The 61095-nt window shown below is 41.8% G+C and overlaps 3 protein-coding genes across 6 annotated transcripts in view; 2 read left to right on the top strand and 1 right to left on the bottom strand.

The window, feature by feature from the left end:
* Nucleotides 1-8445: 8445 nt before the first annotated feature.
* On the top strand, nucleotides 8446-29966 carry sptlc3 (serine palmitoyltransferase long chain base subunit 3). Its single transcript, XM_022743748.1, has 12 exons — nucleotides 8446-8694; nucleotides 10602-10793; nucleotides 11624-11778; nucleotides 12849-12997; nucleotides 16426-16550; nucleotides 18400-18493; nucleotides 20729-20834; nucleotides 22155-22374; nucleotides 25133-25259; nucleotides 27105-27240; nucleotides 28835-28964; nucleotides 29291-29966. Exons 1-12 carry the CDS (start codon nucleotides 8593-8595, stop codon nucleotides 29402-29404), a joined length of 1650 nt encoding a protein of 549 aa, XP_022599469.1. The 5' UTR covers nucleotides 8446-8592; the 3' UTR covers nucleotides 29405-29966.
* Nucleotides 29967-34190: 4224 nt separating this feature from the next.
* Nucleotides 34191-44825, top strand: ism1 (isthmin 1). Its single transcript, XM_022743900.1, has 6 exons — nucleotides 34191-34677; nucleotides 40582-40782; nucleotides 41638-41917; nucleotides 43465-43608; nucleotides 43691-43780; nucleotides 44130-44825. Exons 1-6 carry the CDS (start codon nucleotides 34546-34548, stop codon nucleotides 44645-44647), a joined length of 1365 nt encoding a protein of 454 aa, XP_022599621.1. The 5' UTR covers nucleotides 34191-34545; the 3' UTR covers nucleotides 44648-44825.
* A 5089-nt stretch (nucleotides 44826-49914) lies between these two features.
* Nucleotides 49915-61095, bottom strand: part of tasp1 (taspase 1) — a 27905-nt gene continuing 16724 nt past the window's right edge. For all 4 annotated transcript variants that reach the window (XM_022743960.1, XM_022743962.1, XM_022743963.1 and 1 more), the window contains 3 exons: nucleotides 59316-59423; nucleotides 58152-58225; nucleotides 49915-51175 (listed from right to left, as the gene is read on the bottom strand). In XM_022743960.1, the coding sequence (XP_022599681.1) occupies nucleotides 51083-51175; nucleotides 58152-58225; nucleotides 59316-59423 (275 nt within the window). In that variant the 3' untranslated portion in view covers nucleotides 49915-51082. The remainder of the gene's footprint in view (nucleotides 51176-58151; nucleotides 58226-59315; nucleotides 59424-61095) is intronic.

Here is a 61095-nt window from a genome sequence, read left to right as displayed (position 1 = left end):
AACTTGGATGTGTGCAAAAGAGAAAAAAATATCAGTCTATATCAAGCCTTGGTCTCACAGGGTTGCTCTCTAAAACTGCCTTGCAAATTAAATATACAGATGCTCAATAATTAAAGCAGACAGCTTTGTGTTCAGCGGCACAGTGTGGTACCAATCTTATCAGTACAAGAGCTCCGTCCAAAAAATTATTTTTTGAGTGGAAATGCAGCCTTCCCCCGACTTTTGTGACTAATCAGTCAGTTCTATGCTTCAGCTGGCTTTTGCCTCCAAACATATTAGTGAAGATGATGATGAGTGACATGAACTTTTACATCTCGCCCCAATTAGCGAGGCATTCTTGTCCCCCCTCAACATTTACTATAGGAGGAGGGTTGACACATGCCCGTCAGTCACTCACCTCTCCTTTTTCCCCTCCTTTCGCCTGCACACAACCCTCCCCCCTTGCCTCTAGACAAACAAGCCTGTTGCCACCAGTGTCACAGCCAGCTGCCATCCCTCTCAGTGCCTCTTGTCCCTTTTTCAACTGCAGACTGAGAATCAGCATAGAGAAATCATGAGTGTAAAAACCACCACATGTGAGAGTCCAATCAGCACTTTTACTGGAATATACTGGAAATCTTGTTATTCATTAGGTTGTTTACAAATGCCTCTGCTAAATCTATTCAGTCTTCCCTTACCATTGAATAGGTCGGGGAAGTTCTGAACTTATATGGTTTCTAGCCCTCCGAAAACAAAAAGACAAACCGAACAAAGTTATTATTATAGTTTGGTATGGCAATAGTTATATCAGTGCAGCACTACAAGGACCATCAGAATATGGTCTCAATCAACATTTTCAACCACAAAATGTATGTGTAGCCATCCAGCAGATACCCACAGTGATAGCAACATGAGCAGACACACTGCAGGAACATTTTTATTTCTCCAGTCTGAGCACGAAGTGGGACATTACTCAATAAAACTTTGCGGATTTTAGCACTCCAGCTTTTAGCACCAAATCAGAGGCAAGATTTTGAGAACTGTCACCTAATGGTGTGAACTTTTACTACTGTAGCTGTGACATGAAACACTGTAAACCACTGAAGAGTGATGTGATCAGGGGGAGGAGAATGTTGTGTTTTTTTTTCATGGTGTAGTTGACTGTGAAAGCTGCAAAGAAAACATTTTTAACTAATTCAAACTGGTAGACTTCACACACTGATGCCATCAAGCTCATCCCCTACTGTCTTTTGTGATTTTTAAGGACATGCCAGACATTTGAGAAATACTGTGTTAAACGCATCCATTTGTTTTATTGATCTCGCTTTCACGGGGTGAAAGTGAACCATTAACTTCCTTTTTTGCTCTAAGAGTCTCCTGTATTGACCTGCTCTTGTTTGGGATTCGTCCAAAGAGAGAGTTCTGACAGTGAAGCGAACAGTAAACAGTCCATAGACGAGCAGAAGCCTCAGAGAAGACAAAGAATTTCATGTCCGTGTTTAACCAAAAAAAAAAGAAAAAAAATCTAAAATAAACGTCTATTAGGCTGTCTGCCACTTATAAAGGAAATGAGACTAGCTGATGTGACTGGCCTTTATTGAAGCCCATCAGAACTTGAGAACTTGAAGCACACCTGCTGATACTGTCTTCCTCCTAATAATAAAGCCATCCTGCTCCAGCATCCTCTCCACATTGCAAAGATTGCAATAATAACTTGGTTTCAAGCTTGCGCCCCCAGTTTGCACTACGTCGTACGTTGCATTTACACCCAGTTTTAGGAAAATAAGAGGCATGAGAGTCAAGCTCTCACCATGTGTTGCCTCACACAAGCAAGGATAAAACCTGCAGTGCAGTGACAAGGAGTCAAAGCTCTGCATAGCTTATAAGGCTTATTAACATTCCTCTCCAACTCAAGCTGGAAGAATAACAAATATTGAATGTGACTTTTAAATACAGTAACTGTGATATTCCCATTTGAGGACTGGCAGCGTGTTGTAAATGAGTGGAACGGCAGTGTGTCGTAATGTGGATTGATACTCTCATAACAACTGTGCTCAACTAAGCAGGCTTTCAAAAAAAAGCCCCTTCGGCTATCTGTCTCTCTTGCTCTTTTTATTTCTCTTTCACTTTTCGTAGTAAATTTGATAGCATGGCAGACCAGCTCAAAGCACAACTGGTCCCACATTCCTTGTGGACTGGTACACTGCTATGCATGGTGGTGAAAAGCTGTACATAATGAATTTTACTGTATATGCTTTATCATGTTTTCATATTTGTGCATATTGTGCTCAGTGTCACTGTACTGTCATGTTTTAATCAACTTTGGTTGAACTCACAATAGCGGTGTATCACATAACCAACAGCCATTTTCAAACCTATTAAGTCTGATTATTTCATCTGTTTCAAAAGCCATGCACTGATTTGAAATGTGTGTAATTTATTTTTGGAAAACAAACTAATATTTCACACTAAAAGCCCCTCATAAATGAACACATTTCATAATCAGCCCCTCTCAGCCTGTTACAAAGCTCAATGAAATGTTTTAAATCTTATTAATTCATGTCCTGTAAAAAAAAAAATAAAGATTTTCAACATAAAGGATGCACAAACTTCAAAACATCCTTATAACAATAAACTGAAACGTTTGCTAGTAGAATTCTCAGTCAATCAGCCGTCTACTTCAAAACCATACTGAACACTTGTCACTTTAAATGACTGGAAACAAATGGAATGTGAAACATCCACATACCCATCAGTCACAGCGATTGTTGATGTTCTCTCTATTGTCCTTTGTTCCAATTTTTACTTTTTCCAAGTTTTTTGTATGAATAAACCACCTGAAACTCCATTTGCTGCTGCTGTATTAATTATGTCTTCCCAGCAAAAGAATCATGGATCAAACTAGTTATAATATATACAGCACCTTTACTCACAAAACACATGCAAAAGTACAATGCTGAACATCTGAGGTGTCACTAACACCTTCCTCCACGTATCCTCATTTATTCCTTTTCTTGACAGTCCAGTTCCTATAAACTCCTTACTTTTACAGCAGGAAAATGGCTGTCTGCGCCACTGTGTGTCTCATCAGCTGTGTGTCCAAAACACAACATTTTCTCCACCCTATCCTGAACACGGCAAACTCCCATCTATCCTCCCGGACACATTTGCCCAGTGTGACAATGACTTCACAAGGCCCTAGTACGGGAGGAAAGACCATCCGTTAAAATCAGCCCACGTCAGTCCATACATCAAACACCCTGGAAAGGAGCTCGCTTCCAGGAGGCCCTGCCTTTTCCTGGCTGTCCAGCTACCTATCTGGATGGCTGACTGACAACATCAAGGAGATTTAGTGCAGCCTCTCAGTGGGCCCTGGTAGGGACAATCTCAGTAGATAGGAGACAGTAATTACAGCTCGGGGGGGGGGGGGGCACACTGGGACTCTGTAGCCTTGCAGAGATACGATGTCATAAGGCCAATAGATTCTTGGGTGCCTGGAACAAATGGTTGCCTCAGTTGTCAGAGCAGAAAAAAGAGCTTCAGATATGGGCAAATTTGACTTCAGAGGAGGTGATTTACTGGTTTAGCTGTCTGCTTAGTGACATAATTCTACCCAGATGGGAATATTAAGACTTTGAGTTCAAATTCTGACTTATGTATGAGAAATTCAACATTAATAATGCTTCAGCAAAGCCCATTTCACTTAAACTATGCTGATATGCTAGACTATGCTAATAACCTCAGCTACCTATATTATTTCTGCAGCAAATAAATATTTTAAATCCTCTCATGGTATTAATAATCTGCTTTTAGGATCAGGACAGTAAAGTAATGCTTATACAGAGAGAAGGATAGATGAACAATGGACATATAAAAAAGAAGGACATACCCTGGGAAGAAATTTTCTCTAGCCCTTCAGTGACTCATTCACAATATCTGCAGGACTTAATTAGAGTCAGCACAGACGATAAAGTGCCGACCTTACCTAAAGAGACATACATTCACAGCAGGGTCCACATAGCCATTGGTGATGACTGCAACATCATCCATTTCTAAATCTTCTTGCTTCATCTTTATTCTCCACCATCACCCCGTTTCTCCCAACCACTCCGTCATTCTCCTCTGTCATTCTGTCGCTCCCTCTTACTTTAACCTTTCAAGCCACAATCTCACTTTCTCCCACTCTCTCTATAAATATCTGTCTCTGAGTCTCTTTTCCCCCCCTCTCTCACTTCTGAGGAGAGCAGGGGAATCTTCCATCCCCCATGGATGCGAACACCCACTCAAGGTTAGGAGTGCTGCAGCTCCAGGGGCTAAACAGACCAGGGTTTCTACTGTCACACAGGACGAACTGAAAACATTTGTAGAGTCCACAGCATTAACAGCCCACACTGTCAAACACAAACTCACTTATCTGATAAAAGAATCTAAAGCTTAATTGAATTTTACGGTCTATAAGGCTCTAATACAAAGTGATGTTTCAGTGTGTTCCCTCTTTCCCCAAAATACTACAGAGAAACACAATTAAAGTTTTATAACCTATTTAGCTGAAAAAACACTTTCTGCAGTCTTATCCCCCAGCAAAGCAAAAAAACAACAATGCAACCATCTTATGCATGAACCTTTTATGATTCTCTCATTTCATTGGTGGTCCAAATGGATTGAGAGCTCTGCAGAACTATACATAGCCACCCTTTTTAACTCTCCCTCCTGGCAGCCAACCCAAACAAATACACGCTCGTATCACAGTACAGAATATCACGCTCCTGCCAGTCCAACATCCAAACGTAAGGAATCTGAGCTTATTCTGCTTGTAAGTCTCACATGCTAAGAATGTTTGAAAGGGGCTTAAATGTAAAATGTAAATTCAAGATAGCACAGCAGATACAAAATTCAATATTCCTTTTTTAATGTTTCTTCTTAATGCTGTCTGATGTGGGTATTAAAATGAGGTCAGCCAGGCCTGACGAAGAAATTACATGATTTAATGGCACCCCAGGGGAAGTTTAAATATAGCTCTGCATTACAACTGGCCTCCAATAGCACAGCATGACATGGGTTCATCCATAAACACTTAAATCCTGGATGGTACCGGGTCTAAGCACAAGTATTACAGTGAACAAATACTACAAGTCAGTGAAGACCTGCCAGTCTGCTGAAGCAAACACATTTGCTTATAATGAAATATCCCAGTATAGGGAAAACATGGGTGGGGTGGAGGAAGTGGAGATGGGGCTGTGTGTTTAATTGTTGACTGAGTTGCTGTGCCCTGCACTGCCACTAGGTGGAGGGACAATCCATACCTACTCATCAAAAACTTGTCATTGGTGTGGCCATTCTAGACTCTTAAAGAGTTTTCTAAACACACATAACCTTGTTCTTAATTCAATAAACATCCAAACATGGAAATAAATTCATGGGGGACACAAATTCATAAAAAAAAATCATCCGGGCTGGAAAAATTGTGAATATAAGCATCAAAAATATGCAAGCAGATCAAATATGGATTAGTATTCATCTTGTATTAGTAAAGCAAAGTCCATTTTACACGACACTCACATGAAAGCAATGTAGATGGAGACGTCCCACTGGGAGCTGCAGGCAGCTTATTCCCTATATAAACCATTTCACCATTCATCTGCATTCAAGGTAGGAAATCTCTTTCATGGAGACTTCAAAATAATTTCCCTCATCATATCTTAAAAGGGAAACTGCATCTAATAACATCAAATGCTGAGAAGCAAAGCTCAGGTGAGAAATACAAGGATCAATCCTATTAAGAAATTAAAACATCAATCAATATCAAACAAGATAAATTTTAAGCAAAGAAATGAAGTCAGATGTTCAGTCGCACTGAGAAACATGAAAGATGCTTGCTGAAGTGTAAAATGGAGAATTTCCCTGCAGAGATGAGCCTAATTTTGTGATCCTCCTTAAAGACTGATCAACTTTAGTTAAACTCACAATGGCAGTTTGTTCTAACACAAGTTAAAGTATGACTTCAAGCTCAGTGCTGGAAACATCAAATTGGTAAAGAGTCGTGGGATTAAACTAAGTGGAACTGATAGACAATTTAACAAAAAAAAAAAAAAAAACATTTGTGAAGCCAGAATGAACTGTGCTATCCAGATTGACATAGCTAATGAAGCCTGGCAGATGTAGGTTACATCTGGTCCCACTGGTAGAAAGCAATCCTGTAGTGAAGGCAGGGAGGCACCAGCCGCTGTGACAGCTCCATTCAAGACTCCAAGCTGAGCTAAGAGGAGGTGAGAGCTGTGAATACCTTTAATTAACTAAGACTGCAATATGCTACCCTCCATTCAATCGTTCTCTCTGCAACAGTTAGATGCAGACCAGCTAATCCGGATTCACAATATGACATTTTCTCTCTGCTTCACTCAAAATGCAATACCCATGATCTCCCAGCACTCTTCAGTACAGTCAGTCAGCCTTCTTAGTTTTCCCTCATTCAAGTGTCAGCCTGCGTTCACCCCTCCCTCCCTCCCTGACAAGGGTCTTGAGTTATTAGACAACACCAACCCTCATCAGTTAGTGTGAAGTGAAGGCAGCTCTGAAGTGATGGCAGATGACACATGTCATCCCACAGGGCCTGAGTGTTTTCAGCCAAAACATCACACAATGCATTCAAAGAAGGCCTGTTTCTACCAGCTTTGCAATTTAAATGAAGACTTAAGACCTCTAGACACATGTCAAAGAGACAGCACAATTTCCGATTGGAGTGTGTTGGGAAAGGAGGAAATGATGTCTGTCAAATGGTGAATAGTTGTGAAGGATAGTCTCGTACCTATAGTGATAAATGAATTGTGGTAAAATTGCATGGAGATGGAGGATATCAGACAGGTTGTAAAATGTCCCATATTGCAGCTCTTCAATCAAATGTGCACCCTGTCTAAACACACACACCAGCAGAACAGCCCAACAGAAAGTAAGTAGAGAGTGTAGGCTATAGCAGATACTGTCATGCAAACCATCTCATAATCTCACAGCATAATGTTCAAACATGCGCTTGCGTTCCAAACTCCAGCTTCCCCTGAACATTATTCTGTATCCTATCTGCTTCTCATATTCTAGTTGTGAACGCCCACCAAGAGACAAGCTCTCCAAAACTGCAATAGGTCAATGTCAATATGTTAAGAAAAACCCTCATTACACTAACAGTCACAACACCGTGCATATTCCGATTTACTGTGCACCCACAAACTCAGCGCACCACAAGACCACTGAGTAGGCGTTGACCTTTTACTAACAAACAATCTCTCTGTGTTTGCCCAGAAGGGAAAATTTCAACAATGCCGCAGACACCAAATTGTCAACAGCCTGCATTTAGGAGTAAGTTTACAAGCCTATTTTGATTTGACCTATGCCAATAACAGTGTATCTGATTTATGACATTACAGTAAATCATCAACTAGAGAGACTAACTGGAGCAACTGCAAAATGAGTACACTTTTGTGCTCTAAAATAGGCGTGTCTCTGTGCAAAGACAATGCCACAGTAGCTGTAGGGTGTGTAGCGCTAGACTGTTACACACATTACTGCTTAAAGCTGTAACATGAAACATAATCTATTTGGCTGTATGTGCATGCAGGCAATAATATTTTGTTTTTACTAACTGTGCATTTAGGACACCAGTGCACCACATTGAACATGAGTTCAAGCGCCTACATTAGTCCTGAGGAGTCCTTGAGCCGGATACTGACACCCTCTCAGCTCCAGATGTGGCTGAGCCTGACATCTGACCTGTGCATGCACAAAGACAAGTTCTGCATCAAGAACAAGACAAGTACCACATTAAATCATAATGTATAGCTCAATTTTCAACATCAAAACATGGACATTGCTGATGATGCATTTTAGTGTGTACTGCTACGGTATCACCACTGGAGTGATCATACTCAAAGATAAGGACAAGGCTACAATAAATCACATCTGCAAACAACTCATGTTTTCTTCACTCCCCAACCATTTATTCTTTAGTAGCCTGATTTGAAATTAGGTGAACAAATGACAATATGAAATTTTACCTTCTGACACATTTGTACATCAGTGTAAATATACTCAAGTACAAGTAAAAGTCCTAAACAAAGTGTACTTTAAGTGTCACAAATAAAAGTTCTTGTTATGCAGGAAACTGGTGGGTACTACTTTAAATTTATACATGCTATATATTTATATTTTTAAGTAACACTGTAGTTGGCTGAAGTGTGGCTATTTATAACAAAATATATTGTCTGGTAGCTGTACAACAATGCATCATATTTAATGAGCTCATATGTTTTGTTTAAATCTGCTTGCAACAAGTGACTAAAGGTGTCTAGTATAAAATAGCAGTAAATTGAAGCGTTTTACAGTGCTCAGAAAGTTTCACGTTGGAATAAAGGAGAAGAGGAAGTTGACACATTTACACCATATCGAAACAGATAACTGAAGTGAGACTTTCACAAGGCTTAACGCGATTTTCAAACAACAATTCACAGGAGGCTGAACCGTAGCAACAGAAGGAGGAAGTCACCTTTCTAAAGTTCAGTAAAGCACACCGGCTATACCTGGTAGTAAAGTAGAGGAGGCAGTCGCTGCTGTGCTTTCAGGAAAATGTCAAGAACTGCTGCTAACGGCAACTCAAAAACACATTTGAACCAGAATGGACTGAAAAGCGAAGACATCAAGAAAAATGGCTATCACAACAAGAGAGAGGTATGTCTGTCAGCGACGGATTTTATTTACAAAAATATGTGTACCACAGTACGCCTGCTTTATGGTCCCCGGAGTATTTTACCGCTTCCTTTTGAATAGACAATCTTAAATGTTGTATGACAACATTAGTTTCATTGCGGCTCTTTACCTGAATCGACCTCTGTGACGTAGGCAAACTTTGTAACCCACAGAGGTTGTTTACCTACTGAATAAACAGCAACAATTAACATCTATATAGTACTCACTGTGTTTGACGATATGCACATAAAAGTTAATCATGTCATTGTGTTCTTAATCTCATATAGCAGTTGTAGAACGTACTAATAACTGGTTTGTGATATGGCTACCTAATAAAAAAAATTAAAAAAAAATCAAACACAAACTATATGACGTTCTTTTTACAGAGGATAGGATTGTTCCCCTAAAAAGAACAACATAAACAGCAATAAAAGAGCCAACGACCCCGCCCTGAAATTTTTCCTTTTCCTCAAAGCAGGTTATCTCTGACCTCAGGCTGGTTAGGTGAAGAAGGTGTAGTCTGCCTGCTTCTGTTTAACATTTTTCTCTGTACATTGTAGCCTATGCACACTTTCAATTAATGAGTTACTTATTAGTTAGATGTAACAGGTGGTCTTTACAAATTAAGCTTGTCCATTCTGTTCTAGTTCTCTTTTGTATGAATTTTAATGTCACACAATCTCCAACTATCTGTAATAAAATGCAACATCACCTGTAGCTGCGTCAGTTAGCCCAGCAAATTATGTTTTCATTTGTACTTCTTTTTTTTTTAATACGCCTGACATTCAGAACCGAGACAGGATAGATTTACTTAAAAACAACCCCAGCCTGATATTTATTTAATTGTAACATATAAGGGGGTATAGTGCGTTTGCATCCGAGTCATAGACTGCGTATTAGGTGTCCACCATCTTGACCCCATTCATCAGGTCACTTTACAGGGATGACAGTTTTATCCTTTCACATGCTAACTGCAGCTTTTTACGGGCTAACTGTTAGCATCTTCGTACACGCTAGCTAAGCTTTAAATGGTGATATTTCAAACCCGAGCAGTTACATTAAGTAACACTTACCGCTACTTAAAGGTGGAATTTCTGTATAAATGGTTTAAAGAAAAAGTACTCCGTTCGCTTCACAAGAACCGAGATTTTAATCAAGCATCAAAAGCCCTGCTGTTATACCAATCAAACATGGCAGCCGGAAATGACATGTCAAACGCATTAATGCTCTTAAATTTTGGAAATATCTTCATAAAACCAGTAAGTAATTCAAGCAACAATCAAGCAATAATTTATCTCTCTGAAAAACAGTTGCTAATTCTGTGACTCCTATGCAAACATCTCACTGTAAAAAAAAACAAAAAAAAAACAATAAAAGGCACAAACTGGGGTTACCACCCCACTCATCTGGAAATCTGCTCCCTTGAATAGCACAGGGAATTCTTTGTAATTTCTTGTGCAAGTTGCATCATTTCAACTGTTAGCTTAAATTGTAATGGCAGCCAAGAATTTCAAATGCACATTTAAGTTCTTTCACAATATAAAGTATTTTACAATCTTTGTAACTTGCTCATGCTGACTCGTAGGTAAATTCTGCTTCCCAGAGACGGACTATGCTCGCTTTTGTAATTATTTGAACCTTTTCAATGCAAAATGCAAATCTTTTATTTGGTGTAACAACACTATGCAAAGTCCTCCTTTTTTCTTTTTCTTTTTGCTTCAGCTTTGTATTACTTACATCTGTGCACCAGTAGGCTGCTGTTTGTCTCCTTTTTTTATTCAGGTTAATTGGTGTGTTAACCACCACCCTTCGCTTTTATTCAAGCAGTATTGTTTTCTCTTGTTTCATCTGCAATGTAAGACAGCTTATGTGGGCCTCTTGTTGTATAGAAAAATGGCCCAGGGACTAGTGTTGCCTCCAGGCAGCACAGACAGGAGTCCTTTGAACAGGCGCCCATGTACGTGGCTGTCATGACATACCTGGGCTTTGGCATCGTCACCCTATTTGGCTACCTCAGAGATTTCCTCAGAGCTGTGGGCTTAGAGAAGTGCCACCTTGCCCAGGAAAGAGAGGAACAGAAGGTAGGTAAAACATGCAATCAGCACAAACATAAGCATATTGTAGGGCATACACACATACTGTAGACACACACATGCACGCAGTTGTAGGAGAAGAGCATGTTTGCCTGGGGTGTTAACACATTTTGTTTTCCCCTAATTATTTCAATTTTTGCTCTTAAGCTCTCCCTCAGCCTTCCTCCTTCATGTTCTTCTGCACTACAGTGTTGCCATGGGTGAGACAGGACACCACAGAGAATATCTGCTGAAGACCTAATTAAATCTCAGAGGATTCAAGTTCTTTCTTTGTTACTGTGCTTTAGATTCTAGATAAGGCCTGAACAGTGCCACATAAGAGCCATTGTGTTGCCATAGATTTCGATTCTTAAATTCAAAAATTGCAGTTAAGATAAGTTGGTAGTAGTTAATCATTTGTTTTGTGCAGCTCATGTTAAAAAAAAAAGTTATAACCTTAAAAAAGGCAAAGGCTCTAATAATCTTGGTTGACACCATTGTCAGGGGATCAATGTGAAAATTGCCTTGAAGTATGAAAATATACAGTACCTGTAAAAGCTACAGTACTGTAGATCTAACTCCCCTGCCAAGGTAACAGCTGAATTGGTGGATTGAAAGATTATAGCAGAATAACAAAAGTCACCTGCCTTGATGTAGTTCAGAGGTGGACACAATATAATGAAAAACTTTATGGTCTTAGAGGGTTGCTTTGTTCTAGTGTTCAAGTAGCTCTTAGTGCGATCAATGTGATCAGAATTCAAGAGGTCACTTTTTCTACTCTTATTGCGCCACCACTCTGTGACATCCTAGTAGTTTAAACTGTTTCTCTCTGACTTCAGGATTTTGTGCCACTTTATCAAGATTTCGAGAACTTCTACACTCGAAACCTGTACATGAGGGTACGAGACAACTGGAACCGTCCCGTATGCAGCCTGCCAGGGCCTGTGTTTGACCTGATGGAGAGGGTGTCTGATGACTACAACTGGACATTCAGGTAATGTAATCGAGTCATCTGTGATAGACATACTGTAGATGAGACATACTGTTGGCTCATAATCATTTTACTACTCAACTTGATCATTTACAAGTGTTATTCCCAGCTTCAGACAGGGAAGAAAATGTTTTGAGCACAATTATCTCTCTTCTAAAGCAAGAAACTAGACAACCAAGATTTAATTAGATGAATCAAGCTCCTCTACAATGAACTAATAGAGGAAGGTAGAAAATAAAATACATGGGTATTTCTCAGGAAGGATATGTCAGTCCTGAGTTTGTGGACCACAGTTGAGATTCCTCTGTGCTGCACAGCAGGGTCAGGGAATGTATTATGAATAGGAATATGAACAGAGCCACGGGGAGGGGAACTGACATTATGAATCAGGAAAGAGGGGTAAGCATGGATTACATGTTTAAAGAGGTTTAATGTGACTGGAAAAAGTAGAAATGGGGCAGTCAGTTTGTCTTTTGTAGTGATGTGTTGTGAATGGGTAAAGAGACATGCAGATGGGTTTTGTAGCGGTTTGCAGGTTTACACGAGCAAGGAGAAGAAGTAGGTCGGTTGACGAAAGGGCGCAGCTCCCTTAAAATACTTCTAAGCTCCGATGATGTACAGCAGGGATCTACACTGTTAACTGACCATGTGAATTTAGATGATGTTTACCTGAAATTGTTTCACTCAGACGCTAACCCTAACCCATCTACTCCCAGTTCACTCACTATGGAGTTGCATGTGTACTTGCATATTATAGGGGAGAATAATCTCTTGATTCTGGCTGAAATGAGTTGTGGATGTTTGATTAGGTGCTTTAAAAAACACCTAAGGAAATGAAAATAACAAATGCTGCTTCTACATGCAGTCACTGCTGTTTACATTAGATAAACATTGTTATAATTGCACTTCTCATGAGCAAAACTCCACTGATGAAGTAACAAGTTTGTGATTAGCAGTTATATTTAATTGAATTTTAATTACTTTTTATAGCATCTAATTAATTCTCTGAGTGCTCATATGTGTAGAAACAATAGAAAAAGGCTAATTGATTCCTGATGTTTACATGCTTGCAGGTTTACTGGGAGGACAATACACAATGCCGTCAACATGGGCTCTTACAACTACCTCGGTTTTGCTGAGAACAAAGCTGATTTCCTGAAAACTGTGGCAGACAAAATCCACCAGTATGGAGTTGGGGTTTGCAGCACAAGGCAGGAAATAGGTGAGGTTGTGGTTGTCAATTTAACATTGTACACATGAGAATAAAATGTGTGCCACTTGCCCTCTTAAGCTAGTTTTAGTAAGAGCAATCATTTTATCTTGAGCAAAATGTCCACTTCACAATTGAAGTCAGTCATATTGGCAGTGTCTCTTTTATTTTAATCTTACAGTGCTTCAAATTTCTGACATGTGCATCTATTTTAAAAAATCTCTGACAGACCCCAGTGACACTGAATAGGTTGAGTATCAAACTGGAAATGAAACTCCTCATCACATATGCCATCATTTATTATCTTTCTCGTGAATTATACTGCCCACATATTTAATTATCTTTCAGTGGCTGCAATGTAATATGAATTATTAAACCTTTGTTAAATTATGTACCGTTTGGGCATAAGCTGAGATCATTACATACTGGTACACACTGCGGAGTGCTGGAAATGATATCACAGTGGAATGTAACATTATGAAACACCCTGGACATTAGGAAGGATGCAAAAATAACATATGTGATGGAAGTGTTAAGCAGCAAGGATCAGAGCCTGGGATCTGTGGCTTCAGATGAATTTTGAATGGTGTTTTATCCTCTGAACTTCAACCCTGCCTCTCATGGTGTTTAAGTGGCTGTGCATGCCAGGATCTCATGTTGCAGTATAGCAATGGTGCAGCAGTGAACTCTAATAATTGGCCATCAATTGTATGTTTTTTTCTTTCAAAGGAAACTACAAAACTTGCTGAGTGATTAACATTATGAAGCTCATTGAAAAGGCCGCACGCAAAGTTTCCTCAAGAGAAGTAGTTCCTTTTCTCTCTGTCAGTGATGTTTACTTTTGTTTTTGTTTATTTCTGACACCAGTATCTACTGACTGAAAGCTAGCACAAGGTGAGCTGACGAGTTGAGTCGCTCCGTAGTTCTGAATGATATCAGCAGTTTGACAAGAACAGAGAAAACCACAGGAATTAAAGGGCATGTGATCATTAGTTATACGTATGTTTGTCAGAGTGCAAGTACATACCCCCCCCCACACACACACACACACACACAGACACACAGAAACACTCCACACCATCCATTATTCATTTGTGTGATTTATTTATATGTTTATTTCTCTTTCAAAATGGGACTGTTTTTCCCTGGGTTTGTAATCTGCGTTTCAGCTGGCTCACTGAGAGGGTTAAGGAATAACAAGCATGTCTCCCATGAGACTTTATGAAGCATCAATTATTAAAGACCCCAGTGTCTCTGCAGTAGAAGTGACACCATCATCACCAGTGGCTTAGTTCACATGCAGCAATTTGTATCAGGGAAGATCTTCAAAATCCAAATTTCCTGGAAGAGTTTCTATTGAATTTACCAGCACTCGCTTTCTTCAAAAAAAAAATCTGATTCAAAAAATAATTCTTCTTTCACACTCTGTGCCTCTGACATCCTCCCAAGGTCGAGTTCAATTCAGTCACGTTGAGTTGGCAAAAACTTATGAATAATTTTCCTACAACTACACTGTATGTGTGTAAGTACACAGAGAGCACAATAGGAGGTGTTTCTTTTTTTTAAATAGGCATTAGTAAGTAGATACAAAGTGCACTGAAAGCACACCTTGAGAAAAAACACACGTCAAACATTCATGGATTTGTATTAATGGATAGCTCACTGTTCCCAACTCTCCTGCAATCATTAACATACAGTAAATTAGATAATGATGTCATGCTTTCAAATGAATGGCAAATTACCCATAATACATACACGTGCAGTATATACTGATATAATTGGACTATTTAAAATAAAGCCATATGTGCTGCTGTATTTGTCTAATGATTAACTCTCTTTTTTTTTTGTCTTGTTGTAAAGGCTTTGAAGACAAACCTCAGTCACAGGTTCATAATGAAAGTGACAAATTTAGCCGTGAGCACACTCTTTATTGTCTCTCCACATTAACACTTTCCAACCCTGGCAATAGTAATTTAGCTTTCTCATCAACAAGCTTTGATGATTGTGGTGTCAGGAAGGTGACCTTCAGAGGACAGGTGACCACATTTAATATGATTTTATTCAGTCAGATCTATTAAGGAGTCTTACTTACCTGAAGAGTATGCGGACCTACAACAGCCTTATGAGGTTAGCATGTCAATAAGAAGGCAGGGCATGCCTATGAAGCCACAGCTAGGTAAAATGTTCTGTAGAGAGAGCAAATGTTCATTGCAGTCTGATTAAAAAAGCTGCATGAGGCAGCAAGGGCTGTGAGTCTGAGTGGTTGAGGAAATGTATGAATCAATTTGACTTGGCGTAAGGCCTGATGGAAAGCACTGAACAGGAATCACCATAAAGACAGAGCTGCTTCACTGCATTATGGTTTTAAACACATCACTCAATATCCATTTTCCAGTCCTTCCTGAAACATTCAGTCTGTTTGAACTTTTTAATGCCTGCTCTCGTTGGTTACTGATTCTCATCGATTATGACTACAGTGGTAAGTATCCCATGTATATGCAATTAATGCACCATTTTCTTATGAGGATTGAATTAATGACATCACCCCTCTATACCAGGATTAATTTTCATTCACAGTGCTGATGGTATCTGAATAAATGTGTTTCCATCTTGCAGGTTTTCAAATAAAAATGCTTCATTAAATGTCTTTTTACTGACACTATTACTTTTGTGATGTGGGCAACTGTGTCTTTACAGTAACAGAACACTAATGAGTTTTAAGTATTTGTATTTTATTTAACTTTGAGTCTACAGTGTAGTGACTAGTAACTACTATAGCATGGTATAGCAAGTATAGAGTGAGTTAAAATTTATGGAGCTCATACAGTATGTTATAGTATATTTCTACCAGAGCCAGCAGAAATAAAATACAGTATATATGAACCTTTCACTGCCTTTCTCTCTGTAGCACACAATTATGATAGTAATTCTTTTTTTATCAGCTGACCACAAGGGCAGTACTAAAGCACCCCGGAGATACCTGAAAATCCCACTTTTATTGCACAAAATAGAAAAACACCATGTCAGGTGAATCAATTTTCTAAACGAATTCTGGTCCCCATCTGTCACATTGGGTTATAACCAACTGCCTCAGTCCCGAAATGTGCTGCAGAACCATTTTAGACCTTGCAGGACTTGCCTTGATATTACCTGGGATGAAAAAGGGTAGTTGAACTAAATTACAAATTTACCACATCTTGAATCTTTATAAAGCTCTTAAAATCCCCAGAGAGCGAGAAGGTGCTGACACTCTGTGTGCTGGTAGTCCACACTTTTGCCTGTGGGTCTCTTGTTTTTTATCAGGAAGCATTTATCTCTGCCAAAAGTTGTGATTGGATGCCAAAGAACAGCAGAACCCACGGACTAAACCAATAGATAAACCACCAGGTAGAGTGATCTTGTCACAGGGTGACTCATCCTTTGTGATCTCTGTCTTGTAGGTAACCTGAGCATCCATGAAGAGCTGGAGAAACTTGTGGCCAGTTTCCTTAGAGTAGAGTCCTCCATGACTTTTGGGATGGGTTTCGCCACCAATTCAATGAACATTGCTGCACTTGTTGGCAAGGTATGTGATTTTACATAGTAAATGGCACATGCCGTATATAGGAAATACTATTGCATATGTGTGTAATTTTCACAGTGCTGCAGAAATTAATCTAATTAGCTTAGCTTTTGTTCCTTTCTTGCATATAGCCTAAATTAATGAATAACAGTCAAGTAAACTCAGCTGCGAATAACTCCTGATCCACCCCCATTAATTAAAATCATAATTAAACATTACAGTAGCCAGGAGGACGAGGCTCTGGGCATACATAGCTGCTTTCAGACACATAGACAAGGAAGGGCAGGTTTTGTTAAGAGCACCACTCAAGGGGATGATTACCCATACTCTGGCCTGTTGGCACACCAGCCTGGCTCACACAGACAGTCATGGGTTACCAGGGGCAACACACAGCATGAATATATGTGATTGGACTGGACAGGAGGAAGGGGAGGCTGATGGTTTAAGTGATGAGAATGGGGTCATTTATGCAGCTCAAGAGGTGTAGCAGCCCCTTAGGCTGCAGCCCCCACAGTAACCCTGCTGGGGCTGGGGTCAACCCACACTGCCAACTCTGTCCTACAGGGACAGACTGTGCCAGGACAGGCCTTGCTGTGCAGGCAGAGTGACAGCTGCTGGTAGACCAGGGACCAGGCCAGCTGCACCCCAGGCCAAACCGAGGGTATCTGTCACTGAGACGGTGTCAACATACCCTCTACAAGGGTTCATTCAAACTAATGCAGTCAAATGCTTGGAGCTTCAGTGTTAAATATGTTAATGTACTAGAGAATAGCTGAATTCATTTGCATGCTGATTTCTATGGAATGTGAAGTACCATATTCTCTATTATTAAGAGTATGATGAGTCTTCTGGCTGAAACAGACATGATAGAAGTGAAAAACAATTATCACGTACATTGGATGCAACTACTAACATACATAGATTTAAGTGTGAATGGGAGCAGAGTAGGAGGAATGGGCTGCCAGATAATTGGCCAGGTGGATCTTTTTACAGTGCCAACTAGCATACATTACATTATTCAGGACAGAGAATAAAAGCACAAAATTCATGTTGAAATATACAAAACTAGGCAATTTTTCAGAAAACAAATAAAATCATATGGGTGGGTAGTATATACTGCAATTATTTTCATCCATATACAGTCATACAGTGTTTACTGTTTACAAGCCAACTATATTTTTCCGTAACCAAGGGGAGAATCTAATTGGCTTCTTCACCAAACATAGACCACTAAATCCAAAATGCCATCATACACTATCTGTTCTACGGTGGCCCTTAGAGCTCAACGCACTGCAGCTTAAGCAAACGCATGCAAATAGACAAAACAAACAAGTTCAGAAAACATCTTCATCAATTTGACAACGCATGTGCTGCAAATATACACAACACAACCAAATACAGAACCATGCTGCAAACATTCACAACACAACAGAATTGTTTCCAGGGGACACAAAAAAGTGATGAACCCGGCTGGGACGCACTTGCATGCATGTATTATAATGCATTCATGCACACTTTTTTTTAATGCTTTTAACTTCAAAAATCACAAAGCATTGAACAAGTGCATCCCAACCGGGTTAATCACTTTTTAGTGTCCCCTGGAAACACCTCTGTTGTTCTTCACCGTGTTTTTTGTATTTGCTTATGTTGTGGGTATTTGCAGTGCATGTGTTGTCAAGAAGAAGTTTTCTGAATTTGCTTTGTGTTTTGTCTATTTGCATGTGTTTTCTTAAGTTGCACTTTGTTGAGCTCTGAGGGCCACTATATCCTGTTCTATCTGGGTGTTACACTGGAATTGAAAAGATTTCTTAGGGACATTTGAACAAAGTCTTTTCTCTCTGCTGGTTTTCAGGGTTGTTTGATACTGAGCGATGAGCTCAATCACACATCTCTCATCTTAGGGGCCAGACTGTCGGGAGCAACCATCCGGGTGTTTAAACACAACAGTAAGTCCAGGAACTATTTAATTTTGAATATGAGTCATAGTGTTTCTGGTTAATAATACACAGCATTTACAATGTTACAAACAGTGAGAGACATGTTGTTTCAGTTTTCTAACATTTGTGGTGCTTAACAATCCTGCCCTGTACCTGCCAGAGCATCAAGCTCTATGTCTGTTCTGTCCTGAGATTATCTGCTGATGAAATTTGATATCAGCTGTGCATCCACAGTGAATACTGCATCTCACAGAAGCCAGTTTTTCCTCTATTCATCCCAAACTTTTGCTAGTGCAAGAAACACATTACTCTCTGTGCGGTACAGGATTTGCCTTAGGAAAGACCTACTTAATATTCTGTGTTTAGAGCAGCAAATGTAAAGGCTTTAATGAAACAGGTTCAGTTTACAGTCACAACTGTGTTTTATCCGTCCGCAACAGAGCATTAAAACAAGTTTTTTGTTGTTTTTTTTACATGAAAATGTCATCTTACTTAAGCTTCCTGTTCTCTTGTAATATCAAATCACATATTGTGAATAGATAAAGGAGAATTATTAAGCATGAATGATATAGCATTCATTGTGCTAGCACTGGAAACATCACCTGCTCTTTCTGGAGACAGGACAAATGAACCAGTCCTCTAGCAGCAAATGTGTCCTGACAGGTACAAGCAGAGTCAGTTATGGGTCCTCCAAGCAGATCCCAAAGGCCTGTCTAAAGGCAAAGAGCCCTCAGGCACCTGAGCAGTTGACCCCTCCCTGCCTTATACTTCCAGCACCAGACGCTTACACTCTTTAATCAGCACAAAGCCAATATTTACTAAAGGGGTTATACCAGTTAACTTAGCCGCAACAAAAGATAAATAAGAAAATAAATATTTAGTGATTGCAATGATGTAATGATAGTGATGCAATGTAGTCTCTCTAAAAGTTCTGGGATCCTCTGTTTATGATTTGAAATGTGTAAGGTTTTAAGTGGCCAATCTTTAACATTGAGGGAATCTCATACCAGAGGGAAGATGAACCGGTTTGTCCAGTCTAGCCTATGTAAGGCGTGTCAGGCTTGTTTTTTGGAAATATTTCAAGAAGAAGAACGGACGCTCCTTTTGAGGATTAGCATTGTTATCCTTTCAAATTTTATTCTTTGTGTATTAAGCTAGTAGCATTTCTTCAACCTGAGTGTCAGTGCAAAGATAGGATGAAAACATTTCATGGATTCACATGTCGTGTGTAGAAGCAAAGCCTGCCAACCTTCTCATCACAGTCATACAGTGTCTCATATCCCAACATGTTTTATCTTTCCCTCATTCTTGTCTTTGCACAAAGCAAGTCACTGTGGATTCCTCTTTCACTGTCAGGCTTCTCCCAATGCTGGCATTAATAACATTAGGTGAGTTATGTTCTGTTGAGCTTCAGGAAGTGATTTTATCAGAAGAGCATCGTCTGCCTCTTAAGCAAAACTTGTTTTTGTGTCGTGGCAGCCATATCAATCATCCATGACAGATTATAAGTTTTGACAGGTTAACTCGCTGCTCAGCTGGTTGGATTGCAGTCACACTCTGAATAATGCTCCTTATTAGCTACAGCTATTCAATACTGCCATCTGCTGGCGTGCGGATGAGGATCATTAATTGTGTCACCCATACCTGTTAAAAACTTCACATGCCACTGGGAAATGATTTTATTGAAGCCAAAATTTCAATCATAATCTTAAGCAGCCATGCAGACTGTGCTGAACATACCTTTGGCCTAAGCCATATTTAGCTCAGTTTGTAATCCTCTCTGATACAGATTTTGCAGGTGCGCATTAAAATCAGAGTGCAGAGGTATTTACTGTGTGTAGTTTGTGGAAGGTGTTTCTGCCAGATAAAATAGTGCCTTATGTACTCTGCCCTGCCCAGTGGAAATTATTACTCAACACACTGTTGTTTGGTTTAACTCAGTGTTCCTTGTATACTTTGATTTGATTATTGCTACACTCTACTGTATATGTACAAGCCTAAACTTCTACTTCATACGTTACTGTGCATTAAGTTCTTTGTTTTTTCCCTTACCAAGCTGTGCATTTCAATTTGATTGCTGTGTTCTTCCCTGCTTTAATACTCTCTTTCTCACTCTCCTGTGTGTGTGTGTGTGTGTGTGTGTTTGTGTGTGCGTGTGTGTGTGTGTTTGTGTGTGTGTGTGTGTGTGTGTGTGTGTGTGTGTGTGTGTGTGTGTGTGTGTGCGTGTGTGTGTGTGTCTGTCAGACATGCACAGTCTTGAAAAGATGCTAAGAGAGGCGGTTTGCTCAGGGCAGCCTCGGACTCACAGGCCCTGGAGGAAGATCCTCATCATGGTGGAAGGCATCTATAGGTCAGTTGTTGTTCTTATACAACCCACATACACCTTAGAATAGTCTCTCCCTCACAGACACATGTCTTGGGTCAGTTGAGCTATTGTATCAGTCTTTGTTAGTATGGGCTTCCAGGTGGTTTTGAGCAGCTTTCCACAGCCAGACTCAGGCAGAAATCTTAATTTGTAACCTGAGCAGAGTGTTCAGCCTGTGTTTAGCAGTCCCTGTAATGGTCTCTTTTTCAATTGCTTCCCTCTCCACCCTTGAATAATAGATTGTGTGTGTGTGTGTGTGTGTGTGTGTGTGTGTGTGTGTGTGTGTGTGTGTATGGTTGGGTACTGTTTGATTACTGGAGAGAGGAGGAAGGTATTGTGTGTCTGTCCCGGCAGTGAGCTATCCCGAGTCTTAGTGACCCTCTCCATCTGCTCATTAGCTCCAAATCAAGGCCAAGTGAAGCCACAGAGATTGACTTGGCTACACCCCCAGTTCCAACTGTTTATCACGGCCATTTTCTTTTCTCCTTTCTTCCCTCTCTTTGCCCTCTATCTCGCCTTACATTTCAGGTTTTCTTAACAAAAACATGACATATTCATTGTGCTTTATGTCATTGTTATTTTTTCCTCAAGACATTTAATCACATTCAGTCAGCTGTGAAGTTAAGTTGTTTTATGGCATCGAAAACCTTCAGTTGGTATTAATACAATAATTAGTTGTAACAACAGTCCTGCTAATTTGAGAGACAACTTAATTGCACCTCATCAGACTGCCTTTATCAGGGAATAATGTCTAATGCCGAGCTCAGACATTAGAGAGAAATGCTGCCTTTCGGTACAGCACTGAAAGAGCTAATGCTCCATCTAACATCTCCCGTTAACATCAAAAAGCTTGGATAAGGAGTAAGCATGCTTTAGCTAGATCCTGGGCCTGCCTTTGATGTCCTCATCGGTCCTGGTGAAATCCTGTCTTATGTCATTTGGGCTGCAGACGTTCTCAGCCATAGCTTGGATAGCAGGTCTGGGATTGCTCCATTCCCCAGCAGTATACTCTCTCATGCTGTCTATTTGTAGCCTTAAAAGGCTTGCATCAGAGGGGAGGAAGAGATGGGAGAGAGGTGGGAGTAAAGCAGAAGAGGCCAGCAGAAAGATTCTTGGAAGACTGTGGCATGTCAAATTATGTAGTATGCATTTGCAGATGCTCTGCAGTGGATAACGTGAAGTTGGGGTCAAATTCTTTTCCTTTGAAATTTGATCATATTAAGAGTTTATAAATGATGAAATGCGTGTGCCTGTGCTGTCCCTTTTGTAAATGTATTCTCAGATTGTGTGACTCTCTGTCATTAGCATGGAAGGATCAGTGGTGCGACTTCCAGAGATCATCGCTCTGAAGCAGAAGTATAAAGCGTATCTGTACCTGGATGAAGCCCACAGTATCGGAGCAGTGGGACCATCAGGCCGGGGTGTGACCGAGCTGTTTGATGTGAACCCAGCTGATGTGGATGTGATGATGGGCACCTTCACCAAGAGCTTTGGGGCTGCTGGAGGCTATATCGCAGGAAAAAAGGTTCCTGTGGATCTTTGGATTTTCTATTTCAGTTTAATCTGCCTTCTAGTCAGTATTTCATATATGTGTCCAGTTGATCCAAATATCTGAAATTTCCTCTTGATTTAGTTTTTGTTTTGTTTTTTTGTTTCCGTTATATGTATATATAATTCTGTTATACCTGAGAATTTTTTAACAATTTTATAACATTTTCTTACACATATTTATTATCAAGGCAGGGCTACTCAAGTTTTCTTGTTTAATAAGATTATAGATTATTATTAGATTACATAATTACATGAGGAGAGAGAAGCAAGGCAAGACAAATATACATATACTGAATAACCCTTCTAAAAGAGTCGAATAAAAAAAAGAGGATAAAAATAAGCTAGAATTGATAAAAACTCCTGCTCTAGTTGGAGCAGACCTCCAGAGAGTGTGTGTGTGTGTGTGTGTGTGTGTGTGTGTGTGTGTGTGTGGGGGGGGGGGGGGGGGTTACATGCAGTAAAGGTCCTCAAGCAGAACACTACTAGGGGAGTTGCAGTGTGAAGGCCAGGACCCCCCAGACATTTCCACCAAATGCTGCCAACTTAACACACTGACATGTAACAGCAACTATCTTCTCATAGAAGAGGTGCTGTATTCTTTTTTATTAACTCTTTTGTTACACTTACAGTATTAACAACCCTGCCTTACTTAAATTATAATACCATCTGTCATCACTATTTTCATTTGCCTCCATATCACCAGCTCATAGCCAACCTGTAAAACTCTGAACTTGTAAACTCTGCAGTAGACCAGTCAGGCAGAAACTGGGTTGCTATGTAAAATTAATCCTCCTGGACCAAAACAGGGTCAAGATAAATTTCAAGATAAACATCAATGGGATTAATCGCATTGAAACAGTTCCAGAGAGCCGTGGGTAAATTGCCATTCTTAGAAAGTCAAACGACCGAGCTGGCTCTCTGATACTTTCCAGACATTGTTTGAACAACCTGGCAACCACCAACTGTGTAACAACATTAACTTATTTGGCTCCAAAGCAAGTTAAAATACATCATACAATATTTTACCCAGGTCCGTTTTTAAAGATGTTTGAGACTCAGTCATATATCCCACCTCTCTCATAGCTCTCATGTGTCCAACAAATGTTCCGCAGGCTCTGACTCCGGGCCTTTGTAATTCTTTTTTACTCCATTAAAAAGTACACTTTAGTACATAACCACATCGGTTTTGTGGCAGTTGATTAGAAAGCAACAGAGGAAACGGCCATGTTGTTTGAATTAGGTATTCAGAGAGGGACCCTTCCTGCTGTTGCCTTATGCCGGTTCAGCCCCGCTCTGCCATAATAAGAAGGTAAAGCTGGCAGAGGGCCAGCCCCTTCTTGTGGCAGGCGTCGGAACTGCGTTCCAGATTTAACAGGATGACTTTTAACAAGCATGATAATGTTTGAAGTATGAACACTCTGCCTGGTTTGACAGCTGGCTGTAGTAAACTCCTGAAAGGAACAGGCAGGAAAGGAGAGAGAAAGCCTTTAGATTTGACGTTTTGTTGTTGTGGCGAAATCCCCCAAATCTTACATTAAGTAGATTCGGGTTGACCGACAAAAAAACTCAGCAGATGTGTTCTGGAAAACAGTCATGTTATAGCTATTTTATGGGAGTGCCAAAAATAAATACCCCAATAAATACACTCCAAGCTCCTTCTAATTCACTTCAACCTTGCATGAAGGAGATGTTAGTCATTCACCCTTTACTTAAAGCCTGGATCACACTGAAATAAGGTTATTAAATACATCCACTGAGGAACCAAGTATGTGCAAGTGTGTGTGCAGCTCTGGCACAGCTCCAGCTCTGTGGCATTGTGGACATGTATCACCACATGAGTATTGCGGCCACAGCGTGGTTGAGGAAACACTCTGAGCTGTCACTCCACGCCCCAGACGCGAGATGGATTTCGGACATGTTCTCTTAACTGGTTTATCTTGGTCGCACCGAAATCCTGCAGGGCCCTAAAGCGGTGAAAATCCCCTGCCTTAAACGAAAACAGATGTCAGGTTGTTTCAGGGTTCTTATCCTACGTTTGAGCATTTCCCCTAAAATCCCTTCCCCTTACGTGTTTGAGGAAGCCACAGCCGCCGCCCAGTGGGGACAGATGGCAGTGAGTGGAAATGGTGGCCAGACAGCATCTCCGGCTACGTGTCATCACCCCGCACCCACTGGCCACCACACAGCCACCGAGCAGCAGCCCATCACAGCTCCAGGCCCGCTCCCAACCTCAGACCACTTACACACACATGCTCTAGGGACCCATGACCGAATCAGTTTCCTGAAATCCTGCTCTTCTCTTGACAACCACTAGCAGAATTAATCCCCTGCTGACATTTAGGAATAATGAGCATGACAGTCCTTATTCTGGCTCATTTCAGCATCGGTTCTTTTTCAAATTAGTGCGCTGGCTCCCTCAGAGTGGAGAGCAGGAAAGGATCCAGAGCTTTTTTTTATAGTCGATGCCAAGATAGTCATAGTGACAGAGAAATGACTTGAGGTATTTTAATTGATTCTCAGGTGTTCACTATACGTGAGCTCTATCTAGTGGTGCTAAAAGAAAAGTGCAGGGGCCACACTTCTGTTTCAGAGAAGATCTCAAATTAACAGTTTTTTGTCTGTACACACACACACTATCAGATTTTTCTCAGTCTTTTAACAAAAATACATTGTAAACATATTGTTTGTTATCTCTGCTAATTATCTGAGTGACACTCTGTGCTGTATTGCAGGAGCTGGTGGACTACCTGCGCAGTCATTCTCACAGTGCAGTATACGCCTCAGCCATGTCCCCTCCGGTCACTGAGCAGATCATACGTGCCATAAGGTGCATCATGGGAAAGGACGGGAGCACAGAGGGTGAGTATCTGAGCACACTCTCCATCCAGTGAATGTCATCCTCAATCTCAGTCTTATTATCCACATACTCATCAAGCCTAATGTTCTTCACACAGACAAATATTATGTCTGGCTTATAAAAATTCTTACACCTTTATATAATCTTTATGGAAACAACAGCAAACCAAATCCAGAGGACAGTACCAATGTTAACATTAGGACTAAGTCCAGACCTGCAAGGAAAGACAAACAGCTGCTTGGTCAGAAAATGTGGTAGCAATTACAGGGGTCTGCAGCGGTAGAGAGAGGGGGGACGTGCAGTCCCTGAGCACACGTGACCCTAACACAGAGGAAATCATTTACATGTGTGTGTTGTGAGGAACACTGTACCTCTGAAAAGTTTCTGCTTTAATGGCATCAGACACAAGGGCAGGGAAGTAGTCATTACCGGCCTAGTCCTGATACCGCCAGCACAATTCTTCTTGAGTTATTGTAGTTGTAGCCGTAATACCATGAGTATCACCTGTTGTAACATTAGTTCACTTTAGCCAAACCTGTGGGACTTAAAGTATACACCAAAGGCGAATATATGCAGCCATGTAAACTGTGTGGCATGCAGAGATACAGAACACGCTGAGTGCTGTAATGGGTTAATCACTCGAAGGAACTAAAGCCTGGTGTCTTACGGTACATTGTACATTGTAGTTTCATCCACAGATGAGTAACTTTCTCCTCTGGCTCTGAAGCAGACATGCTTTGGATCTGACGTAGCCCCGTGAAATATCTGTTGTGGAAAAATCAGTCTTGACCTGTGTGATAGAGGGGAGGGACACAGCAAACAGTGCAGCCTTTCAAAACATCAGCTCCAGGGCCCATCAAAACACTATAAAAGCCCACTCTGACAAGAAACGTCACATACTATTTGCATATATGCCTGATGAGTTCTTATTCCTCGTTCTCTCAGTCTTCCACTGTGCTCTTCATCTTTCTCTTTGATGTTGAATTTCGCGCTTTAAAGCAAACTGGTGGCAACGGCTCTGAAATAGGGAAAAGCTCAGAGAGACAGTAACATCCACACATTCTCACATACTCATATGATTTGTGTCTGACAGCAGGTTTTTGACCTCCATGCTCTCTATCTTAGCAGAGGAATAATTTACAAAATGGGGCCTGTGCTTTTTGGCAGATGCCCGAATGTTATGTTTTTTTTCCCCTCTCTCTCTGCTGAGATAAGGGGATTTAAAGTGCTCTCTTACATCCCTTTGAAAGAACTGCCAATCTGTTCCCAGGTAATCAAAGGGAAACAGAGCTGTGTTCCAAGGCTGGGCCATGCCAAACTCTGCTGCAGCCACAGAGCAACCAGGCTCCCCAGTGATTCACATTGTTAGGGAACACAGGGGGCTAACAATACACACCCCCTCTGCTGACTTTGATTTGTTTTCTAATGTATGTGCAATATCTGTAATACATGTGATGCTTAAGCATAGTTTGTCTCAGTCATGGCTATGCTCCAGTGGCAGTCCACAGTCACTCATTTTGTGCAAATTCCATTGTATCCAATTTGCAAACGCTCATCTTGGCAACGTGCAAGTGCATATACCATGCCGTCAGGCAGACAAAACTGAACCATCTGCTGGTGCAGCTGAGATGTAATCATGAGCAAGTTCATGGTGGAGGCTGGAATGGCCCAGATGGAGGTGCAGGACTTAGGATGAGATGGCACTGCAAAGAACACTACACACTACATTAGCCGCCACTGACAGGTGACGTCCCTCTGTGCAGGGGACGGTGGAAATATGTGGAAAAACAGCAGTGAGTTGGTGCTTTGCTCATGTACATCTGGTGCTGTCCTTTTTTTAATTGGAGGCATTAGACGGATCCGCCAGCTGGCAGAGAACACGAGATACTTCAGGGCCAGACTGAAGGAGATGGGCTTCATTATCTATGGCAATGATGACTCACCAGTGGTTCCAATCCTGCTCTACATGCCAGGCAAAGTGGTGTAAGTACATTTAAACTTTCACCAAAAACACTCACCGCTTTTAGAGTAAAATTAATTGAATAGTTATTGTACATAGACTAATCAATGCTAATCAATAATATTAACTTCACTATTTGTTGTTGTCATAAGCAATTTCATGTCAGCTCAGTGTGTATCATCTCTGAGTGATCTGGATGGCTGACATCTTACACACTCCAAAGTTTCTATGATTCAGTAGTGTAGACCTTGTAGACAGTGTAGATTGGGTAACTGTCTGTAATCTGTAACCACTTAAGGGAAAACATAAGGTATTGATTAGTTATAACCAAGGATTGTTTGCGCCACTCAGGTATAATCAATTGGGTATAAAGTGTCTTTCAATGCCAGTCACCATTAATATCCTTGGAAAGGCCATTCCAGCCCAGAAACTACCATAATCAGAAGCTGCTATCGTATTTAACCACAGTAGCAGTTTATGGTTTCACATCGGTTTACATGGGAAACTGGAAAAAAGTTGAATTTCACCAGGTGTATCCTTAAATATTATTTGGAAAAACAGACATTTCTAAAACAATTATAGTGTTACCTCTTGTTATTTCATGATTTTGTCAATGAGATTTCAAAATCTATGGAATTTTATTCCTGTAACACTGACTTGTATTTCTTATGCAATTGTATGAGAGTAATGTGTCTGTAGCTACTCTACTCTATATTAAATCTTCTTCTGGCCTTTACTTTGTTAGTCGTTTTGGATTCCTGCCATTGTCCTAATGACATAGAGAGGTCTTAAAGATGCTGGTGTTAGATTGAGGTTCTGCACCAGCATCTGTACAGAGCACTAGACACATCAACAAGTCATCCAGAAAATTGAAAACCATCTTAACCATTTTCAGAACTCATTTTAAGGTCTGAACTCTCCAAGCCGTCCACAGGAATCATTCTTTGCTCGGCCTCAGTGACGTAAAAAGGCATCAGTGATGTTGCTGCTTCAACCACATAGAACTGATAGCTACGTGTCTGCGTGTGTGTGTGTCTGTGTGTTATTATTATTTATCGTGCTTTACAGAAATTATCACAAGTCATTCTTACCGCACATCCCAACCACATGATTAAGGATTTGGAAGGGCCAGAAAGAGCAACATTCCTCATGACTTTTAATGTGATGAGGCAAAGCAGCTCATTCTGAGGTGACTTGTGGGGTCACTGCACATTTTAAGGCTTCAAACCTTAAAAATATGATAAGTATGTGAGAAATGTGAGCTAAAATATTGCATAGTTTTGTATTCTGTGTTTAGCTCTTCATGTCGATGTTTTTGCACTAATCCAGTTCAATAGTCAGCTGGTGTGTAGTGCAGACACATGAGCACCAGGGACTTCATAGGTCAGTGGTGTCACTGTTGTTGGTGAGAGGTGGCATTTGTAATTCTGAATAGACGTAAACAGGAGAAACAGTTCAACGTGTTTAATATTGCAATTTAGCATCTGATGTTCCAGATATTTTAATTCAGAAGTTTCAAGGAATTTAATGTTACAAAAATATAGATTACTGTATTTCCTTCAATTGATTCTTGTGCTTTTGTGTACTAAAACATCTTCTTCTTTTTTTGCTGACCAGGGCTTTCGCTCGAGAAATGCTGGAGAGGAAAATTGCTGTAGTGGTTGTCGGCTTTCCAGCCACGCCGATTACAGAGGCCCGAGCTCGCTTCTGTTTGTCTGCAGCACACACCAGAGCCATGCTGGACCAGGTACGCGCACACACACACACACACACACACACACACACCCACACACACACACACACACACCCACACACACACACACACACACCCACACACACACACACACACACCCACACACACACACACACACACCCACACACACACACACACACACCCACACACACACACACACACACCCACACACACACACACACACACCCACACACACACACACACACACACACACAGGGAGAGAGAAATTTACTAACATGAAATTCCTCTCTGTGGCCTAAGGATAATTTTTTCATCTGAATCAAACATATAATTTCCCTATACTTTCCCTTTGTCCTCAGGTGCTGCACCATCTGAACGAGGTGGGAGACGCTCTCTGTCTGAAGTTCTCACGGCGAAAATATTCCTTTCGGTCTGACCTCTGTGATGAGACAGACTTTGAGCTGGACAGCTGATATGACCCCTGACACCTTCACTTCACAGTGTCAAAACTAAGTCTAAGGGGCCAAATGTTTGGCAGCTGCTTTTTATATGTTTGTAAAACATTGTGATTTAATAGAACACTTATTGAAATACTTTTATTACACATATTTAATTATTGCACAAGAATTGCTGCATTGGTCTCAAATCTTGAGCTATTTATCTTTTTATAGAGAGAAATCACATATTGTTAGTTCGGTTCATCTGCACATTTGAAGACATTTTAGATCAAAAGAGGGCACATCCTTTTGTATAAAGTTATTGTGATTACTCGTCTATATTTAGACGTTGAAAACTTTTAGGAAGCATTTTTTGCTTCTCATAAATTAATATCAGCCGTCACTTATTAAAAAAGCTGGTGGTAGTTATTATTAGATTGTAATGCACATTGAGATGCAAGGATTCCATTTACTTCCCTAGCACAAAGAAGTAGTTTTGTAAATTTCCCCCTCTGGTGTAAAGCTACGTTACTAAAATTTTGAGTCTGCCGATTTTCATTTTTTCTTTTATTTTCCAATAAAACACAAATACCACACATGAGAACTTCCTGTATGTGTTTTTGATAGGAAGGTTGATTAATTATTCGGATGGCAGGCTTCTGAAAATCCCGGACCATCCCTCTGGAGCTGTGCTCATTTCCTGACACATGATTATTTACACTATTCATGGCTGATGTGATTGAGAAAAAAGATGACAAAGATAACTTTATTGCGTTCCATAGTGATCTGTTTTTATAAAAATTGTCCTCAGTACAACACCGCTTTCATCTCCACAGTAAATGATAACCTTCCTGTAACTAATAGATCATGCAGCAATTACGTCTCTGACAAGCCTTTAAATCGCAACAACTCCTGCGCAGAGTAAAAAAGGTGTTATGGCCTGTTTTGTGGCGAGACTGCTCATATTCACCGAGTCTTAACAGCTTAATTCTTGATGTTTTAAAGACCCGCTGTTCTCTTTCACACACAAACTGCGTAACAGTTTTGAAGGTAAGCATGCAGAGTATGCAGCACCTGAGCCAACAGAAACCTAACCTAGCAATTAGCACCGAACTCTAAATTCCTGTGGTATGGGGTAATCATTTGATTAACACAGAGAGGATTATAGATGGATGATGAATGTGTTTTCACAATGTGTCAGTTTGGGTCTAGTCTACACTTGTTTGCCTGCAGGACATTACCGTGTTTGTGTTTATACCTCCTTATAAACAACATGGTGACTTTACGTTTTACATGATGGAGTTAAACTGCAATATGCAATCCTTTGGAAAAAGCATGGTAGATGAAGTGCAGACACAAATGTAGTGGAAAATAAGTTAAGAAAAGTTACAAAAGAAAAAACAAAAACCTTCTTTTCCCCTAAAGGAGAAAACAATTGAAATCTGTGCTCTATATTGGATCACTTTGTTCTGTAAGTGAATATTCACATCTGGCTTCTATAGCCAGAAACAATACAAAACAGTTTCTTTAATCCTCAAATCTGTGATGTCATTCCAGTGTACTGTTCCATACAGATCTGGATGAGATGGGGAAAGGTGGCCTCAAATGTTGCATTGAGGTGCACCGCCGCCCTCAGGATGTCTGTTCTTAATTTGTGTTTACTTTCACCTTTAGTCTAACTGTGAACATTGTTAAATTCATTGCAGGTTCACAGCAGAGGACAGATGTGTGTAGAGAGAAACTCCAAAGCTTGAATTCATTCTCAAACATAACTCAGGGTGTTACAGACACAGAGTGTTGAAATACTAAGCTCCACTGTGATTATGCAGAAAGGCAAACTCTAACTTGCTAAGATTTACCAGCAACATTTTTTCTATGGTTGCACAGACGTAAAAATGCTGATTCTAGGAATCTCATATTTGAGAATCAGCTGTGAGGATGAAATTAGGTTTGAAGAAGATATCGTATTGGTGTTTATTTTAACACCACTTTTTGGTTTAGATAGTATTCAGATTTAACATGTAAGTAACTGAATCACAATGAATTCTGAAGGATGAATCTATGGTTCAGCTGATGGACGCCTTACATAACCCTAAACCTGAAGAACTTAGACCTTATCTAGTTCAGTGGTTGTCAGCAGACACGAAACAGATAAAATTGGTCAAATACCGTGTATCTTTATCCATACAGACCCTGCATATTGTAGGAAATCATGCTGGCATTTCAACCATTTCAGTCTTTGAAGAAATAATGTAAGAGATCATTTTTTTCCGATTGATTATTAAAGGTGCAGGTAGCGACAAAGTACGGTAATACACACTGACTGTCACGCAAGGTGGGAAGCACATGTCTGGCCAAACTTGCCTCCAGTCACTTCTAGCTGCCCCCAGTTTCAGCAGAAGCGGCAAATGGTCTGCGCTGGCATTCAAAACATCTGTGCAGTCAGACTACTGGTGGCAAGGCCCCAGAGACCTGCCTGCATGCACCAGCCTCTTTTGAACTGCAGATCCAAATACACTGCGCTTATTGGAATGGCATGTAACTGCAATTCTGAAGGGGGATCCTCCGCTACGCCTTTGATGTCCACCACTGTGTCCAAAGCAGGCAGGCCATTCTCAGTGCTCACTGTTTTCCATTTAGGCCGAGATTTTTCTATTCTGGAAAGGGATTTTTGAAGTGAGGCAGACAAAAGACAGATTTACATGGTTTGGACAGCTATGCTGTGACTGGAGCAAGACTGTAACTGAAGATTGCAATAAAGCTCTATACTGGCAACCACTTGTTAACAGGGAGCATAATGAATGTATGTTTCATTAGTGCAGCAGATGACTTGGAGCATTTATTTGGATATTTTTTAGAGTAATTCAGACATGTGATCAGCATTAATAGATATTTGTGAGATGACGTTTTATTCAATAGAAGTATTAACAACTGAATGAAATATGATGTTAATCAAATGTGTTGAATTGCTCCATCCTGCTCAACACTATCTGCTGCCACTGTCACTGACTGTCTGTGGGGTAAAACTGAGCTGCCACTCAGACCAAGTTTACTCAATGTGCTTCCTGGCACACATGGGCATCAGAGGGGCACATGGGAGTTTTATCTCACCCGAAGTAAATCCAGGATCTGAGTTCATCTGAGTGGTCAGAATAGTGCTTGAAACTTATGTTAGCCCGATGCTGTAAAATGAAATAAATGATGATCGTTTGAGGGTTTTATCTGGCTTGTATTAGATATATTCAACACACTGGTTGGTTGGTTGGTTGGTTGGTTGGTTGGTTGATAGTGCAACGAGGGGAAAATAATATCAGATGCAAAACGTATACATCTCACTTATTCGTTTCAAAGTTTATTTGGTTTGTAATGTAAATAGTCTAATCCGGGTGACGCTCTGGCTCTGCTGCTGCTTCACTGTCATGATCCTGCCAGAGCTGTGCGTTACGCGCCGTTTGGCATCAAGGATCATGCGTATGCGCACAACACAACCAAATGATCAGTGTGTTTATTCTGTGGATTTGAATGTGTCCTCAACATATCTTTTTAAAGAAACGATTCTGTGCGCTGACAAACAACCTATGACTCAAAGTAATAAGATCTTGTCAGCCGTCAGTAACATTATTGTTCCACTTGTGCCCAAACTGAATGTGTTGACTTCAAAGGTGACAAATGACATTAGAGGCACGGTCGGTCTTTTTTCGAGCCTCGGGGCTCCAGTGAACTCACCCATGCTGAAGCTGCAGCATCCCCGCTTGGTGCATAATTTGACACAGCGACCTGTCCTTTGAAGCGGACAATAAAAAGTCTCAGGAGGGCTAATCACATTACGCACCATTTGTCTTGCTTAAGTGAAGTGTCACAGCACCTTCCGTAGTAGTGTTTTACTCACAGTCTGAGACAAGAGTGCTGCTGTACACATGTCAGGAGGAAACGCAGACCTCCTGTAAAGAGCCTCCGGGTGTCTTCCTCTGCGCTGTGTGCCCAGTGCGCCTCCGGGGACCACCAAGGTTACTTGAGGTCGTGTCCTTATTGTGCCAATATAGTGGCATTTTTTCAATATTAATGCAGGATTACTTAATCAGCATTCATCAGTGGATTAATGTCTATTAAAATAAAGAAATTATGTTTTGTAATTTCTAAAGATCATATCATTTTGATCCTGTGACTTGAAATGACTTCAGTGTCTCATCTGCAATGGGAAGCAGAGCATAATAGTTTCGGGGTGTTCTTCACTCGAACTTCCTCAAGCATGTCTGGTGTTAGACCCGGTTGGACTCCAGTTTGGGGAGGACCGGTTGAGAGGGACGAAAGAGTTAACCAGGGGGAGGGCGCCTGCACAGGGGCGTATAGTATAAAACCACCTCAAGAGCGCACAACAACAACAGCGTGTGTGTGTTAGTAATCCGCAGATTGATATGGTTTGACTTTTATTTCCTCCAGGAGGACTTCTCACAGACGCACGCCAGCCCCGCGTCTTGCTCTCGGTGGGCTCACAGTCCACAGCAGAATGGATGGATACTGTTTTTAAGGCAGAACTCCCCCGTGAAGTCTTAACTGGGAAGATACGCTTTTAACTACCTGTACTTTTTTTTTCGCCTAAGGTAATCTCGTCGAACAGCGCGTTGGATGGTGCATAATGTGGACAAAACCAGATATGCGTAAAGCGGCTGAAGTGGAAGTGAGGAAAAGTGAAGTGTGAGGCTGAGAATGTGGCGGGGACACCACGGGGCAACTGGGCTGCAAGTTTCCTGAGCTTGGAGATTTGGCGAGGGCGCAACAAGAGCGGAAAGTGTTAATGCTGCGCGCTGGATGAGCCCTGCACTTCTCACTGCACTGGAGCAGCACATGAACTCATCTCATATTTGGCTTAGAGTCAAACTATATGATCAATCTGTTAAAGGTGATACATCTTAATTTAGAACAAACCCACAGTTTAAAAAGAAAATCCACTGGGTCCAAATTCAACTAGGCAACAGCACTTCTTTCAAATTATTCGACTTCCCTCCTCCGATCCTTTTCCCTTCATTTTTGCAATTTTGATTCCCGAAGTGGCTCCGAAGTGGTGTTGCGGCTCCTCGTCCCCGGCGGATCCGGAGATTGGAGTCTCTGCACCGGGAGGAGGCGGAGTCGGACCTCCGGCCACACCGCAGGCTCCCAAGAGCGGCCGCGTCAAAAGGATGGTGCGACTGGCGGCGGAACTGCTGCTGCTCCTGGGACTTCTACTCCTTACCTTGCACATCACAGTGCTGCGGAGCAGTCCGCTGCCCCAGGGGAATGTAACTCTGAGTCTGGACTCAGCACTTACAGAGGTGAGTTAGGAAACCTATTAGTGGTGAGGTGCTTTCCATGAGGGGGATTTTTTTGGGGGGAAATTTGATGCAAAAAGGTGAAGCCTACGTGAGGGGTCTCATTTGGTCACAGATGGGTTTGATAAAATGCTCATATGAGCCAATGGCCCAGGTAATATAAATCGCCCATTCCTGTGAGTCTCAAGAGATTGTTGACATACACACGGATGTGGTCTGCCCGGGGTGCCCCCCCACCCCCACCCCACCCCCCAGGGAGTGGCAGGGAGCCAGCAGAGGGACGGAAGATGAGGCAGGGTCAGAGATCAGCCCCCTACACCAGACACACCTCCCTATTGTTGAGGGTTAAATGCTAGCTGCAGGCACTTCTCTGTCATCATGGGCTCATCACTGTCATCCAAGTGTTCAGTTGATGGGGCTGAGGGTCAGAGCTGAACCTCTGTCGGTGCCCACCCCACCCCGCCCCGCCTCACCCCCACCACTATCACCAACACACATTCCCCAGAGCTGTGCTTGGAGAAGGTTCTGGCACATTACTGATTTCAGATCAAGCCTTTAAAACCCAACTTGTTTTATTTGAACCTGCACTCACATGTGCTCACATGTGTGGACAAGGCCACATGAAAAGATCAGATAGGCCTGGAGAAACGATAAATAGAAGAATATAAGTAAATATAATGACTTTTGGAAATCTTTTGACATTGTTGTAGTCTGGACAAAATGTAGTTTTTAATGACACCTTTGTGTTGGCCCAGTTTAGAAAAGTGCTGCAACAGAATTTCACAAGGGAGACATTTGTCAACATGACATCACTTAAGACAGGTTTAATAGTTTAACTGCCCATTTTAACATCAACATAAAGCACACAGACTCCAGCAGAGCCCCAAATTCTGACCCGAGGGTTAAGACGGGTCTGGGATCAACAGGCTTTTTTAGAGAGTGCTAAGCATCCTTCAGCTGCTTTTTGATGTATATTTAGCATGTTACTGAAATGCTGTCTTCATGTCCCAGTGATAAATGGGTATTTATGTCAACTCCCTTCATAAATGTTTTTATTGGGGCTTGGGGGGGGGTGAATGGAAAGAATTTTTACATTAACAGAGGATGGTGAGGGTAATTTCTCTTATCTCCATTCCAACTACCATCACTGTAGACTGACCTGCGCATATGCAACAGCAAGCCTGTGTTCGGTCGGATATTAGGGCATGCAAAGCTGAGGAAGTATTCCAGGAATTTATCGAATATTTGTCACACAGCCAAATGCTGGATCGGACAAGCAGGGTGAGGACCAGGAGGTAGTTTCTCCTGAGGAATCACAGTGAAAAATACTGAACGCATGCCACCCATTCCAGCCTCCACGCCGCTTTTGTCATAAGTTCACATTTACATAGAGATTCTGGCCTGCGATGAAAGAGCCCAACATTGCCACCCATGCCCCATGTTGAGGCAAGCGCTGAATGGTTTTTTTCTGCTCGTGAATGCTCTGACTATGTGCAGATATGCTTCACTGGTCCGCCACTGAAGACAGTGATGTCATCTTTCAGCCGGGCTTGTCACGGCCCAGGGGGTGTATTGTCATCCCAAGGTGTCATATTTAAAATGGCATTCACAGAAACACAAATGACAGGATGCGGCTCCATGCACCTGTAGCGGAGAGAGAAAACTCATTATCCTCACAGACCCAGGAAGGGAGATTCATCCACTGGACAAGAACATACAACTATTCAAAAAAAAAAAGTTGTGTGATTAATAATGTGCTGAATAATTAATTGTGGTTTTCTACTTTTTCCTTTTTTTTTTTTTCTTTTAGTCTTGTCTAAACAGTTCCCTTTTGAGCTCATACCTGCTTTTCTCAGCTGGATCATGTAAATAAACACATACGTACGCCCTGTATGAGAAGGGTGACAGGGGAAGGATAGTTTTCTCTTCCACCTACGTAAGTGTAGTGCTGAAAAGCATCTGGCACAATGTGCACTGCCTTCATTTCCTGCCAGCGTCCCTGGGGGAAGGACCCCTGAGTTGCTCCCAATTGAAAATGGAGTCATGCCCCTTTAAGCAGCCCTCACAAAGTGAAAAAGGGGGAAGCGGGAAAAGAAGAGGAGATACTGTGAGGAGGGAGAAGGGGGTGGCTTGTGTATGCAAGTGTTCATTCATGGCTTTTGAGAGTGGGGGGTGACATCCTGGGAGGCCCCAGATGAACTGAGGAATGGTGTGTCACTTTTGATCTCCAAATTAAAGCATTCTCCTCGTTGAGGAAGATCTCAGATGAGTGACTGTAAAGCAGCCGGCCATCAAAGAGGAACACTGCTGATTTTTCCTTTAACATTTAAATGAGTTGCTCCTATTGCACCGTTATAGTCTCAGCAGTATTAAAGAAAACTGAGAAAACTGCATGTTTTTCTTATTACGTTGTGTTAAAAAGCTCCACTGAGAGTCATTTGGAAAAGACAGAGCGCGGTGTTTATGTCGACATTAGGAACGGACAGATTTTACACAACTGATACACAACTGCCATTCCTTCCTGATGAGTAATTCCTATGTTCCCTGTGCATTCTTTCCATTATCCTCAACTCAACTGACTGTCTTCAATCACTCTGCTGAAATACTGATTGAGATTGAAACTGTGGACGTATAAAATTTCGTGGTTTGTCCTTCACACTGCTAAGCTCCCAGATGGAAAATATAGATTTAGTGAAATCTCAGTGCTTATGGGGAAAAAGCAGCTTAGATTTCCCTCTTTGTGTCCAGTTGGTGGTTTTCAGCAGCACTATCTCAAGGCTTTAATCAACAGCGTGTTATTTAAGGCTGATATTTTTCTGTGTATTGGCAAGATTTTGATGTGTTTCCTACAGGGAGAAAATCAGCATCAGCGTCCTGTTGGCACCAGAGAAAGCGAGACAATAAACTGAATGTCAGTTCTCTGTACACATTCTTGTGTCATCTATTGTCTAAGCTTCGGCTGTTTGGTGGCTGAAAATTAAATTTGTTGATTTGACATAACAAATTGATGTAGAGACAAGTAAAATTATTGTTCTCTCTGAGGTGGATGATGCTGGTTTATAGATTAGAGAAATAGCTTCTAATTACAGTTTAAATTCAGAATCAGCTGGGTAGTTCTAGGTGAGGAAAGTAAATGAAAGTTTCCAACTCACCTAAATGTAGCTACACTTGGCAGCTTGCAATATGGCTCGTTACTAAGTGACAACTGATGATTGCATTGCCTTTTTCAGTTTTTTTTTAAGACATCATAAATGTCATTAGACATTACCTGAGCTGATCATGGATCAGTTTGTAACCTGTGTAGCTTTTTACAGCTGACAGCCCAAAGCAAATTGTCCACATTGATAAAACCTGTTGTCAGCATAACACAATCCCTCGATATCAGAGTTTAACATGAAACTCACTGCAGATACGTTTTAGGTGGTGACAGTGGACAGTGCTTAATTCGTGTTTTTAGTTCCTAAGCAGTTTGATATCATATTGTTATCACTGGTTTTGTTCAAACTTGCAACACTTCTGCAATAGTCAGTGTATATTTTTGTTTATAAACTGCATTCCTATCCTTCTATCTGCTGGATAATCTACACCCTTAACATAAATCAAATCCCCAGATTCCTGCATTTGCCCATAAACTGACAAATTCGCTGCATTTACAACCGGGCTTCAGCTCCCCATGCTGAATGAAACACCATCACAAGTGCTGCTCTGGGATTAATCGGAATACTTTGAAGTTTGACTTTAAATAAACCAAATTTATGTCAGGATTAGATTATCTGCCTGCCATGTGTAATACAGCATAATATGACACAACAGAAGATTCAGATAGGATTAGACTGGATAACGGAGGATTAATCTGCTTGCAAACACTGTGACTGGGTTTCATGACCCAACAGTTCGCGTGTTCTGAAACATTTGTGTTGGCATCTGCTTTCTCTTATTAGACCAACTCATGGAGAAAGTTGTAAAGTCATTACTCAATAACTCAGTTATTATTTGTATTTATTTTTTAATCAGTAGCCTGAGCATCTCTGGAGGAATTTCCTTGAATGACAGGTGTTGTAGATGAAAAAAACGTCACTGCCTTTCGACGGCAAAACAAGAGAAATTGTTAGTTACATGTTTTCCGGCAGTGGATTTAAATGACTATCTGAGGTATCAATATCATAAAACAGTAATGTCTGGACTGAAGATCAACTTGTGTGGTCTGAGGTTAAATATAATCCACCCAGATGAGATCAACCACACCATACTTTAATTACAAATATATGTACCCTATGTATTTACATTGCGACTGAACCTGTAAGTGTTGTGTTGGGGCTGCTCCCTCAGTGGAGCTCAGTTACAGCCACTGAGTGACTTCTGAAGGCTGGGAACTTGAAAGGCAGGGTTATCACATGGTCATCTCAAAGCCCAAGTACTTGCGATAGAACCAAAGAGGGTCCTGTGATGTTCACATAAAGGGTCGATAGCTGATGCACAATCTATGCTGCTGAAATGATCTCTCTGTGTACTGAGCTCGCAGCCATAATTGTTCAGTTTGTGGTTTTAATTGGAATCTGTTTTTTTTCTCCCTCAAATTTTATGATTTTTTAACATGAATTCTCAAAAAAACTCATCATATCTACAGTAACCTCTCCTCTTGCAGACCAGTCTCCTCTTCTTCCTCAAAATTATGGGCAATTGTATAATCATTGTAATTATGGAAGTTGCTCACATTAAAAAATTTGATGTGAAAGCTTTTACATTCTTTGAAATGCGTCATATTATCACACTAACTCCATTTGGTCTCTGCAGTAGTAAGGAGTAACCCTAACTGGACAGGGAAGTCTTTCTGTGCAGCCAGCCACTGTCCCCTCTGTGGTTGAATTCAAGTTACATGTACATTTATAATCCTTCCTCCCGTGCTGTGCAGCTCCATTTACAGCGCCTATATTGTCCCAGAGTGCACCTTGGCTGGACACAAACAGCTCCACTGGGGGCTTTTATTCCCACCACAATGTGGCTGAGCTGACACTTTGTCTGTGACTGGCCACCGCAACTGTATAGCACTGCTGCCATATTCTCAGGCCTCAGCCCAACCACAAAAACACTAGGGAGGAAGAAAGGGGACATGAAAAAAGAAAACAAGGAACATGATTGATGGCTTTCTTTGATCTTATTTTCTGCCAACCCAGAATGGATGATTGCTGACTACTTTTGGCTATCTGTCCAGTTGAGGAGTAATTGTTCCTTCTGTGCGTACCTGACAGGGGACATATGCCCCAACTGTCCTTTTGGGACAAATTTACAACCCCCCATGTCAGAAGACCAAATGTTTTTTCTGTCTACAAGAGGACAGATGTAATTATTTTGCACTGTTTGCTTAGGTTTCTCTATATAACCTCAGTGCAGGAAAACCATCAGTCTCACATACTGTAGCTCTTTTCTCCCAGCCAGTAACAGAACATACTATATATGCCCACATCATATTGCTATGGTAAATCAGCAGCATACTGCGAGGCTGTTAAAAATGGAAACATATACAGTCTTACTGTGAGACTGGCTCTGGATGCATGCTGTAGTCGTGTTATATTTTGGTGGAAGCAGACAGACGCCCAGAACTCAGGGTGATGTTTGCCTCAATGTGTCAGTGGCTCCTTCTTTCTGGGCTCCGAGTAGTCGAGAGTCCAGTGTCTGCAGGATTCATGACAGGGGTCACAGCCACATCAACCTCTGTCAACATGCGTGATCAATCTGTTGATGTTGCTGGATGTGCCAACTCTGTAGAAGTGACATACAGGGCCATTAGTCTTTATATTAACACAGAATATTTTTATTTGGTTTTCATTTTATATCCGTTCTAATCTTCTATCATGAATGCACACACCAATAATAGATTAATATTATGTTCCTGTCTCTCCTCAGCAGAACAACATAAATGCAAAAAGCAGCTCCTCTGTCCAGCTGGCTCCTGAAGACCGGAGGTCTGGTCCAGAACACCGGCTGGCCCTGCCCTGGGCGAAAGGCAGCAACGTACACAGGGACGGTCCCGGCACTTTCCTGCTAGATCTGCACAATTTCCCCGACCTCTCCAAAGCCGATATCAATGGACAGAATCCCAACATACAGGTGATGATGTGTGTCTGTGCACCTGCCAGTGCGCTTTGATGCTTTCACTCACTTGTAAGACATGGCTACTCAAGCACATAGGACAGGAAGAGCAAACAGGAAGAAGGAGAATAGTTTGGTGCACATCACTACCCCCTTTTTCTCCCCCTGCTGCCTTTCACACTTCCTGGCTCATAGTGAAGCTTTAGATAGATACTGAGGTCTCACGTCCATCATAATGACAGCTAAAAGGCAGACACTAACCAGCAGTGCCTCACTACTAACCCATATGCAGGAAGACAGACGGCAGCTTATGTAAATGTGTGGCAAACCCTTGCCCATAAGTCCCTCAGTGGTGCAGATGGCCGAGTAACCGCTGCCATGTTTAAATCATTCTCCTGTCTAATCCAGCGAGGGGGTCTTTCCATTTCTGAGAGCATCACTGCTAAATCCGAGCACGAACAAAGTGTATTAACATCTCAAGATGTGGGAAGAGAGCAGAGCAACCAATTGAGCAAGGGCGTGAGGCTGTGGGAGAAGGGGAGGAAGGGGGGGGGGTGTCTTTGATCCTGGGATTCATCTGGCTTTCATGGTCTGGAGGAGGCTGAGTAGCCCTTTGAACTTTGTGTTTAGGTGGAGAGGGCCCGAGAGGTGGGAGGGTGGCTGTGGGGCAGGGGTGGTGGTCTCCCCTCATCTGGGAGGCACATGTGTTAGGACAGAAAGGGGGAGGGGGTAATATTGTGTGAAGGGGTATCAGAAAGTGTCACCTCACAGCACCCGATTGATCGACTCTGTCCTAAAATGTAATTGAAGCATCTCCTGTGATGAGTCTGTATTGAATATCGACTTTAAATTGACTTGTGTTCTTTCATACAGGTGACCATAGAAGTGGTGGATGGACTGGAGGGCCATGAGCCGGAGAAAGGCCTCCGCAAGGAAAGCAAACCCAACTGGGCTTCTCCTAACTGGAGAAACTGGTGGCCTCATACTTCTTCATCCTCCTCCTCCTCCTCCTCCTCCTCCACCACTCATCAAACGGAGGAGCACGATCGCTCCTATGGGACCAACAGTGAAGACAGCAACTTCCTCAGGCCGCCGCCAGACTGGGACAGGAGAGGAGGCACTGGGGGAGGGAGCAAAGCTCAAACTGAATATGGTGAGAGTGACAGGAGGGTGGTGTTTGCAAGGAAACGAGTGCACGATGCATACTGTAGAATATTTAGCAGGATCCATAGGCTCTTATTTGAGCACTAGTCCATCGTTTCCACAGATGCTCATAGTCTGATGTGGAATCTGTAATTTGCAGATTTGCTGATTTAAGCTGTCACCATAATAAGTGCAGTCATCCCAGGCGAGCCTTTGGGAGCCCCTGATTGAAGCCTTTAACACTCTTTTATGAGATGGATTCCTCTGCGGTGTGGAGCTAGCTACGTGACACAGTTTAAACGCCTCGCGACATCAAAGTTCAGCAGCAGGAATGGGGCCAGGAGCAATGTTCGGCTGCCACACCATTCTCACAACACTCTCCAAAAGTATCCCCGCAGATAAATCTGCCGTGGAAGAATTTACACTCGCTGTCATACAGTGTGCGTCGGGCCCGTGTTGTAGCATGCCCAAACCAACATGGTCGAACAGGAATGCGTGTGCTGTGGAAAATGTCATTTCATCCACTTGCACTTGCACTGCAGTGGTTAGGAAGGCGATTTTATAATCTTTTTTTTTGTCAAACCATAGCCTGTGTTAAATGTTCGGGGCTTATCGCTGCGGTCAGCTCTCACTCATACCACACTAATAGACAAGGAAATATTTTATCATCATTACTGTCCTGGTTTTAGACCTAATAATCATAATTGTGGACAAGCGGTGAGGGTCATCCATCACAATCCCTTCATAATGTATTCACTTGTGGGCTGAGGGCAGGTTATTATCAAGTTTTCTAAATTCTGAGTTTTGTCTGAGTGGCCACCAGCTCTCTGTAATAAGCTATGGAAGGGGGACAGGAGCAGTGTTAGACAGCTATCTGGCCTTTATTCATATAAAATGCTCATAATGAGGGGCAGATGGCAGCAGGGGGAATTACTTCCATCCCAACATGCCCACATTAATTCTCCTCATTGATGGAGTACTGCTTTCAAGATGTGTGTGTGTGTGTGTGTGTGCAGTATTGATGGCGGTGGTGGGCTGAGGTGGTCGTAGAGCCTGGTGTAACTGTTTCCATGTATACCCATTACAGCGATCTGCTCAAAGATAATTGGAGTTAAAGAGGATTTCTCGCCATTTCACTTCCCATTTTCAAACCAATGAATCACAGATAGAGCAGCCGAATGGTGTCCTGTGCCACTGAGCCACTGATACTCAGGCGGCACAGAAAATTTATATTTGTAAATTGCCTGCTGGATTCCGTGGGGCTTTGTTGGAATTTGCAAAATGCTGCCATGTTACTTCACTTTCTGAACACAGTGAACAGAGTGAGCATGTTAACATTAACAACATAGTGTATGCATGTGTGTGTGTGTGTGTGTGTGTGTACGCAGGCTTGCGACGTATATGCTTTTGTCAAAGACAACTTTGAGTTCCCCTACTTCCCCTTTCATGTCCTCCCCCCACTTATTATTAGTGAGGCATGCTAACAGGCCTGAGTAGGTTCAGCATGTGGCCTGCATCAGAGCTGAGGATCTCTCTCACTCTTTCTCTCTGATCCAGACTATATGGATGGAGAGGGGGACTGGAGTAACTGGTCAGCGTGCAGTGTGACCTGTGGAAATGGCAACCAGAAGAGGACCAGGTCTTGCGGTTACGCCTGCACAGCCACGGAATCCAGGACCTGTGATATGCCCAACTGTCCAGGTAAAGTCTTGACTTTGGATCACAGAACAAAAAATAGAAAATCTTTTGATCCACCTTACACTGTTAATCCATCTCTCTAAAGGTATTGAGGATGCCTTCAAGACTGCAGCGACTGAAGTCAGCCTGTTAGCTGGAACAGATGAGTTCAATGCCACAGAGCTCTTTGGTGTTGGTAAGATTCTGCCTGCTCTTGTCTTACTGCAGACTATCCCTCATTCAGATGTTCTTACATTATCAAAGGCAGTTCATCCATCTGGCAGCAGAGTTCCTGCACACACTTAGCATTCCTCATGCTCGGGCTGCGGCCCATTACTGTGCAGAGATGAAAATGTGCAGCAGGGCAGGAAGAGCACAGTATGCCACTGCCCACTCTGTCTTCATCTGTCTGTTCTTAATCAGCCCAGTGAAAACACACCTTCATGTTAAACATTACACCCTCACACACTTCTGGTTTCATATTCTAGTGCTGGTGTGTGTCAGGGAAGAGATGTAGCACTAAATAGTGTCTCCATTCCTTCCAGACACAGACAGCTGCGAGCGATGGATGAACTGCAAAAGCGACTTCTTGAAGAAGTACATGACCAAGGTGGCAAACGACCTTCCCAGCTGCCCTTGCTCTTACCCAACTGAGGTGGCGTACAGCACGGCAGACGTACACGACGCTCCCACGCGCCGAGATTTCCGTTGGAAAGACGCCAGCGGGCCAAAAGAGAAGCTGGAGATCTACAAGCCCACAGCCCGTTACTGCATCCGCTCCATGCTGACGCTGGAGTCCACCACGCTGGCCGCACAGCACTGCTGCTACGACGACAACATGAAGCTCATCACTCGCGGCAAAGGGGCCGGCACGCCCAACCTCATCAGCACAGAGTTCTCAGCCGACCTGCACTATAAGGTGGACATCCTGCCCTGGATCATCTGCAAAGGGGACTGGAGCCGCTACAACCAGGCCAGGCCGCCAAACAACGGGCAGAAATGTCCTGACAACCCCCAGGACGAGGACTACTACAAACAGTTTGAAGAAGCAAGGGAATTCTAGCCCTGTATAGAGTGAAAGGAGAAAAAAAACACACACTGCTTAAATATTCAGCTAAACCTCAAAAATGGTGCTGAACCATTTTTCATTCTGTTTTAGGTCAAATAACAAATGAACTTTTAGGCTCTGAGGAACAAGACTTACTGCTCCAAGAGGAATGAAAATCCAACAGAGTCTGAACCCTCACTTGGTCAACGAACATTTCTTGACTTAAACAAAAACAGGCACAAAATGTTGCTTTGTTTTTAATTTTTTTTTTTTTTTTTTAATAAAACATGCCTCTGAAATTGCGCCAGTAATTATAACTCTGGCAGATTTGGTCACTAAAGGGAGAACTGACTTTGTATTGTTAAAAGGGAAAATTGTTATTCTAGGAATGTCCATTTAGATTGTGTCCGTGTTCGTCTCCCTAGATTGTTTTGGTTTGTTTTGTGAATCTGAGAGGCCTGTGATAATACAATAATGAGATCCTTCAGGAATGTGTTGGGGTGGGGGTGGGGGTGGGGGCTTTGGGACAGAGGACAGGATATAAAACTTATCCCACCCCCCCACCCCTGTTTTGTCAATTGCAATATCCAGGTTCTCATGTAAGCTTGTGAGTATGTTTATTCAGCATGCACATTTTAAAAATTTCTACCAGTAATTTACCACCGTGTCCATTGTGTCTCTGAGGCAGATCTCCATTGTAAAAAGCCTGCATTATTTTTGTAAAGTATTTATTAAGCTGTAGCTGCGTCTGAGTTGGGTGTCTATGACTGTGGTTTCTGATTCACAGACTGTATGGCTGAATGCTAACTTGAGATCCCTCCCCAGCTCAAACTCTACCATCCCTGTCTCAAGTTAGGATTAAACCGTAATAGACCGTAAAGAATGTGTGAATTCAAATGTATGGAAAGATTTTTGAAATATAAATCTATAAATAAATTTTTAAAAATGCCATTGAATGTGTTGCTATAAAAAAAATTTAAAAAAAATCTTTGCATGCATGATCTTCAAAATAAAATTTCATGCAAAGTTTCATCAGGGGCTATTAGATTTCCCTCCTGCTGTCAGAGGAAATTCATCAGCAGTTAAAAAAAAAACAAAAAACGCAGCTCATCAATTAAACTCCTCCACCAGGATTAAGCCAGTGCACAAGACTTCCATTAGTTCCATCCAGTGTGGCTCTCCGGCCAAGCCTTTTGATGGGATTGTGATATTTCTTCAGAGGGCGAGGAGGGTAAGATTCCCTTGAATGCGACTCAAATTATTTGTCTTTGGCATGTATCCTCGCATTCCTGAGTAATTTCTCAGTGTACACACGCACTCACACACTCACACACACACTCAAAGCTGCCTGTCCATTGCAGGGACCTCTGACCATTCCCTCTCTGCTGAGTGCTGCAGTCATTGTCACACAGAGAAAGCCATTCATGGTGCCCTCATTCCTGCAGTCTTGTGTGCGGCACAGCTGCCTGGGTGCAGGGCTTGTCTTTATAATGAAGCAGGCCCCAGCACGTTCCACACCCCTGAGGCGCTACTCGCAACCGCCTAGTTGCTTCACTAGTCATACAAAATTCCTCCACACGTCCTTCGAACCCATCCCCCCCCCACCCCAAAAAAGCCTTTTATCAACAACCCACCCTCAAAGCTCACTGTAAATCACTGATATTCTTTTAAACTGCAGATATATGTCTCCCTCAGCATTATCAGACCCACAGTGTGTAAAAGCTGTTTTTAAGTCTTCTGTCCATCTCTCCAGTAAAAGCATGGTTCAGGGCTAAGATTACAGTAACTGGTATGGATCGTTATCGTAGTAGACCGTCTGCTGAACAGGCCATGAAGATCAAAGCAAGGTGTTCTTCTTTATTCTGAAACATTAAGGCCGAGCTCAAATTGATGACACCCCTGCCCCCAACTCCCCTCTCCGAGCCCGGTATCTCTTCTCCAGACAGGCTCCACGTGTCTCGAGAGCACGCAATTACTCATATACCCTCCTCACTTTTCATATCTCATCTCTTCTCCCCTCCCCTAGAAACACTAGCACAGCCTGCAATGTGATTCCTGTGCCAGGGTGCAGGTAGGAATACAGACACACGATTTAGAGGCTGTATGTAATTGGTGTTAAATGCACGAGACTGCAGACATACTGTAGACCAGCGAGTACAGAGAGTACCGGGAAAACTTGTTGCGTTGGCTGTGGGACGTCTATGAGGCCTCGCTTTTGTGTTACTATTTCCAGGACCCTACTTTGGTATGTTTCAAAGGATGCAAAGCACCATATTAGTGGTATATTGTCAAGGATCCGAAAGGGCTCATTAAGCATCACCAAGATATGATTGTTGGTATTTTGCCTCTATTTTTGTTATGAGAAGGAAATTATGTCCAACGTACTTACACTGTTTTAGACCAAGTTTGACAGCGCTGGCTCTGGGATTTCTCAGTAGATCTCCACACAAGCGCTAACTGTGGGAATATGAAAACAAGAGGAGTTAAAAAGGAGAATAAAGCAGTGGAAACTTGGATGAGTTAATGTTGTAATAAATGAAGCGAAAGCTCAGCTGTTCCCCACCTCTTTTCTCTACAAATATTTCACATTAAAACGAGTCCAGGTGGTTTGTTGTCCATGCTGGAGCTCACTGTGAGGATCTTTGTGAGTGAATAACCAGGGTGCATGGTGGCAATCAGGCATGTCTTTGTTTTGTGGCGTGGTGCAGATGTGGCAGAACCGTTTTTAGCCTCACTCCCTCACTTTCTTTCTCTCACTCCCTCTACTCCCGCTACTTTATGGGTGGTGTAGCACAATGCAGGAAGTGTCTGGGCCGCAATACCACAGGGCCCAAACTGCACGGCAAACCTAATTAAAAGGTTTTTCTTTGGTCTTCTAATCTGGAATAGCTGACCTGGAGCAGGAGACTGCTTATCTAGCCGTACTGTCCCTCCCTCTCAACCTTCACCCCCAGTGTCCTACCAGCAAAAACAGGGGCAGGGCCGCTGGCATTCTGCTTACCTTTGGCTCACATCTTTGGCACAGCAAGTCAGGGGAGGAGGAGGAGGAGGTGGTGGGGGCAAACATGTGCCTGAGTGTGCAGCTGAACAAACAGGTCAAGTAGCTGTGGAGCATCTGAGAGGGCAGACTGCCTTACTTAACCCCTGCTGCCAGGACATGGCTGAGGTGCTGCAGGGATCTGTAGCCACACCATCTATGGCAGAACAGTGACAAAGAACATAACTAAAGGCTCCAATTCACTTGGATGTATAGCATCACCGTTCAATCGTCTTGTTAGATGGCCCTCATGGCCTTGAGAGGTACCTGTCCCTGGCTCATGTCGTCTATGTCAGTTCAAACAAAAGCTAAAATAACACGCACCCGCTCATAAATTCACACACTCAGAGCTGTCGCATTAATGAGGACAGCAGAGGAAAAGGGATCTGCTTTGCCCCCTCGTAAAAGAGTTATTATATTCAGTCATGCTTTTCATTGAGCTAAACTTATGACTAATGTACCACCAGATTTTATACGCTCTGCTAGCATCATGTGTTAATAGAAGTGAGTGGAAATCAGTTTGACTCAAATGCAAATGGACTTTTAAAGAGGCAGACATTATTTCAAATCCAACGGATCATTACATAGAAAAATAACATCCGTTTTCAGTCACCAAACACATACACATGATCATTGATTTCATTGTAAGAGACAAAGCAAACACAGCCACGGTGAAATCCTGCACCGTGTCCTGAGACTATGATACCACTGAAATGCTCCACTGTTTGGCTCCGAACACACTAAGAGCAGATCCTGATGTGGATAAAGGTGAGTGAAGTCTGGCTCCTCTGTTTCCTCAGGGAAGGCTCTTGCTTCGTCTGACAAAGGCAGCTCCATACATTGTCTGGTTTTAACCCATGAGTAAGAACTGATGTCAGACAGCGGCACAGAGGGCTGTAACGGTGTCGAAGGGTTGGGGGGGGGGGTTTTGGGGGGGGGGGAGGGGGGGGGGGGGTGTCAGCATGAGCATGGAAGCTGCATGGCCGTGATTCACTGTGACAGCACCGCTTGGCATGTGAGGACAGCAGGCCAGGCAGGCAAGGCTGCTGCCTTTGATCTTTATTTGCTTCACCGTCTGTTTTGCATTTAAGAGCCTTGCTGAGCGCGAGGCATTGGATACACCTTGAATGGCTCAGGACCCCGTCCACTTTTTTAAAGACCCAGGATCCTTTTTCAAAGCAAAGGGGATCCAGGACAGAGAGGGATGATGTTTGAAGGGGAAGGTCCTGTGCTGAATAGGGCAGCGAGGGTCTCCCAGCAACACAGATTAGCTCTGAGAAAAAAAAAAAGAAAAAAAGAGCGCTCTGTAATAACACATAATCAAGCTAATGGAGAAGGGTGTGAGTGTGGGTGAGGGGCAAGGTAACCTACGTCTCCTTTTAGATGGACCCTCAAGATCAAACCAGGGGTCATGGGGCTGTGGAACAAAAACAAACACGCACAGCACCTCCCCAACCAACCTTCTGCTGCTCCTCCTGACCTGTCAGATTCATTTTGCGCGTTAGTGATATCGAGAGACTGTGACATCTTACACCTGAGAAGCAAACCGGCTGGATATCTTCAATACTACACACTACTACCACACAAGCGAACATGATACGCTGACAGGGAGGCATCCCTCTCTTCAAACAGTGAATATATTTATCTTCTTGAACATCTCTATTGCATGTTCCTCCCAGACACTACCATGGCCGTGATCCAGAGCCAGCAGCTGGGCAAACTCTTGCCCTTGAGACTGAAACAATTGATATAAATAACTGCCCGCTCTAATCAGAGCCTTTAAAAGTATATTTATGTGGAATCAAATCAAGACAAGAAGAAAACACTGGAGAATAGAAAATTTTGAAGATGAAATGTCAAAAAACAATAGCTCAGAAAAAGAGCATCTTTTGTGTGTGTGTGTGTGCGTGTGTGTGTGTGTGGGTGATGCAGAGACGCACAGCAGGCATGCTCCTCAACAAACACATACTTCATTCATTTCCCCACTCATATTGAAATGTTTTAGCATGATCACAAGTCCTCCTGCAGAATTCTTTCTCCACTCCAGTTACTGTCCAGCATGTAATTTATTTCCAGACTATACATTTTTGGCAGTCCACAGCTCAGATGAGGATATTTATGCTGCCTGTCATGGTTTACACAAACTGCTCTCCAAATAGCAATGTATGTCTTTTTTGGAAAAGGTACAGATGGAAGAATATGTCTCATGTGATGGAGTCGAAAAGACTAAAGATAAATGCAGAAATGTAGCAACATAGATTTTATTTACTTTCTGAGCACTGTAGACGGATGTGCACATATTTACCATTTTCATAGCTTATACCATTTTATATTAGTTGCATTTTCAAGTAAAGTAATATTTGTGGAGACTCTTAGTAGTAACTGAGTGAAACAGCAAAACCAGAGAAACTGATTATCCCAACAGAAGTATCAATTCAGGCCATTTCTCCTTTCAAGTACAATTCTCAACAGCACCATTTCATGGGCTTGATGCATAAATTAGTTCTTAGCTGTCTGTTTTTTTAGCAAGAAAATACATGTCTCTGTCAGTGTGACGATACAAATATAGATTGTTATCTTTAAATGATGACTAACAGTCATGTTTGGCGGTGGGGTCAGATGCTGCTACCTGAGCACTATATATATATACACACACACATATATATATATATATATATATGCCTGTCAAAGAACAGAAAGTGGCTTACTGTAGATTTTGTACATGCAATATCTATGCATTCACATTTAAAAACAATCAAAGAAAAGCATTCTATGGCTGAAATGGTTATAAAATTCATCATGAGATTCTAAGATGCACATTATGCTACATTATACAGTATGCTGTAGGATTAATAACAATAGGCCTGCAGGAGTACATGAATTCATAACAATTATGTTGAGTAGCAGGCATTCCACAAGGTGCAATCTGACATCTTTTTAAACATGAAAAGTATTTTAAGAACAAAATAAGGTCTTGCATTTGAAATTGCTAAAAGTTTGAAAATAGTCACATCTGTTCAGCAATACAAAATGAAATGAACATCCACCCTGTTTTCCTAAATCATAGCTTATATACAAAAGAGAGGATGCCACTTTTAGTTTGAAAAGAGTAACAAAGAAAAAAATGGTGCATCAAGTCTAGTCCAGGTGACACTGGAGAGCCTGGGGGGTAAATTGGCATAGAGTACATGCTGGAGGCAGACAGTGGCAAAGGGAAGTCCTGTAAGTGCACTAAGTAGAAGCTAACACCCTTCCGTCCTTCCTGGACACCTGTTAAAACAGCTCAAGCTCATTACTTCTGGCATCAAAAGGTGGTGGGCCGATGAGGGTGGTGTATGTGTGTGTTTGCGAGTGGGTGGAAGGGTATGTATTGGAGTATTGCTGAAGAAGCCCAGAAGAAGGGTGAATGTGGCTCACTCCACTATGCTCATCAGTCGACACACTCCTCCCTCGATGGCCAAAGACTGTCCAGGAACAGTTCCGGGTGGTAATCTGGATATGTGTGTCTGAAGGCAATAAAAGAACACACACAGGACACGTACACAATGAGAAAAGCATCCAAGGACAGATACACATACAGAGGCAGGGCTACATGAGAAAAAGGAAAAATTACCAGGGTGTTGATCTCTTTTTTCTGATTTTCACATCATATGTAGAGTACATGTAGGAAAATGAAGGCATGGATAATGAGTATGATTTTTATTATTATTAATCATAAAAGCAAAAAATAGCAAATTGTATAAAAGTGCAGCAATGGTGCAGATGTTACCAAAGAAAAGATAAATATGAGCCAGTAAATAAAAGCCAATAAATCCATTAAATATAAGTTTCATCACATGCACTTCACAGCAACTATGAGACTGGATTTTTGAACTCTGAATAACTATTCAGGGACAAGAACAATTCATTTCTGCATTGGGAATCTAACACTACTATGTTATGCATAGATAAATGTAAAGGAAGGGATGTATACCAATCACATTTCAAACTGTTTTTTTTTTTTGTTTTTTTTTTACAGTATTTAAAATCTACATTCCTTGAGCTAACTTCCCCACAAAAGAAATTCAACAGTACAACTACAAAGTCAACCATTAAATTTTGGTCCAACATGTTCTGGAACCAAGTACACTTGTGATCTAACTTGTCCAAACGTGGCATTATGCTCAGTCCATGGCTAGTACAGGAAGTCTAGTAACAAGCTAGTGATCAGGTTCTGATCAGGCTGGCTGTTCCTCCCAATAAGCAGAGCTATGGAGTCATATCTCCAGGAAACTCCCAACTGGGAGACTTTTGTGTCTGACACCACACAGCTCACAGGGGCTTATGGAGCCACCTAAACCCCACAACCACAATGAACATTTTAACTGCTTGCTTGGTAGATATATTTTTCAGAAAGGATGAATCTCAGTTAAAACTATTCAAATCTAATTTCAATAATATCATGGATGAGGGTGATAGATACAATGCAACCAGAGAACATGCATAGATAGGACTACTGCTGTTGCATCGTCAGAGTATACAAGTATGAAGATGCCAAGTGAGTATTTATAGAGAGAGGGAGAGAGAGTAAGTGGAGAAAGAGAGCACACTGCTTATGTGTTGTGTTTGACCAGAGATAGAGAGGAGTAGTAAGAGGAGGAGGGAAGGGGCAAACACAGCTGTGAAGACGGGAGTGATACTTCCACTGGGAGATCAAAGGTGACTGACTCTCCCTGTGCCAATAATGGCTGTCATCCTCCTTCCTCTCTCTCCACAGAGGCCAGCACTGGCTCCAGCCTTGGGGAAAGAGTCCATCCACTTATCGACTAGACCACTGAACTGGCCTGACATCACTCTTTTACTTGCAGGAGACTTCATCTCCACTGGACTTATTTTTGTGTAGGCCTGAACTATGGCCCCTGGCACCCCAAGGGCAACTGCTGTCACTACAGTGGGACAACAGCCAGACAAGGGCGTGCACACATGGCAGCACTCTCAGGGGCTATTATGCCTGCAGTACTGGTTCCAGTGTTCATCTTCTCGCCTTCATCTTCTACAGATGAGGTTAAAGAAAGGCCTTGTTTAAACTGTTTTGAATGGAGGTCCATAGCTGAGTCATAATCGACTAATGGTGACATGCTAAATGTTTTCCTTCTGATGTCTGGGGAAAAGAACTTTGCAATGTTCTTTTAAATTCCTACTGCATTGAATACACAGCTGAAAATACAATAGGCAAAATTAGTGGTTAGCTGTATGACTTCATATATTTTGTAAGAAAACTGTTTCTGACAGTGACACCAATGCACCCTGAACCTCTAAGACCTTAATTTTTGTTTCAATCTTGACAGAATGGACAATGTGAATGAACAGGTGGGAAGAGTTAAGGGCTTACTAAACCAAACGAGTGAGTAAACACGCCGCCGCAGCGCTAACAGCATCGCGTGCCTCTCACATGCCGTGGTGCTGGTTCATAAGGCACAGAGCAGTGAGGATGAGCAGCCTCAGAAGTCACACAACAGATGTCCTAACACTTCTGTGACACCACACAGTCTGGTCAGCATCAGACAAATAACTCCACAGCCTCACATGTAAACACTAAATAACAAATTATCCATACAATTTTTATGTCTATGGTGCCAACCTTTACTGTCGCTCTGAGTTCATGCTTAGATTATTAGTCTGCAGCTGTTTTGGATTGAATGAAGAAAAATCTTTTGATGATTCTGCTCAATGTGATCAACAATTCAATACAGTTCAGTGCCAAAGTACTTAGACTGAAACTTTGTTGTGGTCTCTGTGCTCATCCCAATAAGTAGGCACTGACATAAAAGGCAGCTTTTTGGTTATTTCAGTGGGTAATGGTGTCCAAAGAGTTATTAGCACCCCAATCACAAACATTAAGGATTTTAAGATTGTCTGTTGGGGGCTGCATCTCCTTTACAATGTACCATATCATATCCTGTGTTATCATTTTCTTGCTTAATGAATCCTTGTTGTGGAATCCATGTTTACAGAAGCAATGTAAAATAATTATAACTTCAGCGAGGTAGAAAGAGGAGGAAAGAAATGTAGAATTAAATGATAGTTGGGCTAGATCGACAGAAATAACAAAAAAAGAAGTCACGAAAATCTACAGTGAGGCCGTGACCACATGACAGGACTACAGCTGAGTCAAAACATATCGTGAAAAACACAGTTCCATTGTATCTTTCAAAGAAAAACAACATTCTTTGGTGATATGAATGTGTTTAGGAGCTGGAGAAGCCACACATTAACACCACAGTGTAGGCCAACGGACAATTTTAGCTCTATGACTATGCTGCCGTTTTTGTGTTGTGGTTTTGAAATTCTTTTCTTTAAAAAAAAACAAAAAAAAAAACAATCATATGCTATTTATTCTCCACACGAGATGGATAATAAAAACAAAATGTACCATAATAAAAAGCATTTTTCGTGTAATATACACAGCAGACAATAACCAGGAGGACTGAATTGCATGCCATTTGATTTTCTCTGGCTTTACACTATTTGACCAGCATAAGCTTTATAGTGGTAATGATGTCCAGGAGGAGAGAACTGAGCCATGGAGCCAGTGCTGTGTCCTACACTTCTTTTTCATCTGTCCAATCATGACAAACAATAAAACAATAGTACAACTGTTTCAGAAGTGCGAGAAAACACGGCTTGATGTTCTGATGTCCTATCCAATGCAGACACAGGTGACTGAATAAAACCAGACGCTCTTCCTCTGCAGCACTGCGGCTTTATATATACATATATACAGTGCTCCTATTTTACAGTAATGTCAAAAGGATTAGGACACAGTCTCAACTTTCCCCAGAAATAACATCTGACTGAAAAGTAAGAAAGAACTGAGAAGAGCTGCCAGTACAGTCTGTTTGGAAAAACTGACATCCAACACATTTTTGACTGAGCTGCATGCTTCAGTATTCCCCTGGATTTATATTGTCAGAAAAAATATATACAAACAAATCTGAGACTTAAAACACTGTGAAAGAGAAGTAGATGTGCTTCAATACAAATCCAGTCTGACCTCTGTCCTACATACTCTCGCTACTGTGTATCAGTCCTTTTATGTTCTTATCACAGAAAAGCAGTGGAAGATGGACTCTGACTGGCTGGTTAGAAACGCCCAGTGGGATGCTAATAGGAATGGGAGGAATGTCTGTGGAATAGCAGCTGAAGCGCTGGATGACTCTGGGGCTATATGCTTTGCAATCTCTGCAACTCAGTGTGCTGAAAATTTGTACATGCTTGAATGTGAATGAATTATTCAGACAGCATATTAATGTGCAATGGGAACACTAACCTTATCAAGTTTTGTTCAGCAAGTGTTTATGACAACATAATCAAGGAAGTCCTCACTAGATGAACTTGTTAAATACTGCCTGTTCTGCTGCAGCCTAGTTACCAGCATCACCCCTCATCTGCACTGGTCCCAGAGAGACTGTGAAAGATGGCAAGATGACAGAGACTTGAAGCTTCTCAGGAGGAGTGAAGATGGCACCACAAAATCTGCCCAGAGCCTCCATGGCACACAGACCACTTTCTGGACGGCAGGGCATAGATGCATTGCGGTTCCCATCTCTGGATTCTTGACTAAGGAGAGAAAGCAGATGCTCTCCTATAGCATCCCCTCATATGTTGGCAGTAAGCAGAGGCCTACTCTGGGCCCACCTGGGGAGCAGTGGGTAAAACCTTGTTTTGTATCCAGTCTGGAGGCATGAAGGACAGAACAGCCAGATTCTCTGGTATGCAGACGGTGAGAGCCACAGAGGCACACGGGGGCTTCGTGGCCTCAGCCCCACAACTAGCTGCTCAGTCTCTGATGCAGTGTGAGGTTTGGTAGAGCAGCTGTGTTTTTGGCTGCACTCTCCAATACCACTGTGTCACCAGTGTCACCAGTGTCCCGTCACCAGTGCCCCCCCCCTCCCACAAGAGGAAGTGGATACCCTATCCCAGGAGATCCAGAAACTGATCTCAAACCAGTGGGTACATTAATTTTATAAAGAACATTGTGCATGCACATCTTAATGAAGTGATGTTGGGCGACTTCCACAATAGAGGCGCTCACTTTAATGCTTCAGTGTTGCCTCGACTCAAGGTGTTTCTGCAGTTTAAATTTAGAGGGACAGCTTGCAAGTGCTATAGATTGCTGGATTGCTGCTCCCTAGTTCTTTACACTTTATCTGTGAATCTATGGACAGAAGAGCCTGAGCCACTGTGGCAAAAAGTACATTTCAGAAAAGTGGAATAACTGTCTAGTTCATAAACAGGTGACCAAGCTCTCCACTACTATCTAGGTCTGGTTAATATCACAATATCGTCTTCTACACCGGTTACAGGATGTTATAGCACTTAGATACCACTATACTCCTGTATTTTTCACTGAGTCAATTATAAATGCAGTTGCACGTCCACAGTGAGGCTCCATTATGGTATTAGGTTTTTCAGAAAGTAGGCATCATGGAGAAAGTGACATAATAGGTTTGTGTCTACTATATACCGCCAGTAATACCACCCTCTGCTCATGCCTGCTAAACCTCCAACTGTATATACATTATATAAGAATGTAAACAAAACAAAAAATTACAAACAAACAATTGAAATGGCCCCTTGAACTGAATACAGTTCACTGTGTTGTGCTCACCACTTTACATTGGCACAGGCGTGAAAGGAGTTTGCACGCTCACATTCCACCACAAAGCCCAATACACAGAGCACATCAGAAAAATATGCAGATTGATACCGATATCCCCGGTGGACATGACTTTCACTAAATTTTATGGTACTTTAGGACCAGGTAGGGCCAGAGAGGGGGAGTGACGATAGAGAAAGACCAAGAGAATGGGTGAGGGGGCGGGGAGACGGGAGCTAGGGCAAAGACTTTGAAATCTGAACCAGGCTTGAATAACAGTGCCCTCTCTTCATACCGAGTGACAGCGATACATTAGCCAAACAAATCAGTCTGAGCTGAGACTCTGTGTAGAGCTGGGAGACCAGAGCATTAAGTCCTCTTGCTTAAGAAGACACAGACTGCTTCCAATCATACTATTTCTGTAGTTAGAAGTTTTTTTTGTAAGTTAAAGCCAACCTCAACAATCCATAATGTAATAATTTATTTACCACACCACTGTAAATGTAATGTCTACTTAAAAGACTTCTGCAAAGATTTTCAGTCTCATAAACTAAAAGCCAAGGTCATCAGCACATTACATACCAAACCAAGAAAGCAAGCACAGGAGGTGCAAGGGAAAAATTCTTGCCTACAACCACAGGGAACTGGGGTTTGGCTTGGTTGTGCCTTTAAGTGACACAAAAACCTTCAGTGTTTGCAGGAAAGAAGATTGGTGGTGACTGATATAGCACTTTTAGATACACTAGCAACTCCTACTGGTTGGAAGTGTGATCTGATGGAGATAGCGTGAACCTGCACATTACACCCTCTTGGTAAAACCCATCGCTAACAGGTGAGAAGCAGCAGCTGCACCCTGTGTATCAGGGGAGGCAGTAATCTCTATGATAGATACTCTCACCAGGTCAACAGGTCTCAACAGGGGAGTCAGCAGGGACAGGGCCTGCAGTTTACCAGGAAGGTGAAGGAGACAGGACATAGACAACAATCTAAATCTCTTATGTAATAGGTGAATAAAGAATGAGTAAGTTGCCAACACATTGGCAGCGACTGTCAAATCAACATAAACTCTGACTTGCGCATGAACTAAGTTGAATGAAACAATTACCACAAAACTGGATTTTAAATAAACAAATTATGATTGCATATATCTTTTCTAGGATTTTTTGCTCAACACACTACATGTTAGGTACATGTCAGAAGTATAATGGAGTGAAACAGAAGCTAACAGTCCTCTGGAGAGAAAAAGAGAATTAGAGTAAGCTCACAACTTCACAAATCAAATCGCTAGCGTATGAGTCTTAATTTTGATACTGGTCCAGATAAAAATGACATTTATTGTCCATGACAGGTGATCTGACCAATATATCACACATCCTTATATGACAAATTGAATAATTTCTTAAGAGGAACTGTCAAACAACAGCCAGGAGTCTCACTCTAACACACAGAATTATACTTCTGCAGTTTGGCAGAGATTACAAATCTGCCATGTTATTTAAACCAGGATTTCTAAATGATGTTTTTCGTTTTAACATTGTTCATCCTGGAAAATATGATGTAAAGCAATCTTCATAAAAGTCAAATCTATGGCTTTAGCTGTAGGTGAAAAAGGGAGACAAACTAGTGCCCATAAATTACCCAAGGAACAGATTCAATTTCAAGCTACTGGCACTGGTCAGAGATGCATAAATATTATACAGTGCATTTAATAAACTCTGTAATATGAGCCTACACCCATGTACTGTGTTACAGTTTTGTTAATGAGGTAAGGATGTCTATATTCCTATATCACTTCTGTGTATTTAAAACTCAGTGGAAGACATTTTGCTAATTGGGAAGCTCACCTTTGCTTTGCTATCTTGGGCAGACATGTAGCCAACACACATGCTCTCTGTGGTGTGACTCCATAGGAACTCCACTGTGAAAACATACAGATAAAAAGGTTCATTACAGAATGAAAAGGAGAAAATGAATCACAAATATACATGCATATAAATGTATTAGTATAAATAAAAAGAGCATGCAGCCAGAGGGACAGGTGGGGAGGGAACAGACTATGTAGCTTCACTAAAGTTGAGTCTTTCCATCTGCCAGAAGAAAAAGTTTGGCAGGTGACTCAGCGTGCTAAACTGCAGTAAACTCTGAGCATGCCCATTATTATGAAAATATATGACTTGCAGTTGTGACATAACTGCAGAGGAAGTTAGAACTTGTGGGTTGGATGAGAAACTCAATTACAGTACCAAAAGGATGTGGCTGACATACTGTTTATTCTTGTAAATCAACACAGAGCCCTTTGCAGTCCACAGTAATCTGAGGTAGTCCACAGTCTGCACAAGGGCTACGCTCCGTAAACAGGAGCATCAAACAGAGTCTGTACATCACTGAGGAAGCAGCACTTTGGAAAATTTTATTATTCAGGCTGACATAATTCACAATATAAATAGCGTTTCACTTCACATTCGCCATCATGTTTAATTTGAAATCAAGATGTCATCCCCTCCTACACTGGGGAAACATCTGCTCTACTTTGTCTGTGAACTTTAACTCATCCACTGGTTTCTTTGGAGCTGAGGGTTCGATACACATCATGTTAAAATTAATGCAAAGGGCAAAGGCCACTAGCAAGTCATATGGCCTCAAATTCCATGATGGTAGCTTTGAGAAGTGAAGGAGTGTTCTCAGAAGCTCCAGGTAGAGAAATCACATCTACTAATACAATCAGCCAAACTGGGCAGTGTTCAGAAGGCCTCCACTTGTCTGAAGATTAGTGGTTGATTCCATAGTGGGAGGTCCCTGTTTGAATCTGAGATGAAGGGTGTGAAACCAGAGCCTGATTGTGCAAGTTAAAACATAGACCACCCGCAAGGAAAGCCGCAGTGCCTCCTCCCCCTCCTCCTGACTATCTGAGGGAGGATTCTGAAATATTAACAGCAAAATCTCTGACTACCATCAGCTGTAGCATGAACGTTTGAGAGTGATCAGGCTCGAGATGATTAATGTCTTACCCAGTATACCCTGAATATTTTGAGAAGGCTGAGCCTCCACACATCTGCAGCACCGCAAGACAATTACTCCACCCAAAACACGATCCTCGCTGGCCAGAAAGGGTGAACCTGGATACAAAGAAAACACAACAGTTGAGATTATTAGAAATGGCATAAATATGGTAAAATGACAAGTCTTCTCAATCAATGAAATCTTTAGTATACGTTTAGCTCTCCACTGTAACACACTGAACCAAGGAACACATGAAAAGACCAGACAAAACACAGCCCCATCAAATGAAGGTGATCTATGAGAAACAAAAACCTTCCATTCAAGTTGTTTGCCTTTTTTGGCCAAGTTAAACAACTGAAAGCAATTATTCTATCCTGATATATTTATCTTATTTAGCAGACAGTTAAATTAAAATATTTCACTCCATCTGTATGGGCAGGTTTTTAGCACATAATAGGTTCATGACAGGTAGTGTCATTTTTAATTTCTGCACTATACTCACCAGTCTAGCACAACATTTCATTTAAAAATAGTTAAAAATAGAAAAAGACCTTAAAGCTTGCTTTAAAAAAAAAAACAAAAAACAGCAGAAAAACTCATTGTGTGGAGTGAGAAACTTTCTTGCTCCCTGACTAAACTTCAGAAGAAGCAAACTTGAATGAGGTGTTGTGTACACAAAAAAAACTTGGATTGGCTGATTAGTGTGAGCAATAAAAGAAAAGAGGGTTTGGTTTGGAAAAGAACAAACTAAAAACAGCTCCAACATGTTTTGAAATGTCTCATCAGAGCAAGTAAAAAAAAAAAAACAGGACCAGTTGATGAAAATATTGTTGTGTCTGCATGCCATTGTTTCTCTGCTGTATTTCACAGATTTTGGTTCCATGTTGTAATGTTCCCTTCACTCTATAAAACACTTTTTTTAGTGTAGCTTGGAAAACATTCACACAAAATCCTGGTATTTGTTCTACATTTTAAAAAGGCTCTTAACTTTCTTTTGTTAAATATTCCATAACAACTCAGACATACACTCACTAAGCACTTTATTAGGAACACCAAACTAATACTGGACAGGGCATCCTTTTGCTCTTAAAACAGCCTCAGGTCTTCATGGCATACATTCCACAAGACGTTGGAAACATTTCTTTGATATTCTGCTCCATGTTGACATGATTGCATCATATGATTTCTGCAGATCTGTCAGCTGCACATTCATGCTGCCAATCTTCTGTTCTACCAAATCCCAAAGGTGTTCAACTGGATTCAGATGCCTGCTTCAGCACAAATCCAGATTCATCAGAGGTTTTTCCCATCTTCAACTGTCCAGTTTTGGTGAGCCTGTGTCCACTGCAGCCTCAGATTTCTGTTCTTGGCTGACAGGAGGTGAACCTGACGTGGTCTCTGCTGTTGTAGCAAATCTAAAAAAATTTTCTCACTATGATGTTTGATGTGAACATTAACTGAAGCTCCTGACCTCTATCTGCATGTTTTTATATGCTGCACTGCTGCTGTATAATTGGTGGATTGGATAATTGCTTGAATAGGCAGGTGTACAGGGGTTCCTGATAAAGTGCTTGGAGGGTGTATATGCCTGATGTAAACATGAGAGTAGTTCAGTTATTGCCTTAATGTTCACCATCATCTTACCCATAAAAATAAAATAAGGATAAATTATTGAGTATGTTGGTATGTGTGTGTGTGTCTCTTTGGCAGGTGTGTCAATACAAAATTACACAAACAGATCTATAAGTACTGATGGCATTTTCATTAAAGATATTCTATTTAGAGAAC

Source organism: Seriola dumerili, unplaced genomic scaffold (genome assembly GCF_002260705.1).
Source record: "Seriola dumerili isolate Sdu_G_001 unplaced genomic scaffold, Sdu_1.0 BDQW01000073.1, whole genome shotgun sequence".
In the NCBI taxonomy this organism is placed as follows: domain Eukaryota; kingdom Metazoa; phylum Chordata; class Actinopteri; order Carangiformes; family Carangidae; genus Seriola; species Seriola dumerili.
The sequence above is the reverse complement of the archived record's forward strand: the minus strand, read 5'-3'. Positions and strand labels throughout refer to the sequence as shown.

Bases quoted from the DNA above. Each gene is read 5' to 3' on its own strand.
- sptlc3 (XM_022743748.1), top strand. From the start codon at position 8,593: ATGTCAAGAACTGCTGCTAACGGCAACTCAAAAACACATTTGAACCAG. The intron at 16,551-18,399 runs GTATGTGATTTT...GCTGGTTTTCAG, and splicing joins TTGCTGCACTTGTTGGCAAG to GGTTGTTTGATACTGAGCGA. The intron at 20,835-22,154 runs GTCAGTTGTTGT...CTCTGTCATTAG, and splicing joins ATGGTGGAAGGCATCTATAG to CATGGAAGGATCAGTGGTGC.
- ism1 (XM_022743900.1), top strand. From the start codon at position 34,546: ATGGTGCGACTGGCGGCGGAACTGCTGCTGCTCCTGGGACTTCTACTC. The intron at 34,678-40,581 runs GTGAGTTAGGAA...TCTCCTCAGCAG, and splicing joins TGGACTCAGCACTTACAGAG to AACAACATAAATGCAAAAAG. The intron at 43,609-43,690 runs GTAAAGTCTTGA...ATCTCTCTAAAG, and splicing joins TGATATGCCCAACTGTCCAG to GTATTGAGGATGCCTTCAAG.